Consider the following 60,948-nt stretch of genomic DNA (forward strand, 5'->3'; position numbering starts at 1 on the left):
TGCAGAACTCTCCCAGGCCCTCAGCGATAAGATAAAAGGCTAACAGTCTCAAGCACTTTGTGTTTAATTTCTGGGTAGCACTACCTCTCTGTGTTACAACGATCAGTAAGGTTAAGGCTTGGCTTGGTCTCAGGATTCACGATTGGAGGTTTTGGTGCTTAGTTTTGTCTAGTTCTTGAAGAAAAATTCAGGACAGCTGCCAAAACATTTAAATATGTTATGCTTAGTTATTAGGAAGCAACAGATACCTAGGCTTTGAATAACCCTAGGGTTAGAGATGGCATTAGGGTTTGGATCTAATGAACTCCCACACTATGACTGATGCTAAACATAGGTTGGTGTTAGGGATAGGCTAGGAAAAGGAGGCTTAACAGAGAATTTTGCCAGTCCCATAAAGATTAAAGAAGAACAGTCAGCAGAAGGTCCAAGTGTGTTGTCTGAACATTCAAGCGGCCACTACTGCTTACTCTATCAGACACCACTTTTTGGGAAAGCTTCAGTAGAGGACTTCAGACAGGCATGTATGCAAAACAAGCCTTGTGACAGGACCTCCAGTGGTGTACTGCTTCAGTACGTTTAGCCTGAAGAAGTGAAAATGAGTGGTGATGTCAGCAGATTGGACTATTTAAGCTTAATTTCCAAGCCATGCAGGCTATGAACAACACTATAGTATGGTTCATGGGGATTACTATTTGTGACAGGATGCTCAGCAGGGCACAAGAAATTATTAAATTCTGCCTTGTCTTCTGAGGCAATTTCACAGTGAAATATGGAAATCTGCCTTAAAAAAAAACCCACACAAAAAAAACCCAAAAAAAACCACCCATGCCTTTTTCTGCCCCCAGTGTAAATACGGAGCTCTTGCCAATCATTTTGTTGTATTTGCCAAAATTTCTACCGTTTTCTTTGGAGATGTATTTCTGTTTACCCATTTCATCTCCATCTTAGCAATCACAAAAACATTCCTCTTTACAACAGAAACATGCGTTCGTGCCTCTGTATTCTCTTCTTCGGTGTACAGTTGTTGCATTTCACACTCCATGAAGGTCCTGCGAAGGTTTCACACATTTCACTGTGATGAGGCATTAGAGGACAGATCTATGCAGGGATCAATAGCAGTCTGCCTTGCTGCTAGTTTAGATCTTGTTGTCTTGTTGAGACATATATCTTATTTTTATTTCACATCCTAAGCTTTGCTGGGTTTGGGGTTAGGCGTTTCTTCCCGAGCAACTCGAACGTGATGTACTATATATATATATATAACCGGGGATTACGAGTTAGCGTGGGTCAAAGCTCACCGCACCTCTCTGTGCGCGGGAAACGACCCTCTCGGCACCGGGCTGCCTCCCTTCCAGCGGACAGCCTGCATAGCAGCCGCACGCCGAGGCTTTATCCCACCGCCGAAGGGCGAGGAGCCTTCCCCAGGAGCGGCGCGGGGCAGCCCCCCGCCCCCGCCGCCCGCCCGCCGCAAAACGCAGCCTGCGGCGCCCCCTGCTGCCCGCGCCGCGCAGCCGCGGCGCCCCCGCGCCCCGCGCTCCCCTCCGCCCCCCCCGACCCGCTCCCGGAGCGCACCTCCATCCTGCCCCTCCCCTGGCAGCCCAGGAGAGATCAATACTCTCCCGTCGAGAAGCCTGGCCAAAAAGGGCCAGGATCCCCCAAATTGTCTGCATCCTTCCTTCCTCCTCACCACCCCCCCCCCCCCTCCCCAGTTCTCCCAGTGCTAAGATAGCAAGTTTGCATGCAAAAACCCACCTGGCCCCATTTCGCCAGCTGCACATTCATTTCTATTCCTTTTCATTCTTCACAGAACACGTTATAATCTTTGATCATCATTTGTTTAAATTGTATAAGTAATCTGCCCAGTTTTAATAGGATTTTTCTATGAATCGGCAACAAACCATGAAATGTGATATTTTCACCATGACCGACCCAGGAAATTAGTCAACTTTGTCCTTGATTTACATGGGGCCTGGCCAACTTCTCACACATCACAGTGGCAGGAGCTCACTGCCTGCTCCCTCTGCATTTCCACTCTTTCTTTATTTCCTTCTTCTCTCTAAGCAAGGTTATGTATACCACAGATGCCCAGACTTGCCATCTATAAACAGAGCCCGAATTCAGCAATGTCTCCATGGCTGCTGAAATAGCCCAAATTAATGAGCAAGGCCACAGAAAATGGAGATTGGAGAAAAGCACCAGAGATTTATTATTATTATTAAACACAATACACTTGGGAGATCTTGTTTTCAGCCTCTCTTTCTGATCCTTTTGAGGGCAATGGGACCATTTCTTTAAGTTTTACACAGCAAGTATAAGAACAGCAAGCTTCCTCAAAAAAAAGCTAAGATTCTTACGTATAATGCTTCATTCTAGGAGCTGGGGCTTATAGCAAAAAAACACTGCCTGTGGTACTCAAAATAAAATCGCCAGTCTTAGAAATGTTGAGCTGCTTCTGGGGTAGACACGAGTATAGCTGAGACAATCCTTCTGTCCATCCATCCACTCAAGCATTTTGCTTTATTTAAATAATGCTCAATTTCTTTCCTAGCCTATACGAAAACCACTTTTCTTTCATTGTCAGTTTGGGGGCTTGTTTCTTCACCTCATTGTTTGATGGTGGGTGTACACGCAAGCTTTTGACAGAAAACAAAGCTGCAAGGCAGTAATTTGGCACCGAGACTGTGATGCAAAAACACCCAGCATGGTCCCTGCCTGGGTGACAAATTCCTCAGCTTGGGCACACGAGTTCAGTCCTCCCCATGACGACTGGTTCCCAGTTCCTGTGCAACACTGCTCTGCAGGAGACTACAGCTGTAGGGAGAAAGATGCCTCCCCAAACGCTCAAGGTTCATGAGCGACTTTCCGAAGCATGTGAAGACACTGGAAGGCAGCCTGGAGGAGCCTACTGCTAGCTATTTAAACGGGTAGAAGAAAGAAGCAAGGAGCCCTTCAACTACTTTCCCGGGCAGCCACAAGACAGACAGCACATCTATACTGAGCGAACATGTGCACACGTTGCCACTTACGCTCAGCAGTGCTTGGCCTCTGTGATCCCACCCCAACAGGCACCCTGCGTGGACATGCAAACACTAAGAACGTCCCCCGCTGCAACAGGTAAGTGTTATAGCATTACAGAACACATCACAATAACACTCAAAGTTTTGTTTCCTCTCCCCATGCAAGCACGACTAGTCCCTGTGCGTGTGCTATTAGCACAAAGCATTTGTTCTGCGTTCCCCAGTGCAGCATCCAAACCATTACAGCAGCTGCATCTGTGGTCTGGTAGGTGGCTCACGCAGCACTGGGGGAGCCAGAATTCTGGGCCACCGTTGTTCCTAAGCCACCTTCTGACTTCACGTTGGCCATTTTCCCCCACTGCCCATTTTGGGTTAAAATCTCTTGCAGACGAGGGCTATCTCTCACTGCACGCACGTTTGTTACACAGCAAGGTAAGGACTGGCCATCAGCTGGCTCTTGGGGTGCTTCTCTTGTCCCTGAAGCCATCCTGCTTTTTGGCTTACCCAGGAAAGCCACCACATTCCTCATCATGGGGCTAAACCAGCAGAGCTGCTGCCCCTTCCTTCCCGTACTCCACCTCAGCTCCTTGGGGCAGCTAGATCCTGTGCCCTGCAGGCATTTACAGCCAACTTTCCAATCCAGGCCCCCTGGCCTCCCTGCCCCCACATCCCATTCGCTCCCCAGTACGTCACCCCTCTCCGCTCCCCGGCCTGTGAACAGCCCCTAAGGTTAGGTTTTATATTTCTTACCCGCTGGCCCCTCCACTCCCACCAAGTCAAACTTCAACCAAACAAAAAAGAAAACAGAGGGAGAGAAAGGAAGAAAGAAAGGCCCCAAGAGGCTCCCGGTCGTTCCAATCAGGTCACTGTTTCCATACCAATTAGGACAGATGCAAAGCACATTATTAAAAATAGGTCTGCAGACCCATCTATGTTGATTATTGTCCTCCGTTTCCGTCCCCAGCCAACTCCGTTAATTAATAAAGAAACTGCCAGGGAAGGAGGGGGAGAAAGGGTGGCAGGGATTCCCCTGACTGGAGCCTCCTGTTCAGAGAGTTCAAGAGAGAAATTGGACACTTGAGCCCCTCTGCCATTTTCCATTGTGTGTGTTTTTCCTAATGAACGGTTTAGTGATGCAGGGCTGGAAGTCAGCTTTACCCCACCCCCACTAACTACCATCCATCATTAAGTGACCCAGTAAGAGGCATTTAGTACTTAACCCTCTCTAGAAGAAGTCAGATTGTTGTGGGGCTGGCTTCTCCTTCTCCAACCATCCCTTCACTCCTCATCAGCTTGTCTGCCTCTGAAATCATCTCGGCATTTTTCGGAGGGGATTGTTCTTCCTTAGAGGAGACCTAGAAAAAGACAGCAGTAGCCGCCCCATAGCCAACCTTCATACCAAAGAGGAAGCACTCGTGGTGGAAAACCAGGGATGAGATCCTGGCTTTGTTGACATTGGTGGGGCCAGGATTTCACTCTCACAACAGTAAAAACATCTGCCTCTGAGAGAGCAAAGAAGTTGATGGAGAGATGGCCCTGTAGTCTGTGCAAGGGATATTGCTGATCAATATGCGTGTTGGTGATTTGCAAGAGGAGAAAGGATACATAGTCGGTAAAAGTCAAGGAGGGCTGTGAGAAACATAAGTGATAGATAATACTTGCAACAGAGAGCATGCGTGTCTCCTAATTCTGCTAGCCCTGCAGGACTCTTTTCCAGCCAAAACCAATTTGTCTTCATAACCCTTCCTCAAAAAGCAGGACAGTGTTATTAGTCCCACTTTGACAGTGGGGAAACTGAGTCAAGGACAAACTAACCTGACCAAATCATTAAATGAGTCAGACACAGCTAAAAATGGAACTGTGCAGTCCAAGGTTTCTCAGCCAGTCCCTTCACTTTAAAGCAGAAGTTAGGGGGAGGCAGAGAGGTTAAATGAACCATTATCATAATTAGACTTGATGAAAGCAAATCTGGGGTTGGGCCCAAGATGGCAGATCACGTTTACCTTGAATGAATGTATGTCAGTGCATCTCCTAAAAATTCTCTATTAAAATGCCCTCGTGAGCTCTGAACCTGCGAGGTATAAGTCCCAGATGTAATTCAGAGTGCAAAGTGCCCTGCATGATCTTGGTCACATCACTTGATCTCTAATGACCTCTAAAGGCTCTCTCCATCTCTAAAACAAGGGCTGTCGCACCCAGTTGGACTGTAAGCTATTTTTGCAGGGTCTGTTTCTTACTAACACACTTCTACAACACTCATTTATGTGATACTGGGAACTGCTGATACTTCTGGAATAAGAACAGCCACAAATTGCAGCCGTCTCTGCATCTCTGAGCTGACTGGCAGAACACATTCACAAGCAGGAAGGAGAACTGTAAAGCATAAGCAAAACGCCCACCTGCAGATGCCAGCAAGGCTCTTCATCCGCAGACTGACTGCAATTTCCAATTAAATACCAAGCTCCTTTCACACAGACTGTTCTTTCGTTAGACTGAAGGGGTTTGTTTTCCTTTTCCTGAGTCACTCTTTACTAGAGACTTTCCACATCACATGTTTTATTTTTCACAAGGGCTCTAATGCACTACATAATAAAAACTCATGTCAGGAGTCCAGAAAATCTACTGCAGGCTTCAAAAACACACACACAAAAAAAGAGGTTTGGATAGAAAAGAGGTTTGGGGTTTTTTCAGCCTAATCATTTTTATGACATCCCCTGCCCAGCAAATTGAATTGCTGGAAACGTCAGATGATTGATTTAACACTGAGGTGTGATAACATGCTTTCCTCCATGACAGAAATGAGCTTCTACTGTAGTATCAGGCCTACTATCAAAGAGGAAGGAGATCACAAACAGAGAACTGCTTAGCCCAATATCCCCGTTTCTGTAAGGATCACTTCTAACAGCATGCCAATAATCAACAGCCACCATGGATACACTTCAAGTTCACCTGAAAAAACATGTATGATGAGAAATAAGATACTCCTAGAAATCCAGAGCATCACCAAGATGCCTACAGAAAGGAAAGAGGTCTGGGAACCGAGTGCTGCAATGAGCTGTATGCTGGAAGTGAAATCCACCTGTGTATGATGAGACACTTCTACGTGCATAGATGATAAATTGCAGTCAGTCATCCAGTCACAGCAACAAAACCTACAGGAGGTCTATATGCAGCAAGACACAGTCTTTTGATCCTACTGTGCTAGGAATGTTTTAGTTTCATCACTTTGGTTTCTGCAGAGTACAAAATACGTGCGAGGCTGGGTACTATATCTTCAACAACTACAGTGGAAATGTGCTGGATTGGCCTGCACACCTCCGACTGAACCAAGGGTACCTAGAATTAGAAATAGGACCCACATTGTTCATGGGTCAAGTCCAGAGAGAAAAAAATCTGTAACACACCAAGGGGCCACGGAAACACAGATTATTCTCTGTCCCACCTGAAACACATCCCAGGATGCGGCAAGTACTTTTCACTCCTCCAAACCTTTGAATCTGGCCACTGTGAGCAAAGTATGTACTTGACTCCCTTCCTCATCCATAGGTTGCTGTATCATGCCAATGGAGAGCTCTCAGAACACCCTTTTCCTTCTTCTTCCCACAAGTAGAGCTCTGGTCCTGTGAGTGGGACTCACAGGTTAACCTTTCATTGGCTGTCCATAAGGTGCAGGACTGGCAGAACCATGGGAGAAACTCTTCTTCCTTGAGAAAACTTCGTCCTTTGTGTCTTTTTTCTGGAGCCGAGGACCAGAATTAGCCAATATCTGACCCTTAAATGAGCCAATGGGACAACCCATCAGCTGGGGAAACGGCATCATCCTGCCTTACGTTTATCTTGTGGAGCCAATTTCAGAGGCACTTCACTTCTGAAGCACTTTTAGGCCCTGGTACAATTTGCGCAGGGCACACTGCTCTCCAGCTAAGCAAACATTGTTTTGTTTTCTTTAGCCCTTGAGAGCTCTTGCCTCCAGTGTCCCCCCAAGGGGAAACGAGCAGAGCCTCTTGTGTCGGTTGAGTGCTCACATGAGAGGGTGGTAAAGCAAGTGGTCCCTCTTGGCTTATGTTCAGAGGAAACACAACCCATGATGCAGCACAAGATACGAAGCTTATCCAGTATCTGGACCTGCTCACTCTCTGTTTGCTCCCCTCCTCCTTTACCAGTTTGTGCGCAAGTCTCGGACTTGATTGAGACAAACCCTTCAGCAGCTGTTTCCCTACCTTCCTGAGAGGCATGATGGTGGCTCCTTGTTGGAGAGCCCTTAGATCAGGCTGAGAGCATCCAAGTGAGTCTAAAGCATGCAGGAGGGCCCTTCAACTGCCAAGAGTCCAGCCATCCTCCAGCTGCTAAATAAATATAAGCAGCAGTGACAGAAAATCAGCCCTCCACAAAATTGTTATGGGATTTTCCAGGAAAACTTAATATCAGCAATAGCAACATAGTGCTGAGGGGGAAAGAGACTATTAATAAAGGGCAAGGGAAGGCCAGGGGCAAGCAATGGTACTACTAAAAGGCAAGCCAGTGCTGAAAGAGCAAAAGTTGGCATGAGCAGAGATCTAATATTGAATTTGCCTCTTCTCTGTCAGCAATTTGTATGCCAGCCACCAAAGAAATATTGATGATAGGAAATAGTGACAGAGAGCTAAAAAAAATTAAATAACAATAATAATCAAAGTCAACATAAGTAGAGACCATTTAGACTTCGCCTAGGGTAGATCTGGTTAGTGCTGTGTTCTCGAACCACAGTAAGGAAAGCCAGAGCACGAGAAAAGCCAAGCTGGAGAACTAGCCAGCCTCTAATCCAATGAATGCACTACAACAACAAAAATCAGACAGCTTCAGGCCCAACTCAAAACACATATGAACCAGTAGTCAGTGAGATATGTGCAGAAATGAACATGCCTTCATTCCCAAGATGCTCCTTACTCAGCACATGGAAGACGTGAGATGACCAGAGTCCATTATCTGCCATATAGTGTGTAAATAGCTAGCTATTCATCAGAGATTTCCCCTCTTCTGCGAGTTTGCCCTCTCCTCAGCCCAGCAACTTTGGCCTACAGTGCAAGTATACCGCTTTCCAGTCCAGAATATTTGATTCTTTATAAAAAATGAGGGATCTTCACCAGAAGCAACTTAAGAAGTCTCACCATGTCAAAATTCAACAGCCTAGCACTTATGGTCTGCATCAGTTTGGAGTTCTGTATTCATACAAGGAGAGTAGACCTAAACAGGGAGATATTCACAGCTATGAACCTGACGTGAAAACAGGTATCTGTCTCTGCTGGGCAAGAGGTAAGGGCCTAACTGACAGACTACACATCCCACCCTGCTCCTCAGCACTTCCCACCCACTAGCTTACACAGCTTCCCATTCCCACGTACTGCCTCCTTACACCTGCATGTGCCCATATTTAACTCAGATGTCTGAATTTCACTGCAAATAAGCTGCCTGAAAACCAAGCAGTGCAAGGTCTAAGCTCTTTTGTGGCTTCTGCCCCTGAACTTTGTGTTTCATTTCCCCACCTGTGAAATGGGAACAGCAACAAATAAAGATGGTGAAGTGTTCAGGTACTGTCAGAATGCAATGAAACTCAGTAACTGAGCTACCAAGTTTAAGGAAAGGAAAGTTAAAAGCCCTGTAAAATCCATTTGAGGAAAGACATTTCCTGATTCTTCAACCACACCACAGCCTTTGCAGTTTACTGTCAAATCCCAGTTATATTCTCTCCAATACTGCCTCGGCCATACGCAAAGAACCACGCTGTTCCCCACACTACTCTAGTGAAATTTCGGTGATAGCACAAATAGATGGGAAGTCAGAGGTTTATTGAATGAAATATTATGGCACTGACTCATGATTCATTTTGGTACTCGAGTCCATAGAAACCTGTAAAAGGCAGCTGCCTTCCCAACATATTCATCTTTCACAGAATTCAATGCTCTTAATGCCACCTATGCCCCCTGCACATGCTGTCCTGTGTGTCCAGAATATTCACTCCTAATTTCTCAGTACAGTTTGCAAAATCCCATCCTTTTCTCTTTATAGTATATACAAGAAACACAGGAATAAAATTGACCTTATAGTTATGTCCTGGGTAGGATTTGACTTCAGAGCCCTGGATTCAGACACCTTGTGTAATAACAGGCAGATGATCATGTTTCAAAGCTCATCAGTTAACAGACATCCTACTATTATTCCAGTGGTTTTTGAATAAGACTCCTAAGTATTTTATCCATTTCATCTGAATCTTGTATTTACATTGCAAGCTCCTCAAAGCTGAGACCGTCACTCATTTAACTGTGTCTTTTGGCACAACTGAAACTTAAGTGACACATAACAATTATGACCTGGTCCTGCTGCAGCATACTTTCTTAAGGATTGGGAAGGGATCAAAAGGGGAGCCATCATCTTCTGTACGTCTCCTACCTTGAATTGTGTAGCCCTCCTTTTTTTGTAACTGATTAAACAAATACACCAGCGAAGCAAGTTTCATAGAGAGAGAAGTCCAGTGCTCTAAGATCTTACTCCTGTGCTCAGGCGTTAGATCCAACAACTCCCCAAAAGAAACCGAGGCTTGACATTGCTGTTCAGAACTTCAGGAAAGACCTGGAAGTGTCTTATGTCAAAACTTGCAGGCCACAAGAACACACAATGGTGATTCACTGCTCAAATCATAGTCCAGCCCTTGGAGGAAAACAATTTTTGACCCTGTATCTGCATCTTCGTCTTTGCTCTTGCCAAAAGCATGTGCACTATCCAGGGAGAATTAGCTCCAGCACTCATCACTAGCACCACATTTATTTATGTTAAAGTAAACACAACTTTTCCTTCCTCCCATAATGTTACATCTTTTGCTCCAGAATTTCCCTGTGTTCCCGCTCTTCTTCCCCCAAACACAGCTTCTAAAGGCCTGCCCCAAGACATGAGGTTCAGTAAAGCATGGCTCACACAGCAAAGCCTCGGAATGACTCTTAAGCTTCATCCCACCATCATCTGCCTCTGTGGCCCTAGCAAAGCTGGTGACATAACAGCTGGAACATCCCCCAAATCTTTACTAATTATCCCCACAGACTTCAATGTCCTCCAGAACCATTTGGAGGATCTTCCTAATTACTAGCCAGACAATGGAGAGTGGAGTTGGGTCCCTGGGATCCTCCAGCCTGCCAGTCCCAGCCATGCATGTTTGTATTTGGCCTCTGGGGCTGACTGCTTGGTATGGAGACCTCCACCCCACGCTCCCCTGCTTCCATCTCCACCCAGCTCCCTCCCTGCCCCCATCACCACCACCCCCAGCATGTGGATTTTATGAATGAAACTTTCTGACAGTTATGGGGTTGGCAGAGGCCTATTCAGCAAGCTAGGGAATGTGTGAACATCAGGCTTCATTAGAGACTTCTTCCAGTCAGCTGATAGCTCATTAACTTAAAGTGGCCTCTTGTTTTAAAACCTCAGAGACCAGGAGGTGGGGTGTAGAGAAAGGGGGGATGGTTCTCATTGTTCCTCTTGCCTCTCTCCCCCTCTGCCCCCTGTGAGATTAGGCGCCCTTGGAGGGGAGAAAGAGAGGCTAAAACAACTTTAATTAGTTATTTTCAAAGATTTTCTCCCCCTTTCTTCCTTTTTTTTTTGTGTGTGTGTGGAGCAGGGGGGGTCTCTCAGCTGGGTTTTTCTGCATGGAGGAGCTCACGTCATTATGCTTAAATCCAGCTTCTCCGTCCTTTGTCTCCTGGCCAACAATAGAAGAGGGCTTGTAAAAAGCTCCTTCCAAAACTCCTGGAGACTGTATGAAAAGGAAGATGGGGTGAGGACTCCTCTCTTTCCTCCCTCGGGCACAAGTGACAGTCTGATGCCTGTGCCAACAGCTTTCCTGTGTTAGAAGCCAGTACTGGGGCAAGGAGGGCACACAGAGCGCCGATTCCTTAAACTGCTGCTCCGTCAGATGAAGAGTGGAGCCCAGACTCACATCACAAAGCGTCTGGTAACTGTCCGCTGTGTGGATTTCAGGCCAGGTTGAAGCTCTGGACATGGAGGTCAGTCTTAGGACTTTATCCCAAGTCTTGATCCTCCTCTGTCCTTCAAAGGGATCATTAAATAAGAGCAGCAATAGGACAAACCCTCCTTCACTACCCCACTTCAGAAGAACCTGAAACAAACAACGAAATTACCTTTACTGTCATCCATAGGGCTGCTGAGGAAATTGGCTGAGACCAGCACATTTATTTCATATAGGGAACCAAAATGCAAGCCACAGTGGCTTTCAGCAACTCAAGCTAGATGGAGTTTAGCAGCACAGAGAAGGTGCCGTTTCCTCAGCTGTGGTATAAGGAGCACCAAAAAAAAGAAAAGCATGTTTGCACCTTGTTAGCACCAAAGCCCAGAATGGGACCCTACAGCAGCAGTTGCTACAGTGCCAACCTCCAGCTTCTCTTATAGCTCTTCTTTAGGTACTGCAAAGAAGCATTTATTTTCATAAATTCTCTTCAGGCCCATCCAAAAAAGCGATGTGCCCCTGAAGAGGATATCAGTTGAAGTTCCAGTGAGTAGATAAGTTCATACGTGAGGCAGAAAAATCAACCATGAATTGTGATCTAACTACGACATTCATACACTCCATAAAACACATTCAGCACCACCTCCTTTGCCTGTTTCAGTTAGGTGTTCCCAAGCATTTGGACTAGTAGATTGATAGCTCTCAAACTTTATTCTTACATTCCAGCACAGACACAAGACTGATGAGTTGGTGAACGGTGCAGTTGAAGGGGATACCAAGGTGCAGATTGCCTACCACAGCTTCATAAATCAGATTCAAAACTAACAGTTTGGATTACAGGCTTTTCGGAGTAAAGATTTCTACTGCAGTTTTAAGCACTCAGTACCCAATTTGGTCAGCTTTCTTACATGAAACTAAACAGCTTTCCCAAGTTCCTAGAAACAAGGACCACCACTCCCTTGTACCTACTGCAACAGCAGGGCATAAACCTGTTCCCTTTCAAGTCAACAACATTCACCTATTACCTTTCTGCAGAAACAGAGGGCAGGATTTTGCCTCTATTTAAACACCTACAGGCCAAACAGAGTGGTTTGGAGTCATTTTTGCTGTGATCCTGTCAGTTCTCGTAAGTGAAGTAAGGCTGGCTGGCTCACTGCTTCATAGCAGTGCTTCAGTGCTGCTGAAGCAGTCAGCTGGTGTCTCCAGTTGGTGGTAGGAGGTAGCATGCTGCAGGACTTAAAGACTTTCCACTAACACTGTAAATCAGACGTTCTTGCAACATTTTTGTTGCAAGACTTCATAAGGCTGTTCTTTTTGGCAAGGGTTGTAAGGATGATGACTATTTCCCTCTGTTGTATCCCTTCTCTTCTATTTTTTCTTGTCCTAATTTGCCTCCCATGGTTTGTGGGTATTTTTTTAAGTTAAACATCTCCAACATCCCATCTTAGAAGTGACTGTATTTCAAAAATAGTAAACATCATTCTTACGTACTAATTAGAGGTGGAATCATGTTCTATCATCAGTTGTCTAATGAGCCTGGCATCTTTGAATTAAATAAACTCTGCAAGTATTACTTTTTATTGTGCTTTCATTAAAGCAAAGAAGTTTCTTCCCTTGCTGATTGCAAGGATTTTAAAATAGATTCATTTGTGTTTGCGGGAATTTCTAATTCTCTGCCCTCTGCATCAAAAAACGTACCACATTTTGTGATAAGTCACATCAATTTTCACTTGCCATGAACTGGTAGGCTTAAATGTTTCCAGGCAAGGCCACTCCCCAGAATTTTTTCCATCACTGTTGAATTTAGAGCAACAAAACCTTCAGCTCTTTGCTGCAGTTACCACCAGAAACAGCTATACTTATCAAAATACTGGTTTTCCCCCCAGGAAAGCTTAAGGATTACTCACAGGACACTTATCAGTAGAATGAAATCAAATTTATAATAAGAGGAAAGCAAAGATAGTAGCACTATAAAGGGAGACAGAAACGAGAGAGCGCTACAATACTACAGTTTGTTTATGCCTCAGTGATACAGAAGCATTCCAACACCACAACGCAACAAATACTAGGCATCTGCAGTTAAAAGATAAGCTGAAGAGATGTTTGAATATGGGTGAGTTTCCAGCCTTTGGATCTCAACCCAGCAACCTACGCAGCCTGCACAAAAAAAACCCTAACAGAGACAAGAGCAGCTCATCAACCCAGGCTGTGGCTCAGTGACTAGAAAGGGACTCTGTGCTGGGCAAGTCTACGTTAGACAAGACAGAAAAGAACATGAGAAGGAATTGTTGTCTTCTGCACTTTACATTTGGGTAATACAAAGATGGAGTTTTTCTCCTCAAAACCAAAACACACATTTGTAATGGAAGCAGAAACAAAAGCTACATTGCCTGACTTCCACCCCACAGACTTCATTAAAAATAAAAAATATTGTAATAAAGATAACAGAACAAGGTAGAAAAAAGCCCAGTTTTTAGACCAATGGATACATTGACTTTATTTCCGCTTACAAACTTTATCTACTCTATGTCTTTAGAGGATCTGACTGCAACGAAATAACATTTCACTGAAACACTGCTTTTACCAGCTCTTTTGGAACATTTTCCATGGCAAAAAGGAAGTTGGGCAGCATCTGCAAAGCAGTATGACAGCTCCTATGAGGCTAGCAGTTAGAAAAGACTGAGCAACAGACGGGTCAGAGCATACCAACCAGTGGGCAGCAGAAGTTTCATGCATAGCCATGGCATTCAAACAGGGATTGTCTGAAGACATACAGCACTGACATTTTAAACTTCTTTCCCAGCATGAAGGCATCACGACGCGATCTAAATTTAACCTCGATAGGCTCTATGCTGCCACAGCTGGGATGCTCCCAGTACCCAAGGCAGCTAATGCAGGTTTTGCTGAATTTATTTATTTATTGGCACCAGTCAGAAGCCCAAAGCACCTTTTACTTCTCAGTCTAATGCACAATTCCTGCCATATGGAGGCATAAGTTGTTATATTACTGTAGTATTGAGAGACTTTAGCCTAGATGAGGACTGTCTCTCTTGCTGGATGCACACATAGGAAGAAACACTTCTACACAAGAAGTTTGTGATATGAGTGGTCTAAACAAGAAAAGTCTAGACAAAGAGATGAAATGACTTGCTGAGGTCACTGGACAGGATAAGGTTATATCCAGGATAGGGCTTAGCTGCCTGGTGCTTCTGCTTCTGTATTAAGGTGCCCTGGGGAGCAGCTTGGTACACACCTGCTCCCTTGAAGATCTTTTTCCTAGTAATGGATCTACTACAGGATGGTGTGGCATAATCATTCCCTTCATGCATGGGGCACAGACTCCAGGATTAGCACAGGATAACCACTGCAGCATCACAGGCTGTGTATTATCGCTGTGCTACGCCAGATAAATTCACTTGGGTACCGGTAGCTTCCTTAAGTCATGCTTAGTAAAAAGATGCTAAAAATCTCCTACCAGCATCTCCCAGGGCACTAGACTTCTCAACTTCTCTTTACAAGGAACATTCCCGCCCCTTCCCCCGCCCGCACTTTTCCATTTCAAATCCTGAGTCACAAGACATGAAGAAGGGAAGGCAAACTTAACAGCTGAACCAAAATGAGCGTTCTTGCATGAGCTGTCAACTGCCCTGACACTTGCTAAGGCTATAAGTATTTGATTTTAGTTCTCTGCTTTCACTGGGGCTCTGAAAGTGCCCCAGCAGGTGCTGGTCTTAGGTTTACAGACACTGTCCCACTCAACTAACTAGGAATTCTGGGCCACTGAGTATTGCAGCCGCCTTTTTTCTTTTATACCAAGATGTAACACACTATCCTTCTTTTTCCCCCCTCCCTGCTCATTCAGTGATGCCCTCCCCCCTAAAAAAGCATGGAAGCAATCCGTCTGTATCAGATAGTACAATGCATTCATTTTCCCTGAAGACGAAAAAGTACGTCTCATCCCAAAACTGGCTGGAGGAGGAAGATGCTCTGTTCATTGGAGCATCTCCTGGCTGGGGGGAAGCAACATACATTCTTTGTACCCGAAACTACATGAGGATGAACTTTTGACTTCAACCCCTGCCAGGACTGAAGAACTTGAAACTTCTTTGTCTTCTCTCCTTGTAAAACAATCCCTTTTTACTGCAATGTCTGTGTGAAGGTGGCAACTAAGGCCCAGCCTTCTGTCATGGCCCATATCATTCCAGATTTAGCCTGACATCATCAAAGCTCATGCTGAACTGCCAACTTCTCTCCTTGTTTTCATCCATTTGATGCTTTTTTTTCTAAACATATCCATATGTCACAACTCTGATGGCATGCCTTTCTAGCTGTCTTTTCCTCCTCCACTGTCACTATTTCATTTATGTATACAAAGATTCCTAGATCAAATACAGATCACTCAACATCCTGACATTCTCAAGAACTGGCTCTGAACTCTGATTATCAAGGAAAATTTATCCTAAAACGAGCCTCAAACAGAGTCTATTTTCTCTTCTCAGTAAGACCTCAGCCAGCATAATTCTGACATGGAACTTCCACATGCTCAGTCACTGGACAATACTATGGCATAAGGAGACGGTGAGTCATCGCTCAGAGTCGCAAGTTTCTGCAGGTGTGCTGCACTGGCAGGGAAAGCTGAAGTCATAGCTAAGAGAATGGTACGTTACCGAAAATGATGCTCAATTGTGATAGAAGGCAACGGTGAAGCATTACAAAACACAGCATACTAGTAAAATGCAAAGCAATGATATGTCCTCACTCCCTAAAAGTGATTTAGTGGAGCTCAGAACATTTCAGAGGACAGGGCACCCCAACAGCACAGCCCTTCAAGTACAGAACTGGTGGCAACTGCACAATCAACAAAAAACAATGGTTAGATAACAGAACCTTGCCTGTATCCTGTATCAGCTAATATCAAGGTAGAGTGGAATGCTTTTTATTTTAGCTCATTTCAGGCAGGTTGTCACAACAAGTAGTTAGTTACAAAATTCTACTAGGGAAGAGGAAAAAAATACCAGTAACAAGTCTGTCACCAAAGACCGCATAAGAAAAAAAAGGCTGCCATGAGGGGGCACTGAGAAAAGGAACTAGCGCTGCAACTAGGGAAAGGGAGAGAATTCTTGCAGAAATACCATTATGAGGGATCAGGAAGAAAATGCCATCTGCTTGGTGCCTGTTCTGAAGGATGCAATGTTGTCAAGGAAGAAAGCAGAGAAGGAAAGAAAGAAATAAATCAATATGAAGTTCTTTCAGGAATGCAATGAACACAGGGGGTGTCTCTGGCAGCCCCAGGACACTTGCAGCCCTGGCTCAGATTGTGTGGATATGTTTTTGACTTGTCCCGGTCAGCAGATTAATGGCATTAACGAAGTTTCCATTAGCATCGGAGATTGGGGAGGAGGGTGAAGAGACAGAGGCGTCCAAGCGGAAAGCCACATGACTGCAGAATTGATAAGGCTAAAGATGAAACGGAGCTTCATTGGCAGAAGAGAGGCCAGGAAATGCCACTACAAATTAGCCCCAGGCCTCATTTCTTTTCCCTTCATTATCCAAACCCCTTCAGGAGAAGAATGGAGGAGGTTATGACCCTCTCCCAACACACACATACACAGATATTGAGTGAGTCTCTCTCAATGAACATAGACGTGGGTATATCTGTGTGTGTCTAAGGGTCTGTGTGTGTGGTATATTTGCGTCTAGGCAAATCTGTATTAATATATTAAGTAAAAAAAAAAGTATCTGTATTTGCATCATTATATCTACATATCTGTATGTGTAAGGGCATGTGTTATCTACAATCTTTGCAGCTAAACCATGTCATTTTTTTTTTCGTATTAGTGAGCTTTTACTGAAAGCAATGCCATTGAAAGCAAAGACACTGTGCAATTCATCGAAAGTTCCAGCACCTGAACATGCTGTAATAGGCCCACAGTAACTTATATATGACTTAGAGTTATTTTGTATATGTAACTTTCTACATTTATGTTTTCCTGCAGACTTATCCTTGTACCTGCTTCTGAAGGTCTATGTACAGGACGTTCTCTGGGAGCACATACACTCTTCTGCATGTATTTTTCTTCTATGGTGTGTGTATCCTCCATGTGTGTGCTTCTGTATTCCACCAACTACGTGGTTGCTTGTCTCTGTGTCCCAGATAGGTCTTTTCTGTGCATGAGCGCCTTTTTTAGAAGTCTGCATACCCTAAATAAGTTCTGGTCTGCATACATGCTCCTGTGTGTCTTTTTGTTGTGTATCTTTGAATATACATGCATGGGAATACACGTGTCTGTAGTTGTGAACATTTTTCTGTAAATTCCATGTAAACTATTCTGGGTAAAACTGCAGACAAGTTTTGCTGCCTGTCCCTGCACATATCATTCTTGAGTATATATAAAAAATCCTATTTGTTGCTATTAACTACTTATTGCACCTGAAAATTAATGAATACAGGTAAACATAACAGTGAATACTGAGAAGTATTTGTCATAAGAAACACACAAGTTCCATTATACAGGTATGAGAACTAGCTAAGGAAAAGGGAGCAGAGGGTGAGATCTGTTTTATCTAGTCATTCATATCCAGCAAATTTAGGGAGAGGAAGACGATTTCCTGCATAGATTAAAGAATAACGTTTCTCCAAGTCTAATGACATCTACGTGTTGTTAGTAGGAAAGGAAGGTTCTCTTCAAAGAGACTGTTAGCCATAGGCTACTAACATGAGAGACAACTTCGCCTAGGGGTAAACAAGAAAACAACCTCCTTCTGCGTTCGGAAAACAAAAAGAGGGGAGGAAAAAAGCCGGGGAAGGATGTGTAAATGGAGCTTTGTGCGATGGTACTCTGTTATGTGAGCTGTATGTGACAATAGCCCTGAAACCCTATGCGAGCAAACTCATAAAAGAGGTCACTGTCTCTTTAATTAAAGCTCCCTGGTTTGAGGTTAAAAACAAACCCAGTGTTTTATGACCAGGTGTGTGTGTGAAAGAGATGGGAACCCGATCCCCTGCCCAGTGACACGGCAGCAGAGAGGAGATAAGGGAGGAAAGCTTTTTATTAAGGTGTCACTTGAATGCTGCACCAGGCAAGGCAAACGCTGGAGCGGCAGGACACACAAGCCCCCAGGGACCAAGGCTGCAACAGGGCAGCACCAGGCAAGGGGAACGCTGGAGAGGCAGGACAAGCCCCCAGGACCAAACCTTCCAAACCATCAGGAACAGGAGAGGGGGATCTAGCAGTATCAGCTGAAGAGGGAACAGGAAAAGCACCATGAAGGTATGGGGAAAATAGCAACCGTTATCAGTCTCTAAGATCTACAGAGGCAAAGATGACAGATACCGTGTGGTATTTCTTGGTTGGCAAATAACAGAGGAGCAAAAGAAAGTACAGAGCCCTTGTTGGTAGGAATCTAGAGGGGCCAACCCTTCGTAAAGCCGTCTGCAGGCAAAAGCCTCATATTGTTGGTGGAAACAATAGGGACTAAACCGATCCTAGCATCTAATAAAATGCCAAACTCAAGATAAGAAGCAGAGAAGTTGCACCCTCTTCCTGAACCTTTCCTGTCAGCAATGTATATATTGCTCAAGACATTCATGCCCACGTCACCATTACTGACAGCAAATCACACTCGGAAACCGGGGCTTCCATTTGCCATATAGTCTAATCTTTAGATCTCACTTCTGAGGTACCTGTCACTATAATATTGAACTCTAATGAAGTGCCTATATCCCATGAGTCCATTTGGTTATAGGTCCTTTCTTTACAGAGCCTCCAGCTGTCAGCCTCCATCCCTAAAACTTACCAACAAGGAAAGCATCGGTCAGTTCTCTTTTATGCTGGCACCGACAGCTACAAATACTCACCTTAAAAGAGGAGACAATCCAGAACCAAGACCCCGAGTCGCAGGCCACAGGCTCTCCTGGGTAGAAACATAACGCAAGCCCTGTATACCACTGTCTCTGGGCACTTGAAACCATGTGTTCTGAGGCACAAAATCTGAATTCCAACTTCAGCATTGGCATGATTATCCTAAAAGTGTAAATGACACAGCTATGAGATCCTCAGTAGACAGATTTGCTACGGTAACTATTAAAAGGAAGCTGAAATGTAAAATGGAACAAAAAAACCTCGTGAACATCCTGTCGCATTACACAGCTATGTAAATAACAGCAACAAAACATGTTCTTGAAGTGCTGTATTATGAACAAATTAAACACTAACTCGGTATTTTCTCTATTCAAACACATGTTATTTTCTCTGAAATTGTTTTAATTTCTATTTTTCTTTAGGAAAATGTAGATAAAATTTTAGTAGATACAATCAGAAGACACGTCAGCACATCATTTACTTCATTCAGTGAAAATATCAGAGCTCCATGGATGGGAAAAGCAAAATTAGAAACACAGAAGAAAAACAATTAAAAAGAAAGGATAGAGGAGAGAGCTGACTACAATCAGAGTTGTATTTTACTCACATTTATCTAGAATCACAGTGTTCTACTGTGGATTTTAAGCTTATTTCCAGATAGGATATTTAATCTCATCTCCGAGCTATAGACAGGGAAATTAAGGCACAGAGAGGAAGTTTGGCTGTCACAGAATTAGGAACAATCAGAGTCTCAGCCTTGTTCAAGAAAAAAAAAAACAACTTAGGAATTCAACAAACTTCCAACAGCACTTCCTCCATTTCTTGAAACCTTTCGCCACAGAAAGATACCTTTTTTCAAAATATCAGTTACTAGGTTTAATCTTGAATAACTGGCTGAAATTCTGCACCCTGCAGTGGCAGGCGACAGTACACAAGCTAATAGTCCTTCTGGGCTTGAAAACTGTGCAAACTGAGGATTAATTTAATCCCTCATGTAAATCTACTGGAATCAATTGAGTTTTGCCAGGAACGAGTTTAAACCAGTTACAGTAACCTGTTTGCTAATAGAAGACAGACAAGGCCCCAAACTACAAGTCTATCATTTTTATTCCCTTGTAATGCAAACAATTCTCCCACATGTTTCCACAGCCATGACTGCCCATCTTCCTTTTACATCCGCTATTAAGCCTGCCTTCTAATTTCCAGAGTAGTGGGGCAAATTCATTGGTGGTGTAACTCTCTTATTATCAGTAAAGTTAGACTACAATTGAATTTATGCCTTTCCAGTTTCACAGTCTATCTTTATTCAACAGCCTGTGCATAATGTTCCAAGCTGACAAGTATTCCGTATATGAAACAGTTCAGAAATAAGAACATAGAAACGTAGAACAAAGATTTGTTTGTATAAGATGGAATGATTGAGCAAGCACTTAAAATGCAGATTTACATTGACTGCAAATTTCTTTCAGAATTGTCTATTTCAGCCTAGACGAATTAATTTTCTGAAAATCCAAATCATTCAGTTTGATATTCTGAATATGAAATAGATACCCCCTTTAAACTCAAATCTGTAGTGCTCTCTTAAAATTTAGTTCACTTTTACTTTTTTTAAAAAAAAAAACCCACTAAATGTAAATGTTTTAGGCCTATGAAAAAAACCACTTGTTTTAAACTAAAAGAATTATCTTCCCACTTGCTCTATATTCTCCACTTTTTTTGGTGCTGCAAGCAAACCAACAGATCAGTTATTGCAAATATCCTGCTTCAACATCCAATAATCCACCTGGTTTTCCTTGGGCTGAATTTTCTAAGCTTTGCTCACTCCTGCCCTGCTGCTCCTGAGACCAAAGCAAAGCATTTGGAGCCTGCCTACCGATGAGTACCAGTTAGCAGGGATAACCACTTCCATTTACTTTGCATTTGTGTAAATAGTCACATAAAGTGTGGGACTTGGGACATATGTTTGTAGTCTCCTGCTGAGCAGGAGCATTGCCAGCATCTGCTTCGTGACTGATGTTGGGTCTCCTAAAACAAGATTTTAGTGGCAAGGGCAAGTTACTTCTTTATTGAGTTTAGGGTGGCGTTTTGGTGGGCGTTTCTGGGGGGGGTGGGGTGGGGGGTGGTCGGTGTTGCACATCGTCCAAGTTTGCTTCATGTCTCTTCCACCTTTCTTCTCAGGTTTGAGGAAAACACCATCTCCTGTCAGCACAATGTATTAACTTATACATAATTTCTGTGCTTTTCTTGTTTTAGAAAAAAAATGCAGCTTGGTGGCACAGTTATGAGCAGATTGTCAGCCAGACTTCACTGACCTCAGTGCAGCTATGTTGATTTATACCAACAGATTACCAAACTCTTTGAAAAGCTAGTCTTATTTTTTTCCCCCTACATTACTAAAGTGACTAAAGCAGTAATATAGTTTGCAAAATGCCTAGCTGCAAAAGATGTGGCTTCCTCATACTTTGTTTGCCAGGAACTATAGCTACTTGGATTTTTTGACATGTTTTTCAGGCTGAAAATGTAGATTCAGCTTAACAAAACTTTTTCAGAATGCAACCACTTTTGACAAACTACACTAAGTAAAACATTTGACAAAAAAAAATTGTATGAAAAATTCCAGTTTTCAGATTCAAAATGATTCCCAATACAAAGGGTGGTTTTTTTTAAAAAAATAAGCTCTTCATTTCTATTTGACAGTTTAAGATCATCAAAATCCTAAATCATCTCCAGACACACAAACCACTGCTTGGGTGATTTTAGAGTTTTTCCATAAAACAAGAAAAGTGTTTCCCATCCAGATTTACCATAATTTCGTTGTACCACTCCATAAATATCATTATTGTCTTTATGCCTTGGTTCTTTACCTGCAGAACTGGAGTAACAACACTGCCCTCACTTACCAAGGCCCCAAAAACCAGAAAAGTTTCTTGAGATACTAAGATACTATAGTCTTGGAGGCACAGAACTACTGTGAAGTTGCCCCCAAAGTTATAGCTAGCCAATCTTTAGCATTTAGGGATTAAAAAAAAAGTGACTTAGTGAATTAAAAAATTCACTATTTAAATCACAGGGACCCAATAGTGTAATAGACTAAAACTGAATAGGATACCAGCTACCGACTGAAACTTCAAAAGCATCTTGACTACCGTAGGTATATAGTCTTAACTTTTTCTTTGTTCACTCTAGGCATTATCCTGAAATGAAGAGGTCTTGCTTAGGTATTTTTTCCTTAAGGCTTCGAGAAGGGAAGACATATTCTTGGGATTAAAGGTATCTATATGAGACTGTGCAATACAAATTCAATTCCAAACTCTGCTACAGTTCCCTGACAGTAAACAAACCTTTGTTCCTCAATTCCCCTTACTTACTTTTTTTTTACCAGCCCTACTCAATCATTTTCAATTCTTATTTTGTCATGTGCTTCTCAAATTCAATAGTCTATGTTTTTATGGGTCATTCTAGATGTTCCCATAAAGTAAATAAGAGCAATAATAACACCTAGAAAGGCATACATACACAGCTTCCTGAATCAGAAAGAGCTATAGATTGGTATAGTCAGGGTGGAGGGAGAGGGGAAGGGAAAAAAAGATAGTAGAAATGGTAGTAAAGCACAGTATGAAAAAAGAAGAGAATGAGAAACAGACTGAATGTAAGAGCAAAAAAGTTTAGACATCCTACAAAATACCCCTAATGAGGCAGAACTCTTGGATAACTCCAGTTTGAGAAATGCTTTCAAGCAAAGCTTCCTTCTTTTTCTTGCAAACTCTGTTCATATCTGAGCACTGTGGCGTAAGATGGTTGAGATTTTTTTTTTTTCCTAATAGTGCTTTCATGTAGTTTACCAAACAATTTGTGGAAGTGCCAAGACAAACCAGCAGTGAAATATCCTTCTAACCAAGGAAGATGAGATAATGAAAGGAAAAAGTATTAGGGAAGACCCTAGCAGATAAAAAGCGATGTACCTGCATGGGCGTGTTTTGCTATTTTTCCTATCCTGCTTTGTAGGACTGAAAGAGATAAAGATAAGAGAAAGAGGAGGTAGAAACTGCATAAGAAACTAACAATTTCTTACATACAACTACGTAGAAGTAAAGCTCTGCTGGTTGGGACTACAGACCAAGGGAGATTCGATGGAAAAATACCTCCAAGGAACTGCACGTACTCTGGAGAGGAGAGCTGGAATGCAAGACTGGCTCCACTTACTCTGAGCAAAGGCTCCCTGCTGCAATGCCCCCCAGCTCCCCATCCTCCTGTCACCCAGCTCAGGGACAAGGCTGGTGTGTCCCACAGCTCCCTCTCTACCGGTGTGCCCACCTGCCTCCGCAGAGAAACTAAGGGGAACTGGTGTATAAAGTGATATATGCTCAGGACTCACTCCTTTCTTCCCATATGGGACAAAGACACAAACGAGACACATTTGGATGCTGAGGCATTTCTGGCTTCTCCAGCTTGCACATACTCACAGCAACCAAAACGGACATGCAAAAGAGTGGCTCAGAGATAGTTGTGTGAGAGCCATGAAAGAAACCAACTTATTCTTAAATGGGTCACCAAAAAACCCTACCAAAATATTAGCATCACTTTGCTCCTGGAAAGGAAAGTGTCTGTTAAATTCAGACACTGACTATCAGTTCCAAACCCACCAAGTTCCTCTCTTCACTGTTTTTCCCTACAAAATAAAATTACTATAATCCTCCACAGACTCTTCTTCTAAAAGCCTGACGCACCATCTCTTTCTTCCACAAACCTTTTACCCTAGAAATGAGATGACAAAAGTTTTCCTCTACATTTTGTCCAAGAAAGTGAAATAAGACTAAAGAAAAAGCAGGGGCGGCACTACAAAATGATAAGTGTTCACCTACTCTGTGCTACAACTAGTGCACAACACAGATATCCTGAAACTCTTCAGAGCTAGATAAAGACCTGGAGAAGTCACCGTAGAGATGATCCTGTACTGCTTCCCTGCAAGGGAAAGAACAGCTGACCTAATATCCCCTTTTCCATCTCTCATTTTCCATTCCTTGCTTCATCCCATTTTCCCTCTGTTCTTTAAATTATTTGATTTCACAAACTGTTTGAAACATAGCAAGGCAACCACAAACAATTTAAAGGTAACGTTGGCTGAAATTTCAAGAGCCAGGCTTTCACTCCCAGTGTCCATCACTGGCTTTTTGACAGTACTTTGAACCACAGAGTAAAGGCTAACAGTTCTTATCCATGCTAATGCCAGTCTTAACAAGCCAGGTCTCTTCATAACCCAGTCCTCCTCTTCCTACCTCTTTCTTCTGCTGCTGCTATGCTGCCCACCCCGGCTTTTGCTCATTCCTCCCCATGTCTTACCTCCACTTCTGTTTCCCCTCTCCCCCATTTCCATTCCAAAAGTTCTCAGTTAAAAGCATTGCCTGAAGCAAGATCACATCTCCAATAAGACAGGCAACTTCATTACAGTTTAACATAAAAAGATCAGTTGATATCGATCCATAATTTGGACAAGTGCCATGCTATTGACAGGAAGACAAAACAAGTTAGAATGGTCATGTTTCAAAAATTCTGTATGTACACTCAATCACTAGAACAGAAATTGCAGCTGGGTATATAATAACACAGCCGTGTTCTCTATTTCCCCTGTAGATCAATGCTAATATGAGGAGGGCCACGGAAGATGGATGTTGCCGACAGAAAACCTTGAAATTCCAGGTTAGGACCTGGGTGGCTTCATGGATAAAAGAGTGTGTGTGCAATGGCAGTGTAATTTAAATACAAAAGACCAAACTCCTTCTTTAATACCTGAGAATGCTCTACTTCAAAGTAGCCACTTCTGCATTTAAATTAAAGTTAGGGAAAATAGAAACTGACCCAACATCCTGCCTTAAATAAGTACACAGGCTTTAGTTCACACACCTAGGGGACCCCAGATGGATTACTTAGTGAGGTCGGACAACCAGAGGACAAAATACCTTCACATACTCATAGATACACAGAAATATACATATGAGCTTTCCATACATTACTGAACAATCACTTGTCAGAAGGTAATTTTTCCAGAAGGTAGGTGGTGGCAGGAGAGAAAGAATATTTCTTTCTGTTACTTTTTACTAGAAACCATTTTGCCAGGTCACTGAAGTGCTGGCAAAATTTCTAGCCCGTGCTGGCTATGTTTCACTAGTAAGGTTTATGACCCTCACGTAACAGATGTTTAAACCAGTCAGCAAGGAGCAAATACAGGAACTTCAGCACCAAAAATACAATCCTCCAGCATTTGAGCTAACTCGAACAGATATTTACCATAACATATTTATTCTTTGTACAGACCAATTGGTTAGAGAACAAAACTGCCAGACAAGGTTCTATACTTGCACTTTGCCAAGAGCAATTCTTTTTGAATACTTAACTCTGTTAAGGTCAAATTCCCCACAAACACCTCTACGGTAACAAGATTGGATCCAATCAGTTCACATGGGAGGGTTGCACAAGACTTATGGGCCACCAAAGCAATGGTCCCCAGAAAGTTAGCAACCCCAAAACCTCAGCTGTGAGACATGTACCTCTACCTCTACCATTCCTGCTTAAAAAAAACTCCCCTAGCTAACAGCAGTGAACATCATCTTTTCTCTGTAAGCCTGCTATCCGAGACCAACACAACTCACTTAGCAATGCATTGCACACTATTCCTGATTATGTAGAAATACTAAGTAATTGAAGAGAAATAATACGCATCAATGACTAGGATTTTTACCAGGATTTATCCTTTCCTGTTTCCTCCTGATTGACATGTATTCATCTTCAAGGCTGAGGACTACAAGCCACTCAGTTAACTCAAAACTCTGATGTTGCATTGGTAAATCCTTCTATACAAAAGGAGATTTATACATAAATAAATAAATATATATATATATATCTTTCTCTGCTTTCACTACCCCTATTCAGGAAGCTTCTTCAGTACTTTGAAGCAACACGTTCATGCTGCAAACATTAAATTGCATGGACGGAGAGCATTTTTTTAAAGGATATATAGTCTGGGTCATTCACAGAAAGCATTCATTTTCAAATTGTTCAGTAAACCAGACTCATTTCCCAAAAAAGATACTGCCCCATCAAAACTTCAGTTCACATTTCAACCTTGAGCTGAATTAAAACTCCTCAACTAGCCTTTAGCTTGACAACAAGCCAAACCTTTCTTCGGATACTCCTAGATTTTCTGAGCTGCACAAAACCCATGCTGAGGTTTGTGACTCATGCTCATTATTAGTTTAGTCAGATTACAGGCAGTTTTGATGTCTGGTTCTCAGTACAACGCTGCAATGCTTAGGACGTGTACGGGTACAGTGAAGGAGGGGGTTGTTAACCATATTTCTACTGATCACAGACTTTTATAGACCTACCTGCAGAGGGACTGTACCAGCAGAAATGCTGCAAGAGCCACAGGTCTTCAGTTCATCCTTAAACTCTCATGAAATCCCATCCACTGAGCTATAACTGCCCTTTCACCTCGCTCTTCCTCCTTCCTTCTGAGCCCATCTGGCTAACAGGTCAGAAGTGAGGACACCTGTGCACAAAGCCACTGAAGCTGGGAGATCATTTGCTAACTCTGGAGGTTCAGTTCCCATCTGAAGCACCTGCCGTTGGCCCTGACTCACACGGGGGCTGAATCCACCACCGGTGGCCCCTGATTCACCTCGTCGCTCTTTGTTCTGCCAGCGTCACTGGAGGGATATGCAAGGAGCACGGCCTGTCTGTCTGTCTGTCTCCCACGCGGAGCTTTCCAGGAGCTAAAGCTCCGGAGCCTTCTCCTCCGGGACGCCGCAGGGCCGCGCAGCTCCTACGGCGGCCCCAGAGTGGCCCCTAGTGCCCGGCGGCCGCCGCCGCCCGCGCCCTCCCGGAGCCCGCACGTGCCCACCCGGAGCGCGCACGCGCCCGTCCCCGCCTGCCCAAAAACCAGGGTCAAGGGCTCGGACAGCCAGGAAAGGGCCTGGGCTGCCTCGAGGAAACGAGCGCGCTCCTCTGATAAACTGCGGGATGAATCGATGCCACGGGAGGCAATCAGTAGCACAGAGTAAACTTGTCCTTCTGGTTAACCAGACCGTGCTGTAGGAAGAGGAGAATTTCCAAATAGCCCGAACTGGAAGACGGCAAGTTCTATTTAACAACATTCACCCTCCGCTGTACACTCGGTAGGAGTGGTTTTACGAATATGTGCCTATGGAAACCTGACCAAAACTACTAAGCGTTTCTTCGAAGGCCACACCTGCTCTCACAGACCACAACTTTTCTCCACTGTTGCTCAGAAATACTTTGTCTCCTAACCCTAATTTTTCAAACTCATTTTTCCTCTTCTTCTTTGTGCCAGTCAAATCTAAAAAGCAGCACCCTACAAGAGCAGGACATCAAAAGGCGACCAGAAACTAGATGCACGTCCAGGGAATATCAGAAATAACAGCTACCAGAATCCAAAAGACACAAACTGCCTGGAGCTCTTGAGGGAACTCCTGAAGGCAGCATCTTTTTTTTTTTTTATTATTATTATTACTTTTTTTTTTATTACATGATTTACTCAAGTATAATTTTATGGTGTATAATTTAATCAGAACGCTCTGCAGGCAGGTACATTATCCCAGCTGAGTATGTTTCCTCTTTTCGGTCTGCCTGAGATGAAGTAGTTGAGTATGTTAAAGAAAAGCTACATAATTATATAAGAAGTGTGTAGCTTTTTAATACACTTTTCAATAGCAGATCTCAAAGTGTTGTGTGTTTTTTTTTTTTTTTAACAAAAAAAAGGTCAAATGTTGCTTGCCTTACTTTATCCATCTGTGAAATGAGGATAATACCTAAAAACAGAGGGAGGTGAGGATCAGAACTTGAGTGTCCTGAGCTCTTTCTGGAGCAGAAATAGTTAGCTAGATTTTTCCCATTACATCCAAACAAAAGAAATACATCTGAACAAAAGAAATTAGAGATAGCAGAAAGACAGAGTGCTTAAATCATGTTCTGATCCTCTCCATATTTTAGTTCTGCCAACTGCAAAAGTCAGGCATTTATTATGTAAATTCAGAGACATGTTCAAATATAGCTAGATATGTAGCATAATTTTCCAGTTCTTAAAATTCCTCTAAATTAGGGAAAGCCTTCACACTTGAATTCTGGCTGAGTTAGCTGCTACAAAAAATAGAAGACAAAAATGAGTTTCACATATGAATGCAATAGAAGAATAGATCCTGTCAATATTTTATCTATAATACACACGACAAACTAACAAGCTTCCAATAAATTCAATTTAAAACAGTTTGGCCTTGGCCTGGCAAACTGCCCAATATCTGTGTTGGCACATGGCTGAGAAGAAGTATTCTAGGGTCAGAAGGTTCTTGGCAGTAGGGCCTGCCTTCACAGGTAAAATGCAAGAAATCACAACAGTCCTGATGCTGCAAATGTCAGTTGCTTAAGAACACCACAACATCCATTGGTAGCAGACTGTTGTCTAAGGCTGGAAATAGCACAGAGAAAGCCCTGTATCACACTTGCAAAGAAACAAACAAACAAAAAAGTGTTGTGAGAGTCATACGCAGCAACTAAGACCCAGCCTATTACTGAACTTAACTAGCTACACCTGCACGAAGCTCAAAAAAGCTGTCCGATGCAGAGCACACTGCCCGTAAAAGATCTGCACCCAGGACACCGTGTCCAAGTGCTCAGCAGGCTAAAAGCTCCTCCTAGCTGTGGGATCATCTGGCATCATCAGCTGGGAAGTTCTTTTTGCTGTAAAACTTTAGAATTACTTTTTCCACTGGCTTAAGTACATCACCATGCTATATAACAGCATCAAGGGCCTTTTGCAGAACAAAAGCCTCTTCAGTGTCATCTTCTTACTGCCCCCTTACAGTTGGCCTAATAGAGGGAGCAGCTTGAGACACCCTGTCCCCTTATAAACTAGCTTTGCTCAATATGTTGCAATCAGAGACTAAAAAAACCCCTTGTTCCCCAAATATTTTGTTTTTTCACATCCTCAAAAATGCTCCTAAGTAGCGCACTTCTAACTGTGGGATGAGTCAGGGAACCTTAATTCCTAATTCATTTTCCTGGCTCTGCCACACACTCATACTGAGACTTTTGCAAATACACATCACCTTTCTGTGCTCCAGCCTACTGTATATAAAATTACAAGACATAAATGTAAAGCACAATGAGTTCCTTGACAGAAAGATGACAGACAAATTATTCATTTACTTATTATTCATGTACTTCGCTATTTATTTTTAGACAAATTTCTCATTTATCTGTCACCAAAAAGAAAGAAAGTTTTTATACCTGTGAACACTAGAAAGCTAAATAAGTCACACACAACAGAGGAATGAAACAGAATCGTTTGCCACAGACGATGTCAGAATTGTCTGTTACTTGACTACAAGACCTTTGTAACTGTGATAAGATGTACATGGAGCACTAAATGAGAGGCAAAGAGTGACAAAAATAACCAAGGATATATTTGTGCAGAACTTTTCTGTTACCAAGGAAAAGATAAAAAGGCTCTAATAAATCTAATTTTAACCTCGAGATGCAGACTAATTTACCTGTAAGACCCCGAAATTGTAACACGGAGGGTTTTTTTTTTTTCCAGGAGCAACGGAAAGAAACATCTTTTGGATTTCAAACGAAGCACATTTGTAATCAACCGCGAAAGAAATACGAGCGCGTGGCAGTAGCACTTCCCAAGTGACTTGGGCTTTCGTTGCCTGCCTTCTGGAACACACCCAGCAGAGGGCCCCAGGAGCCCAGTCTTGCTGGTTGTCCTGAAAAGCAGCAACCCTCCCAAGTTCCTGCAAAACCGAAATTGGGGAGTGGGAATCTCCTTTGGTTGGAGCAGAAAACCTGGGAGCGGCGTGTGCTTTCAAAGAGATGTACAGGAGTTGTTTAAATTTCTGTAAGGCTCTGAGATCGAACACTCATTGCTGTTTAAAAAAAGAAAAAGAAAAAAAGGACTTCTCAAAATACCCTTATTCTAAATCACAAAAACGGGTCTCTGTAGAGGATTGAAGATGAATCATAATTAAAATGCAGTCTGGTTTAGTAAGAATAAGAGCAGTGGACAAAAATTAAAGCTATGCACTGATATTCTAGGATTAACAACAGGGAAGAGAAAATATTTTGAACATTCTCAAGGACACATACGAATGTGTGATAGGATTAACTAAAAAAAATGGGAACCGAAGCCAGAAAATCAAGAAACACATCCCAGTAACAATCTCCTTTCTTCAGATTAAGCCCCATCACTGCAGCCTTTCAAAGCTAGAGTAGACAAAAAATGCAGAATACACATTGTAGAGAACATGGCTGCACTAAGCAATGGTCAAAAGCAGGTGGAAAGGATACTTTTTTGTTCTCTAATTTCAATTCAAATATAACAGAGAAGCATGTGTAACAGTTAAAATTACTTACATACAAATAGCATCCACCCACATATTAAAATGCCACCGAACAAACTTATTTCAAGTACGTTATACAACAAGGAGTTAAGAATAAGCTGGAGAAGGAACAATTTTCCTCTGGCTTGATTCAACACACTTGCATTATTCATCATGTTTGCGAAAGAATATGAATGCCATCAAATAATTAGATGGTGTGTTAACCTCCCTGGTTTGCAATAGCCTGTGATTGACAAGCAGAAGGGCTCTCCAAGAACAATTTCCTGTGCTGTTGCTCCCTTCCGCCTGGACCCTAGGCAAAGGGTGTGTTTTGTGTGTTTGTATAGGGAATCCCTGTGGAGTTTTTGTCAAGCTTTAGGTCAAAACCCTCTGAAATTAACTTTAAATTGCGGATCTATTAGATGCCATATTTGTTCCGGTATCTATTACCAGTACTACAAATGGTCATCTTCCATTAGTGTAAATAAAAAAAAAAAAAAAAGGAACTGCCCTCTTACATCATTTTGGATTGGAGTAGAGTGGGACAGTGAAATATCAAATTGCAGCAAAGTATGCTAAAAGAGAGAAGTCTAAGAGGCTATAGGAGAATTTTCTTGGCATTTTAACTTCCTTAGATTTTCTCAGACCTCTGCTTCGAAGCCCAGTGTGGTTTTCTCCTCCCTTCATTACTCCCGGGATAGACTGCCCTGATCATTGGTCAGGTTGACAGTCAACTTTGAAGTATTTGTAGCAGAAAAAACAAACAAACAAACAAACAGAGGTCTTGTCTGTTGGTGTTCTGAAAACTATTATTTACAAACCATAGGATTTGTAAGGATTTACAAATTGCCTGAACTGATGGCACCTGAGAACTCTCAAAATTTCTCATGGGTCTCAAGGTTTCCAAGATGGGTCTCAAGGTTTCCAAGCAAGTCAAGGAAACTACAAAGCAGACTGAGGCAAAACAAATAAATCCTTAAATTCTGCTGATGAATAGAGTGCCATGAACCACCTGTGAAAAAGCTGGTAGAACCCCATATGCTCTCAAACCATAAATTAGTTTAGGAAGTTTTATTCTAGTCAGTCAAGAATTGATGAGAGAAGTTAGTTCGCACAAGGTAACTGCAATTGTTTCTCTTAACTTTAAAGGTTGTTAATTTCTAAGGGCTTTACATGTGTTGCTTCATTTTCTTCAAAAATTCCCCTTCCGCTTCACTGTGATGTAATCCAATTTCCACTGAGTACCTGACGCAGAAGCAGCTGCATTGTCAGCATGTCCTTTATATGATGGAGTCACACAAGTTGAAACCCATCCTACAAATCACAGGCTTGTTGGGGGATTTTCAAACTATTTCCCAAACCAAGGTAAAACCACAGATCGGAGAATAGATAATGAAGCATAGTTGATTAATTTCAGTTAATGTATGGACAAGTGCAGCAAAAAACAGTCAAAAGCAGAAGAATTCAAAGACTGTGACTACTCCCACAATGAAGTATATTCATACAATGTGAAGGGAAGACTGTATATACTTAAATGGAGATAAACAATGGAAACAGACTCTGCTCTTAATGACACTGGAGTGAGTGCTGAGTGATGCTCCTTACCCAGCTGGCGTTACTCTGGATTTTTCCTGGTACTGCCGAAGGCAGAATCAGGCTCATTTGTTTGGTATTTGTAATGTGATGTATCTGTAATTATGTAACACACTACTGAAGACCATGAGTCAGATAATAACTATGCCTTGCTGCTTTAGGATTTTTATGACGGAGAAGCACCTGGCATCGCGGAATTAATTCTGTTCCAGGAAGCACCTACTGTTGTCAAATTGACGAGCCGCTCACCTGACCGGGGAAGGGGTCGGCGCGGCCAGCGAGCAAGGCAAAAGCTGCGGTTCCGTCCCACAGCACAGCTCTGCTGTGACCTCTCCAGGAGCCCCGGGCTGCTCTAAGGTGCCGCAGCCCTCCAAATCGCCAGAATAAAGCAGCAAGCAGTGGCCTGCCAAGCGCGGGGTGGGGCTAGAAGGCTTTTTAACAGAAGAGGAAACAAAGCCAGGAGACTCTGCACGCGGTTCCCAACTTTTGCAGACAGCAGATCGGGGAGCACCCCCCGCACGGTGCTTCCACCTGACACGAGCTTCCGCTCGGGAGAAGCGCCCCGAAAAGCGGGGCGGCTTTGCCCGAACACTTGAAGATGCGCTGCTTCCATCAGGGAACGTGTCTCCTGCGCTCGGCAGAGAGGAGAATTTCGCTCAGGCTTTATCAGGGTGACTCCGCAAAGCGCCGCCGTGCTCCCGGGCCGCACAACGACACTTCTGTGCCACCGAGGCTCAGGCGTGCTCGCGGCTGCCACCCTCTGCCCTGTTTCCTCTCCGCCTTCACTCTGGGTGCTGACCCGCACCCCGTCCGCCTCGGTGGACGCTGCGAGGGGCTCTCCAGCGCACACCGGCACCGACACGCCAGCTCCTCGCGGCTGACGGCTCGGAGCCGAGCGCGGCGGCCAGGAAAAGCCGCCTTGCGGCTCCCGCCCACAATCAAGATGGCGGCACGAGGACCACAGCCGTACGAAGCCGCTCTACCCTCCCGCGCCCGCCTCTATGACTGGCGGCGGGCGCGGCCACGTGACGCTTTCAACCGCGCCGCGCGGGACCTGCGCCGGGAGGCAGCGAGGCTGCGGCGGGGGCGCGCGGGCGATCAGGTGACCGCAGCCCCGCTGCTGCTGCTGCCGCCGCCGCCCCCCCCGGTGGCGCGTGCCCGATGCCCTGCTCTGCGGGGCCGCTGGGAGCGAGGGAGCGGGACGGCGCGGGGGCGAGCAGGGCGCCCGGGGCGGAGGTGACCCCAGCTAGGCCGGAACCCGGGGACCGGCGGTGGCCTCCGAGGCACCGCTGCCGGCGGTCAGCGACGAGCCAGCCTGCAGCCCCCTGTCGCTGCCGCGGCCGGCGTGCCCGTGGCGGTGCCTTGGGCAGCGCGGGAGCACGAGTAATCCGGGCGCTTGGCTTAATCCCGGGGTCCGCGATGCGGGGACGCGCCGGCAGGTGCGGGAGCCGGCTGCTGGTCGGGGAGGGGGCGCCGGCAGGCCGGGGCCTGGGCGGTGTAACCGCACGGCCGTCCGTGGCGAGAGGAAACACGTTGTGCAAGTGGCGTGGAAATTCACCCGCAGTAAGGGGTGCAGAGGGGAGCGTGGTGTTGAGGGGGGGCTCGGTCTGCTCACGGAGCTTGTTTTGGGCACTCTGCTGCCAGATTCTCTCCAGCCCCCTGGAGGTGGTCATTGTCTGCTACTAAGGGGGAACAGGCGCGGTGAGAACATAACGCCCCAAAGTTACTCAGCCAGGAGTTGGGGTCCAGTGTTACAGCTCGAGATAAAGACCAGCCGCTTACCCAGCGTGGGGCTTTGTGGTGCTTCGGCCGTGGCGACGTGCCAGCAGCACGCAGCAGCAGGAAAACCCAGCGCTCCTTTCTGGGCTCTCTTGTTAAAGCTAACAGAAACAAGTTCTGCTTCGCAATGGCGATGAGGACACCAGTGCTTTTGGAATGTCAGTGGTGTTCAGAGACCACTGCAGGCCTTGCTATGGAAACCAGGAATGTTGAAAAACATCCCACCATGGCAGTGAATTTGAAGGCTGGCAATTACACTATTCTCACATCCAAGTTAGCCTTTCATGTAGTACTTTTATTCCAAAGGATAAAGCTGTACCCTTTGCATTAGGGGAAACAGTCGTAAGTGACATAAAGCATAAAGACACCAACATACAGAGAACGATTCTGTTGTGCTCCCACTCCAGCTGATTCAGCTTTCTTTTCCCATGAAGGACAACCTCATTCATGGCTTGGGCCACACAATCGTAGGATGGACCGTCGACTCTTCTGCAGGTACTGAAGTGACTTCGTAAACACCAGCTGCAAGCTGACATCCCCACACAGGCAATATTTCTGCTCAGGTAAGGGCCCCATGTCAGCAGAGCACCACCCAAGTGCAGCATAGATCTGACAGGGGAGGGAAGAGTCTGGCCATTGGCATTACTATCTTCTATTACTGTAATTTAGTGGGACTAATTTATTAACAGAAGTCTTATTTTAATGTTAGAGCATTAAGGAGTTAATTGTGTTAATGTGCACAATGACCTCGGCCTGCTTTCCCATACCAACCACACAGTGAAAGTCCTTTCAGGGACTTCTTTAGCAAGCAAAACAAAAAATGGGAGCACTGATGTTACGTCTGTAAGGTATATTACTCACCTGGAAAGTTTCAGGAGGTAAAGTAGTTCAGTGGAGTATAGCCACAGCTTGCTCTCTGTCCTGCAGATCTGGCTTTTGAGAGATTTCCTCTGAGGCTGTGTGTCACAGGCTACGCTGAGAGCTCCTTATGTCCCAGGGATCCACGCTTCCCCAAGCACAGGCACACGCGTGCACATGCACACACAGAGAACTGCATGAGACGTGCTCTGTACTTGTAACAAGTTTTCAGAGAGAGCACAGTGAACCATCACTGTCCCGTTACTCACTTAAGAATAATTACTGAAACTTGAGCTAAAAGAACCTTCTCAAGGTGTCTTAGTCAGTCCCTCAGACAGATCAGATTTACTTACACTTTCTCTAACCTGTTCTGAGAAACATCCAAGGCATACAACACCCATCTTCTTCCACTTGCAGAAACCTCAAGTCATCGGTAGGCAAATTTATGATCTCATAAAAGTTGATATACATCTGAATGGCAGTTCCTGTTAGCTCAGAAACATTCTTCTAAATTGCTCTCCTCAAGTCTATCTTGTTAATAAAGAGTCCAAGGCACAATCAATCATTCTTATCCCATCACATTGACCATTTGAGAATGATTACTGAAATTTGAGTTGAAAGAGCCTTTGGAAATGATCTAGCTGTATGCAAACGTTTCAGATTTTCACCTTTTTTTTTTTTAAGGAAAGCAGATCCATATGAATTGTATGCAAAGCAGCCAACTTTTCTTGAATATAGCATAAGTAGATATTTCAGACACCACAAGCATAATGGTACTTTTAGAGGGGTATCATTTCTGCAGCTGTTTTACAAAAAAAAAAAAAAGCCCAGATTTGACATTAACATATTAGGAAGGAAAATGCAAGGGTGATGGAGATTACTAGGTTCTTAAGACCGACAGTAAGGTGGCAAACTCTGTTGAGCTGCTGGCCAAAGTATCTAGTACAGAAAATGGATGACTTTCTCATTCACATTTTGAGAACTGATACCTCTTTTCTCTGCCTGAGGTGAGGAAATAACGTATGCCATGCGATATTATGTGGATCAAATAAGCACTCCTGATATTTCAAACCAAGCCTCTCTTAATGAGATTACATACAGTGCTCCACTGCTCACTCTTTAGTAACAAACCCCAGCATTTAAAAACTGTCTGAAGACAGTTTTTAGGGTCAAAGGTCTCTTGTTCTGACAGTGCAAAACAGTGAGGCTCTAGCTGAGGGCAGAGCAATAGGAATACCATTTCTTGACTATATGTTTTTAAAAATAGATTCTGTGCAACATGTTAAGCAGAGCCCACATTATAATGACAAAAAATGCAGAAAGACTTTGATAGATATGTTTGAATCAGCTGACAACTACTGAAGTGATCTTAAAGTCCACATTGCAATTATGGATGGAAGTTTAAAATGATGGTAACACGTTTTCAGTAAAATTGAGCTCTCAGGAGAGTGATTTCTCCTGCCTTTGGGTTTTAGATCATTCTGTGCATTATAAATCACTCCTCCACAAAACTGTGCACATAGGATAAGCCCTTTTAGTAAACCTCCCCCTTAGCTATTGCAGCTCACGGCTAGAAAAAATGGTGTTTGAAGGTATAATGCAGAAGGTGTTTTGGTGTCCTGAGTTATGTAATTATAAACTTGGCTGTGTGGAGAGGAATATGCAGCAACATCAGTTTTTTCCTTGAAGGATTTTGAAATATTTGTATGTAGGTTTTTAATCAGCTCCGTCTGTTTCAAGAAAATACCCACCAAATCTGAAAGGCCGGAGGACCTTCAGGACTTGTCTTCCACAAGCCTCATTTGACCAAAACCATTGGGCACTACAGATCCTCCAGATGTCAAGCTTTGTAAGGCCTGTTTACCGGGGAATAAAACCTCTGCCTCACGGCAATAAATGATCGAATGCAAGTGCATTTGTCTCTCTTGGTGCTTCTGTTTTTTTCAGGAGCAGAGATGGGTTCTTCAGGTGAAAGGTCAATGGCTGACCCTTGAAGAAATACTTGATCACCTAGCTGCTTTTTGTCCTTCAATGTAAGACTGTGCTTTTGTCATTTAAAGGGTTTCCTTTCTTCAAAGGCAGGCTAAAGGTGGCAGCTTGACTTCTCTGGATGTAAACCTTAAATCCGAGTGTACTGGTCGATGGATTTGTCTGAGATACCAGAGAGAATTTATACCCAATGGTTAAAACCTGCTGCCTTCTTTCCTGTCATAGACACAAGGAAATAGCTTTTGTTCAGATACTGCATGGTAACTCCACGGAAAATGCCTGAATATTTTCACACACTTCACACCAGCATTTCTTGTGGTTGTCAGAAGTTGGGAAATGGATTCAAGACCAGTTAGTGACTGGCTGCTGTAGCCATGATACTCCTGTTGCTGAATTTTTTTTTTCAGCATTTCTCTTGTCCCACTCTGACACTTGTCTGCAAGTGCCTTTGATTAAGGAGATGAGTGACTTTGCCTGTTCTATTGATCAGAATAAATTACCAGCAGCTAATTTATGGACCTCACAAAAGTGCCTTTGACATGTTGAATTGTGCTCTGTTGTTCAGGTAATTGGGTTGTCAGGAAATGTTATTGGTTACTATACAGTTATCTCTTCTAGAATATTGGCCTGTTTCTTGGAAATGGACAAAATCTTTTAGACTTCCAGTTCCCAGGATGTCATGAAGACTGAGTAAGAAGGAAATAAGCATTATTCTTGATAGTAGTGACTTTAGTAAGAAATCTTGACTGCTCTGTGTTGATTTTCCATGCCTGATTTCTGTAAAAAAGAAAATTACTTTTCTTGTAGTTGCAAGTTCAGGGGGCTTGGTGGTTGCCACCATTTGCAGATTCAGCTTAAAATGGGGGGGAAACATGCTGCACAGGACAGTATTCTTGCCAACAGTGAGATTCAGAATCTTAATATTGGCTTTTTGATGTCTGAGAAGGATAGAACAAAGCTAACCTTTTTTTTTGGGGCATGTTGCAAAGATGGCAAAGATAAACTTGGTTCTGTCACACCCTTAGAGAACACACAAAACACACAAAACCAACAAATGGGCAGCAGGAAGATGTTTTTACATGTGGTTGTCTTTGCAGGCAGCTTCCGCACTTGCAGGCCATGACATCTGCGAAAGTGAGAAAAATGCAAACAAAGGACCCTTGCAAGGCTGAAAAATAAAAGCAGCTCAGGAGCTCACTTTGGGTGTTTGTGTGAAGAGCTCCTACCTGAAAAAGTTTGTCTTCTTCACATGCTGTGAAATGGGAATTTTCTAACTAAAAATACCGAAGGCAAAGAAATTTTTTTAGCTTAAGACAGAAACAGCAAGTAATCCTTTCTGATAATGCCTTCCTCTGGCTGTTTCTGCACGTGCTGTGTTTGAATACATGTATGTTGGTCATGTAGTGGTACAGCATTTTTAGCTCGTTCTTCATTTCCCCAAGTGAGAGGCACATGTAAAGAAGGTTTGTTTTCTTTTTTAGTTACTGGGTCTACATCAGTGGGAGGGTTCATACTAATAGCAGCTGCAAGAAAGTTCAGGTGATTAGATGGCTTTTCTGTTTATCTTTGAACACAGTGAAAATTGGGGCAGTTCTTCTATATGAGTATGCCACACTGTTCATGTCCCACTGCTGAGAGGTTCTTTCTGTATTTCTCTCCCTGCTGCCCCAAGGGAATGGCACTGACACAGAGATTCAGTAAGAGATGGTCATTCAGATAGAAAACCTATATTTGTTCAAAGCCCTGAAGAGTAGAAGAGCACTGACTGGGAATATTTGATGGAGAATCACTGCAGGGAGATGCAATGTGAGATGCCATATACCCAGCAGAGCACTTTTGCATAAGCCTGTGTTGCAGCTTTCTCCCTCAATATCAAGAGCCAAATCCCTAGAGCCTCAGTGTAACCATAGCTGGAGGCAGGCTTGGCTGGCTTGGGTGTGCTTCTCTGGCCAGCCACAAACATGTGTGCTCTTGGCACCTGCAATGGTGCCCAAGCACAGTGCAGAGCTTGAATGGGCCCAAGACTGCAGATGGACCCCCCAACAGGCTGCTGGGCTTTGGTTCTCTCTAGGTCTTGCAAGAGCAGTGCTGAGTGCCGTGAGGTGGTTTTGTTTATATCCTGCTAGCTCTGGAAGTCTCATCTCAGGAAATACCAAACCTTTTTGTTTCTCGTGGGAACATGGGAATTATCTCTTGGCAACCCATACGACTCCTCCACGAGTTCTGTGTCAAACAGACCTGGTCAGGTGCTGGTGTGGTTGGAATGAGGGAACTGCATTGATGGGAGCGTAACAACCTTTGGAAGCCCTATGGCTGATGAACACATCAGTTTCTCTGTGTGCAGGGCTAGTTTCCTTCCTTGGAAGAACTGAGTGCTTAAAGTGTTTGTCCACCCAGCAGCTTTGTAGATACCAGTGGGTAATGAATGGTTAAGGAATGGCTTTTCTCCACCCAATTCAGTCCAGGCCCCATAGTGATAGCTGAAGGAGGGCTGTGGGCAGCCTCACTCTGCCATTGCTTCTGTAGGAGCTCTGTGATTCTTAGAACTCCCCTGAGTTTTGGGTTATCAAGCGCCCCTTGTTGCAGCTGCACCAGCTGCAGAATGGCTCATTTACTGAACACAACAACGGGCTCCTGTTTGGGCAGGATTCCACTGGCAGTCCATGGCTGACCTGGAGACCTTTGATATTTTGGCTGGCAGACTAGTTGTCTGTGCCCTGCTTGGTATTTCCCTGTAAAATACGCTCTAGGTTGTCCTTTCTTTAGGAGACATTACCCTTCCTCCCACTCGTTCCCGAGTCCAAGCATCACTGCGAATGCTCTTAGCTAGAAGGTCCACCCCTTTCTGCACTGAGCACGAAAACGCACTACTCACCACTTCCTCACCAGACAGGCACAGCGTTCCAGCTCAGGAGGTGTCTCTGAGGTCCTGCAGCTGGACGCATCTGCGTTTCCAGCTTTGCTTTCTGGAGGGGACACTTCAGATGTACAGTACAACTGTATACTGCCAGCATCAACACAAGCAGGAGAGGCCCAAGATACTGGGTTGCTTTACGCTGGTATTTCCAGTGAATCCTCATACTGCTGCTTTTTGTGGATATCTTTGCCTGCTGTTACCCAGGGACGACAAGACCTATTGGAGGAGTTTGTGAATTGTTCTGATGTGAAGAGCACCAGCACCTATACCATACTTACCTTTTGATCCTGTTGATATTTTGATGTACTTCTTGCCTTTGAAATTACAGGGAGTTTTCTTTTTCCTCCTCTTTTTTAGATAAAAAGGTTTAGAGAGACATGGAGCTTGAAAGAATCATTCGAGACACACTGACATGCTTCATCCAGTCTCACATCCCTGCAGCAGACCTCAGGTATGTTGAGATAGGAAGATGCAATATCATTGTTCTAGCTTGAACTCTGCATTAATTGTCCCTCTACACATTATACTGAACTCTGTAGCTTTCCTGTACTTTGTGTTGCTTTTCCATAAGTCAGATCTAGGATGCAGGTAATTTGCACAGGCTCTGATGGGAATGCTTCAACTTAGCATTGCAATCTAGCAATGTCATTTCTTTGATGACCAAGATGATTAATTTCCTGTCTAGTAATACACATTAGAATATGGGATTCTCTTCATTCCACAGTGCTCTCGAAGGGCTTTCTGAGCAACATAACGCTGTGTCAGGGCTCTCCCTATTTTGAACTCTGCCTGCATGCAGAGATACAGCCACCTTGAGGCTGAAACACGGCAGCTGGTTTTGCAGCCAGTGGCAGCAGTGACACAAGTGTGGAGAGCAGCAAGCAGAGAATACTGCATCCCATAGAAATTGCAACGTGACAGAATACAATGACCTCACCTGAAACACTAGTCAGCATAGAAAAGTCAGGGTTTGAGCATTTGGAATATTTTGGTTAGCTCAGCTGAAGCACCTACAGGAGCAAAGCCTCTGGGCACACACTGGGGCTTTCATTCAGTGCTGCCCAGGAAGCAGGACAGCATGCAGTATTTTATCCATAAATGCTTCCCTCTCAACCACTGACCACCTGCTACCTGGCTTTACTGGTGGGATCTGCCCATAAGATACTGTGCATATGGGTCCTTCTGCTGCTCTATTAGAAAGACACAAGGTTAGGGGGAATGGGGATGGGGAGAGAGTAAAAATGGGCCTGTTGACCCTGCTGCCATGTCCTGTGTTCTCTCTGTCTCCAGTGGGATGGATGATGTTTTCTTCTCGTACATCACGGGTGTCCTGGAAGAGCTGGGCTCACCAGAGTCCTCCGAGGAGAATTTTGACATGGACACCTTTGTGGAAATGATGGAGGCATATATCCCTGGTTTTGCAGAAATCCACAGGTATGTGAAATGTTACTGCTTTGTACGTGCATGCCATGCACTGAGGGCCTGGACCTAAGCCCCTCAGTACCGTAAATTCTTTTGTTATACCCAGTTGAAGATGTATTAGTACCAAACCTGTGCCATTATGATTAAGTCAGTCTTCATCTGAATACACAGATGCTGATCCCAGTATAGTTTGCAAGTAAGTCCTTGGCCATCTGAAATACCAGTTTAGTTTATTGGCTTCCCATCAAGTCTTGTCTTTCTATGAAGAGGTAGCCAAGTAGGATAGGCTACTACCTTTATTCCTCACACTAATTACACAGCTTCTGTCTCTTGCAGTGAGGATGTTTGTGAAATGATGTTCTCCCTCTCAGAAAGGCTTGGTGAAGCTCGCAACAAAGGTGAGTTACACAGACAATTTCAGCACAAGACAGTATATTCTGCACATGTTTCCAGTCTTAGTGTTTGGAGTTGAGTGATATCACAAGCTAAAATACAGTCTTGTTTGCCACAGTTAGGATCTCATAAGGTAGCCTGAATTGATTGATAGGTTTTGGTTTTAATGTTAAGTTGGGTTTTTGATATCAACACATACAAGGTTTGAGTCATATGGAATACTCTCCAAGACATACTGGAGTGAAAAACACTTATCAGAACTCCAAACACCTCTGTTGAGATCAAATCCCGAGTAGTAAGGAAGAAAGAGCAGATACAGGGTACAGGGCTGCTTGTTGAAATTCTACTGTAGGTTAATTCTGAAAGTGAGGATTTCTGCCTGCTTCTGATAGCCATCTGCCTAAGTGACTCTACCACTGGGCAGCCCATGTCAGGTGTATCATCAAATAAAGAATCCAGCTGATTACATGTTATCACTACTAGACTGAGCATCCTCAAAGCTCACTTGCCATTCACCCATGAACCCCATCACAGGTGCAAAATCAGCAATGATGTGCTCTGGCCTGCACTATGCAGGACTGCAGAAGACTATGCTATCCCAATGGCCCTTTCTAACCTCAGCATCCACAGATGAGCTGGATTGCCATGTTAATCAGCCCCAAAGGTACTTCCCTCTAAAGAACAGACAAGTGAAGTGCCTGGATATTAAACCTTTCAAGATACACCAGTCTGGATTTTGCTTATCTAGCAACATCACTGCTGTCTTGCCAGAAGGCTGCATGGTGTAGAACAGACAGTCCTGTCTTTTATCTTACTTGCTGCTTTCTTGAACTTGACAAAGTCTGCTCCGGTCATCTGCATCCTACACTTTGAGGATCTTGTAGCCATCCCAGTTTTAGAGAGGACAGAACAGAGTTGAAATGATTCTTCTTACAGTGACACAGAAAGAGCTTGTAAAGAGAGATGCATCATAATAACCTGATCACAGGATGTGCGGGCTAACATACAGCCTGGGGACTACCAAAGTGTATTCCCAAATTTAAAATCAAAACACCTTAGGTCAAAGTTAGAGCAAACACCAGAGAATTCTTAGAAATGTAACAAACACACCTTAAATATCCACAGCTAAGGTGGTAGAGGGCTGAGAACTGACAGGTAGAATTGAATTCACAAGCAGCCCACGCCCAGTAAGGCCTGGAAACACAGTGCTTGGGCACTCCAGCGTGTGCTAGCACTGCCTCCCTGCAGGTCAGTGTGAGCGGAGCTGCAGCTGTCCCTGCTGAGGGCAGGAGGAACAGTAGTGATTCCCAGTCTTGTCACTTAAGAAGGGATTTGCTTTAGTACATGGTGCACTAGCAACCTAATGCTAACAGAAAGCACAGAGCTCTAGCCTCAGTGGCACTGTTCCTCAGGAGATATCACTATGTCTTTAAGAAAAACCTGGCCAAAAGGCTGTGGGAAGCAGAAGTGAAGCACCCTCTGAAGACTTGACCAAGGGCCAGGAGTCTGGAGCTGGAGCCTGCAATGGGGAAGGGCTGTGCACTCCAACAGACGAAGCTGGGGCCCAGGTATGAGCACGCTGCAGAGGGGCAGGAGCACTGGGGACAGTCACCTAGCACAAGGCTACCAGCACCACCTCAGGGCATTTTCTGGCTCTGGAAGGAACCACAACATAGGCTGTGACAGCATCACTGGTGTCTGTGATCTCCTTCATTGTATGGCCTGAGCAAGTCTCTGTCAGTAAGCAGGGGGAAAAAAAAAAATAATGTGCTGATGGAAGAATATGAGCCATCACTCTGGCTGATCCTTTCCAGTGTCTGGAAAGACACATCTAGAGCGATGGTTGAGAGAACCTGTCCCAGTGCCCTCAGAGATCCCAGAGCAGCACCATGGGGACACGTCTGCAGTCCAGGCTACACCCCACTTCACCATGTTCCCCTAGCCAGCCAGTTTGAGCTGGATCACTATTTCTCTCCCCAGCAATCATGCAGTATCTGCACAGGAAGCAGTCATGTCCGAGTGTCAGTCCCAAAGACGCCAGCCCCACCCTCAGTGACTTTCTGTGCCGTGCGCTTACTGAGCTATACAGCACCGAGTCATTGGCCCAGCAGTCCTGCAGCACGATTCCCCTGCTGATGCTGCCGCATCATTCAGTGTGACCCATGCTACAGGCATTGCAGCACCTGGCAGATCCCCTCCACATCCTTCCCCCACACTCTACTTGCTGTTTCTCCAGTACTGATGTCTTCCTGCTCTGCAGTGCAGTCACTCTGCACAGCCTTCTAGGAAATGCTGCTGCGCTTCCTTCCAATGTAGCCACAGCTCACTGTGTTCAGCAGTCCTTTCCCTTTCTGATCCAAGCACATAGAACTTCACAAGGTGAGCAGGAGTTCAAGCATTCACAGCACAGTGTCCAGAAAGCTTACTCCTAAAGAGACACATAGCATGGCCACACAGGAGAGCCAGTTCACAGCAGCCCTACTTCAAAGAAAGCTGAAACACAGAAGGAGGAGATTAAGGAAGTGATGCTTTGTCCTTGCAAACATACAATCCCCTGTTAGCTTCAGGAACAGGATTTAGTCACACTTGTAAGAAGAGAGGGCCTTCAGCTAAGGGCAAGCTGAATGTCATGGTTTAGGCGGGCTGAAACCAGGACACTGAATTTCCCAACAATGCAAAACCAGAGGGGCCCTTTTCAATAGCCCTCTCCTCGCTGTATTGCAAACTTACCTCTCTCTCTTGCTCCAACTAGGAGGACGATGACTTGAAGGATGGGGTGGAGCTGCTACTGGAGATGTTCCCAGCATGTACTGTGAGCCAGGCAGAGAAGGCACTTGCCATGGCCTTGGGGAACTTGGAGGAGGCAGTGCAGTTAATTGTGGAGGAGAAGGTGGAAATTGGCCCAGCAGGTGCAAGTGTGAAGGTACTGTACTGTACTGTGAGCTGGGTGGCAGCAGGCCAAGGAGAAGGGCAGGGCTGAGGGACACACAGGTGGCCCAGCTGTCTGCTGCACAGAAGCTTTGACTGCAGGAACTTTCCATGCAATGAGCCAGGAGGATCACCCAGAGCAACAGCCCCTCTCCCTTCTTTGGGTCCCTGAGTACAAGGTGTGCCCACGGCTGAGCCAGCACCCCAGCAGAGCTGTGGCTGGCACCCCCTTTTCCACAGGGGCTGGAGTGCTCCACCAGCAGCTGGGCTCACCAAGCTAGCAGAGGGGTAACTGTATACCCCACATGTTGTGCTACTCACACACTCACCTTGTCTCCTCCCAGGAACTGGCACGGCCCCGCAGAGCACCCAACCATGAGGAACTAAAACAGGTTATCCTACAGAAGTAAGTACCCAGCAGCAAAAAATCCCTTATTCTACTGCAAGTAAAGGAAGAGGTGGCAGTTGGGGGAAGGTCAGAATGACAATGTGGTCTATAAAGAACTTGGGAGTGTACAATGCTTAGTAAGGATGCCATGAAGCTGATTTGGGTATAGCCGAACACATCGAAGCACAAATACAATCATCAGGTGGGGGACAAAAACCCACAGGTTTGGGTTTCTTTTAGAGCTCTGGCACAGAAACAGGTTACCTGCACCAGCTGGGTCCCAGCGCTGGCTGTGTGCAAGCTTTCAGCATCCTACTGGCATAATGTAAATCACAGTACTGTCAGCTGAGGTCCCAGTTAAAGGTTCAAGGCACAAACATCATGCTGCAGCTCAGGTAACAACACATTGTGACTTGTAGAACTACAGCAACTCATTCATACCTCCGTCCTTGGAGACAGTCCAAACAAGGCTAAAGATATCTTTAACAGACTGGCTGTACAGCAACACTGGGAAGATTGAATCTTCAGTTGCTGAAGGTGTGAATTCCATGCATTTAAAGAAACCTCTTTGAAGTCCCCCTCTGGACTTCTTGGAAATGAAAGCGGTGTTAGATTGGTTTACCTTTATTCATTTCCAAAAGCATTTAATTCTCAACAGAAGAACCCATGCTGTGGTTTCATCGATCTGTTTTAAGATGTCAGCTTTCATGAGTATCCTCCTGCGGGCATGCAGATTCCACGTGTCTGTCCAGCCACGTCTTTTCTACCACTTAACATTCTCCCCAGTGACAGAATAAACAGTCGATGGGCTAGGGAAGATAAAGCAAGGCAGATGGCATCCAGACAGAATTAGCAGTCCCTGTCCTTGCATGTCACTCTTGAAACAAGCCTGCACAGGAGACGGGCAAGGGAACAAAAAAAGCACCAGCTGCTAGTTATGTTTCTGGGAACTTCACTTTAATGACGTTTTGGCAACATCCTGTACTTTAAACATCACTCAAGCACAGGTACAGAGAGCAGATCACCGTAGCTGAAGATACACAGGAACAACTATACTAACTACTAAGGGAGAAGTTACAGTCAGCTGTGCTGTCCACCTGCTAAACCAGCACCAAAGTCTCAAGAGTAGTAACTCAGCGAGCAAATGCTTGGGCCCTGATGTTTCGGTTACATAGGGAACAAGATGATGCTTTTATGAAGTTGTTTCCGGCACAGACCCATTTCGTTGAAGAGTAGTAGGTGGAGTGTGAAAGGAACACCATCTCTTCAGGGCAAAAGCAGCCAGCTTGGTCCTGTAACCTCACCTCTGTCTCCTTTGGCTGCCATCACTTGGGCTGAGAAGTAGCAAAGCTGCCCCAATGGCAGAGCACACTAGACCTCAACACATTTCTCAGTTCTGCAGAGGCTATCGGCATTCTCAACAGCCTAAGTTTTCAATACCCTCCACATACAGCCAAAGATGCTATTCCAGGAGAATCCTGCTGGATTCTCAGCAGAAGGATGACATGCTTCTTGCCTGTGTCACCCAGAGGGGAAGGTTAAGTGCTCCTAGCTGCACTCTAGGCAAGTAGGACACATTGCACAGCCACAAACCAGCCAGGGGAGAAAGGACATGGGCTGTGAATAGCCCCACGCAATGCATGTTAACAGCATTCACTAAATGCTTGTCTTTCAGATACATGATGGTGGATAGTGCAGACGATCAGAAAACGCATCGGCCAGCTCCACCCAAGGAGGTAAGAAGAGTGGTCCCAGTGCACCAGCAATTTGAATATCCTTTGGCTACAAGGTTTAAAAACCAGGCTTCCAGTCCAACAAGCAACAGGGCAGGCCAAAGGCAGGACTGTTCACAGAGCCCACTACTCAGCACAGAGGGAAGATTAGCTTAGCTAAGGTGCTGCAGAGTCTGTCAGTTCCTACCATTCCTGACTAGCATGGCTCCTGCTCCCCCCACCATCAGACAGCTTCCTTCCCAGTTTTGGCCAAGATTTCCAACACAAAGAATGGTAAAGCAGCCCGCCTCAGTCTGCCTGCATTCACCTCCCTGAGCACAGCTCTGCTTCTGCTTCACCCCTCCCTTTCCCTAGCAGTGTAGCTGTCCATCCACTTGGTGTTAATGTCTTTCCTCTCCAGGCTCCCAAGAAGTTGATCCGCTACATTGACAACCAGGTGGTGAGTACAAAGGGAGAGAGATACAAAGACATCAAGAAGCCTGAGAGCGAGGAGGTGAAGAGAACCTACATCAGCCTCAAACCAGCCAGGAAGTACAAGTTCCACTGACAGCCAGGTCCTTCTGCTCTTCAGCCTCCACCTCACCAGCCAGGCATGGCAGGATGGACGTGGCACTAGGGATGAGTCTCCTCCATCTGCCACTAACTGGAACTAATCTGGGAGCTAGGACGCTGCTTTCAGCTTCCTCAACTAACCCAGCAAGGAGACTTCTCTCCTTGTGTAGCCGTCCCTCTGCCCCCAGGGGCACACTGCAGTGGCTCTCCAAGGGCCTAGGCATTCTCTGCTATTCCTTGCATGGGACATTTTTAGATCTAAGATGTGGCTTGTGCTTTTGCAGCAAGCTTTTTACAAGTCTGTGTGCACTGTTGCTTTAAATTGAGTGCCAGTATTAATAAAGATGATGTGAGTTGGTGTGTAGTTCAGCTGGCGCCTGCACATGCTTTACAGACACCGCCTCCAGTCCCTCCTGGGGCCAGAGACAGGATCAGGGTCATCCTCTCTTCCCCTAATTACTCTCTTCATCACATGCACCACAAGATGTAGCTGCTGTTTGGTTAACCACTGAGCGGATACAAGGGCTGAGGCTGAACTCCAGACCAGAGCTAGGCACTCCCTGCTAACACAACCTGTAGCAATCTAAACTCCAGCTGACGTCATGGCCGGGGCTCCTGCCATTTCTCACCACTGTTAAAGCTCCAGCCACACAGCACAGAGCAGGATACAGCAGCAGGCCTCGGCACTAAAGTCAGAAGCTGGAAGAAATAAACAGCAATGACCAACTGCTTTCAGTGTTGGAACAGCTAGGTTTGGTGTTCTTCTGTCAGTGAAAACGCAGTTAGGAGCATGTTCCTCCTGAAAATAACTCCCACCTTGCACCAGCCTATACCAGTGCCCTAGGCCTGGACAGACACACTGCCAGTGCTGGGGCCATGCCAGCCCTTTGGTGCCAGGCTGGCCAGTGGCTGCAGGCTGGAGCTGGGCTCCTCCTCCTGGAGCCGCGCTCCTCCTCCTGGAGCCCAGAGGGACCTGCCCTCTCCCAAGAGGAGGGCTGGTGGCTTTTCTCCTTTCTGGTCCAGCTGACCTGGTTCATTCCACAGCTCTGCTGGCATGCCCTGCACACCCAACCCAAGGGACAGTCCCCATCAAACACTCTCCTGCTCTCTGGACAGCTGCCACTTAGAGATTTAAAATACAACAAATAATAAATCCTATCTGTTAGGTGGCCTGGCCAAGGCCTGTTCAGCACCATGGTGTTCCTGCAAGTCACTCGCTCTCTCCACACCACTGCAGAGGGAGTTACTTTCCCTGTAGGCACCAACCCCGCTCACGAACACCCAGTGGCTGCTAAACAGCCCCAGAGGAAAGAAAGAGTGAGCCCCACTTGGGCCAGCCTTGCCAACAGGACCAACCTTTCCCTCTGCACGTCTCCACAGCAGCTGGTTCCAGCATCCTCCTGGGATCCCAGCATCGCATCAATCCCCCCCTCCCCGGCAGCAGCAGTTCTAGATCTGGAGGTTGATGAAAGGGGCGAAGCCAACCACATCCTGCAGGAGAACAAGAGCCCTCTGCAACGGAGGCTCCACATCCAGCTCCACCCCACGGCTTCGGAGGATGCTCAGGCTGGACTCAGCCACGTTGTGGCAATGCTTCACCTTCAGCGAGCGCAGCTTGGGACAGTACTCAGCCAGGACCCTGCCAAGAAAGAGAGCACATGCAGGTTGCAAGCCAGGACTCCTAAGTGCAGCACTCACCCTCTTCTCTACTCTCAGCAGCCCAGTGCTTACAACTGTGCTACACATGCACCATCCTTTGGGAGCAGCACCCTGATGGTCCAAGAGAAACTCATGGGACATGGTTGGATCGCAGACCCACCCTCCATGTGACATCCTGGGAAATTTGCTATTAGCAGCCCACAGTGTCTCTCCTGAAGGGCCTGCTAGTGGCTTCTCCCCTAGACTGAGCTCTCATTGCCTTTAGCATGAAGAAATCTGACTTTTCACTCAAATTCTCTTCCTTTCCCCACCCCAGACACCTGCCATCCCCACCTCAGCTCCCCACATTGCCTAGTACCTGATGGAGTCATTCTTGACTCGCAGACACCCCGTGAGGTCAAGGTGCTCCAGCTCAGGGCAGCACTTGGCAATCTCCTCAACTGCCACATCACCCACGTTGGCATTGACAGCCAGTGACAGAGACTTGAGCTTGCTGCACTTCTGCACCAGGTAGCAGATGGCCTCGTCCTTCAGCTGGCGACAGGCTGTCAGGTCCACAGCCTCCAGCGCCTTGCAGTGGTCAGCCAGGCTGCGCAGGGACAGGCTGTCCACCCACTCGCAGTGAGCCAGGGAGAGCCGGCGCAGGTTGGGGCAGCTCAGCGAGATGGCCACCAGTGCGTGGCGGCTGAGCTGGGCACAGCCCTTCAGCTGGATCTGGTGCAGGTGGCGGTTCTGCCCGATGACTGGGAGCAGCTCCCTGTCCGTCAGCCAGTCAGAGCAGTTCTGAAGCGCCAGCTGCTGCAGTACTTCATTGTCCTTCAGCAGGTTAACGAAAGCAGCTCGAGGGATGGCAGGTCCGATCTGTGTGGGGAACCCAGGAAGAATGAGGCATTCCCCTAGGGTTTCAGATCAGCCTGATTCTCACCAAATACTCTCTCCCCTCCTCTCTTCCACTATGACAGTGGTGACCAAAGCCACTCCCTGTCCTCAACCCAGGGCAAACCCTGCCATCAGGCTCTCCTCCCCTCATGCCAAGACTACTGCTACAAGGTAGAAGATGCTCTGGCTTCTCCATCCCCCATCGTCATCCCTGCATTTATATACTCGTGATGAGCTCCACACCTCTGCTCTCCAAAAACTCTTTACTAGACCACTCTGTGTCCTCACAGAACAGTAGCTACTCCTGTCTTCTCAAGTTTCAGGCAGTGTATTCCAGGGCCAGCACAAGCTTTTCCTGAAGACCAGTCACAGAGTTATCTCCCATGAGACCCACCCTGTTGCACAACCTCTGTGAGGACTGACAGGCCATGCCACTCAGGAGCTGGCTTGTGTTTCTGCCAGCCGGTGCCCCATAATGGCCTGGGTGGAGCTTCCAGGCTCACTCCTCCCAAAGCCTCTTGCTAAAGACACTGGCATTGCTGGGGCCTGAATCACCACCACCTCTCCTCCCTGAGCCCATCTGTCCAGTCTGACACTCGAGCCATTAACCCAGGCTCCAGAGCAGAAACCAGCCTCCTTGACAGGGTTTTCTTCTCCCCACAGTCAGATGCTCCCCTGTTAGCTCCAGAGCAGTATGCCGTCTGTGTCTCCCCCAGCCTCAGAGCCATCCAATACCTGGCTTGAGTCAAAGCAGCGCATGTTGGCCAGGTACAACTGGATGAGAGACTGGAACGACTTGCTGACCCTCTGCAGGCTCAGGAGCTGCTGCAGTGGCAGATGACAGAGGATATGTGGAACCAAGATGTCTTCCCAAGGCAGGTCCAGGAGGCATCCCCTGGAGGGGGTCAAACTCATCATCAGATGCCAGGGAGCCAGGCTACAGCGGGAGCCAGGCTAGATCACCTCACACCTACTGCCAGGTGCCTCTAGGAGGAACAGCCAGAAAGAAAGACTCAGCGTCGTCTCCCACAGTCAGCCCACAGGGTAAAAGCCCTTGGCTAGCCATCGGCAGGACACACACCTGCCACCTGCGTCACCTCCTCCCCAGCCTGGGACGTTCACTGCTTAGGCATCTCAGTCCACCTGCCTGCACTGCCCTCCAGGAGAGCTCGGGTGGGGCTTTCCACCAGTTGCTTAAGGAGTCCCTGTCCCTCAGCGAAGCAGCAAGTGACTGCTGCAACATTACCACACTGCCTGCCCGGTAGCTGTGCCTCGCTTTCACGGCTGAGCTTCACTCTACCTGGCGGCTAGTGCCTTGTATCCAGTGCCGAGCCACTCGGGCACCCTGCGAGGGGGAGAGGGCAGGCGCCTGCTCCTTCCCGTGGGGAGCAACAAGGCTCCGGGCTCCCCCTGGAGAAGTCTTTCCCCACCCCGAGGAGCGGGGACACAGCATCTCTGCAGAAATAAGGTCGCTGCGGTGGCCGCAGCCTCGGGCAGCACGGGGAAGGGCAGGAGCCGAGGGGTCCCTGCGGCTCGGAGCCCCCCGAGCTGCGGCTGGAGACCGCCGTTAGATTCAGCCCCACCAGAACCCGCAGCTGCGGGGACCTCGCCCGCAGCCATTCCTCCCCCGCCGCCCCACGGGGCCCCGCTCGGCCGCAGAGCTGCCCCCGGGCCCGGCTCCCGCCGCAGTGAGGGGCCCCGCCGGGGCCTGAGCACCTCACGCACCCTCCCGCAGAGCCCCTGGGCGAGGCGGCAGCCCGGCACCAGCCTTCCCCCGCACCCAACGGCCCCGCCGCCGCCGGCCCGGTACCTGCCGCCCCACCAGGGCTCCACCGGCCGCTCCATCCCGCTGCGCCTCACCCCGACGCCGGCGTCCAGGCCTGACGTCACGCTGACGAGCGGAAGTGCGCGCGTCCCGCCGCCACGCCCCCGGCCCCGCCTCCTCACCTCGGGCCGGCGGCAGCGCGCGAGTTACTGGGGACTGGCCGGGAGCCAGCAGGAGCCTCCGGACAGCGGCAGCCCTCGGGGCCGTGAAGAGTGCTCGGCCCTGCCAGGCCGGGGCACCGGGCGGAGGAGAGCGACTCCGGAGCTGCGGGCGGGCCAGCGCGGCTCGGCGGTCACAAGTCCCACTGGTGCCCCAGCGGCTCGGCAGGCCTCTCCCAGCGGCGCGGCGCTCACACCGGCCCGGGTACCCCAGCTCCCCCGTGCGCACCGCCTGTCCCAGTTGCCCGGTTATCCCAGCTCCCTAGCGCACACCAGATCCCCAGTGCATACCAGTTCCCCAGTGCACATCAGCTGCCCCAGTTCCCCACGATCCCAGCTCCCCAGCGCACACCGGTTGTTCCAGCCTCGCGGCTGCCTCGGCGCACACCAGTTCGGTTCCCCGGTGCGCACCGGCTGCCCCAGTTCCCCAGTCGCCAGCGCACGCCCCTGCCCGCGGCAGGCGGCATCGCGCATGCGCAGCGCGGCGGCGCTGTCCGTTCAGCACCACGAGGAGCCGAGACCCGCCGAGACCCGCCGCTGCCGGTGAGCGACGGCGCCGCCCCCCGGCCTCGCCAGACTCCTCCGGCCCGGTCCTCCAAACCCCCTGCCCGGACCCGCTGGTCTCCCAGCGGACTCTGCTACCCGCTCTCCGCCCACAGGAGCGGAAAGACCCCCGGCAGAGGCCGGTCCCCGGGGCTCACCATTGTCGCAGCACCCCCGAACGGCAGCCGCTGGGCTCCGCTCCTCCGCCGGTACCGGGCTGTCCCCCTCCCCTCAGGGCCTGAGACGGGACAGCACTGCCCACCCGCGGCCCGCCGCCCCCGGCCCGCATCCCCCCACCCTGCCAACCGGCTCCTCGCGCTTCGCTCCCCCGCCAGTGCCCACCTGCACCCGTAGTCCCGGGGACCGAGCGGTGTCCGTCCCTTTGTCGGCAGCTCCCGCGGAGAAGCTGCCCGGGCTCCTGCCGGCGCAGTTGCCATAACGACTCCAGGCCGGTCTCCTGCAGAAACAGACGCTGCTATTTGCCCGCTGCGGGTTTGCGGGGCCGGCACTGCCGTCGGTACGGCACTCATGCTGACGCACCGCACCTCAGAGCTGGACCTGGAGGGGTGACCCCGTCCCTGGCTCGGATCTGAGCCCTGCCACCTTGTGCAGCATCAAGCTGCTGATCACTGCTGGCAACAGGCACTATAAAAATATCCACCTGGCAAAAGGGCAGCACCCACATACAGTGAACAAGTCCCAGATCCCTAGTCCCAAATTCCCTGGAACAAGCCCCAAGTTGCCTGGAAAGCAATGACCTGTCTATACATCCTGGTCTGCTCATTCCTTCCCAATGTGGAGGCTGGTTTGGGGATAGGGCTTCCTAACGCTGTGCCTGTCTTCAGAAAGAGAAGCGAGGCAAGAATTTTCAGTTTTCTAAAGGAGCTGAGAATGCACCCAACCATGGCCTGGGACAGCCCTTCCTTCCCCTGCAGTGGGGACACACAAAGCTCTGGGAGTACTGATTCTGCTTCTAGATCAGGAGAGTTCATTTTGTCCTCAGGAGGTTTCAGCCCTGTGCTTACTCTGTTCTTGAATTCCTGCTGTGAAATATAAGTGTGGCATGTGGCAGGGAGTCCCTTAGTATTGCCCCTGTAAGTGAATGACTGCGATTGAAGTTGGCTACAAGGAGGCTTTTTGAAATAGTGGTGTTGCTCTGGATAGGAGGTGAGGGAGCACCAGCAAGCAAGGGAGCGCAACGCTCAATTACATCTGGCCTTCGCTGAAGGCTTTCTGTGCCAAAACAAACCTGGCTGGGAGCCCCCAGCTCATGTCAAGTCCTTGCTCAGAGGAGTTGTGTTGTGGATTGCTTGTTATCTTTCCTGAGCAACATGTGTGATGGGCTGGCAAGCAGGACCTGCTCTGCTCCCACACCACCCTCTGTTTATGTTTTCAATTTCATCTAATCCAGCTGGGCTGGCTGAGTCACTTCCCCAGGAACCTGCTAGTAGCAGGGCTCGGAGGAGGGCTGAGAGTCAGCCCAGACAAATTCTGGGTACCACAAGGAGGTTGGCAGACACTGGTATAATAGAGACAGAAGCAAGACACGGTTGTGTCTGTTTTGCCTCTATTGCATCCCAACCTTTTCCTGGCTTGTGCTTCACATGGAAAAGGTGAAGACTCTCCTACCTTTAAGATCTGGTAGCAAGGCAGAGCCTTAAGAGTTGGTTAGTGCAGGGCCATCTCTGCTGAGCCACTCACAGAACCATTCAGGAATTGCACCTAATTCAGCTCACTTCAACCTGCTTGGAGGACAGCAGTCACTGTGCCAGGGCTGGGCACTACAGCCTCTCAGTGGCTGGAAAAGCTGGCTCTTTTCCAGATGCAGATCTCAGGGTCAGCATTGCCCTGGGAAACAACGCACAGCTTTTGGAGCCTGCAGCCTGAAAACAGGTTCCCTAACACACCACCACAGCAAAAGCGGTGGGGTGGTTGCTCTGACAAACCTCTTTAGCCCCTGAGCCCAGTGCAGCCTGAGTTTGCTGTCTCAGCACTTAGGGGAGTTAAAGCAAGATGGGGAAGAGAAGGGTCAACATGACAGCTGTGTCAGGGCACAGTAAGAGTGGCTGATCCTGAAAGGGAAAGGGCCTCCCCAGTCAGAGACCAGCCAGTCAATACCTGGCCAGTGCCCATCAGGGGCAACCAGGATCAGGCACAGCCCTGTGATCAACAAGCCATGGTGACAGGGCAGGGCTGAGGCCCACCTAGGACATCAACCTACAGGAGAGGGTCTAGATCAACAGTGCCATAGCCCAAAATGAGAATAGTTTAGCTAAACTAAGCTACACTGGAGACAAACACTCCTAGAACATTGTTTAACAGGAGCTAAGAGCCCCAGGCTGAGCTTAAACAGAGCCCCTAGGCCAATGGTCAGGAGCAGTGGAGGGTCTAGGCAAGGCTAGTCGGGGCCACTGAGGTTTATTAATGCCCCCAGGGCCCTGACAACTGTTGGTCTGTGGCAGGGTTAGTAGATAGGATGGTTTGAGGCTATGGCTACTGAAGTGTATGTGCCATCACTTCATTAGAAGTCATGGATAGTTTCTAGCTGTGAAATGCTCATTGTTCTCTTTCTTCTCCACAGGTTGATTGCAGGTGCAGAAAGAGCATTTTACTGCATTGTAGGGGTGTATGAGACACAGCTTTATGCCATCAGGATGTCTAGTGGAGCTAGAAACCTAGGACTACATCAATGGTAAGGATCCCAAACCAGTACTGTTTTTGTGCTCATGTCTGTAAAATATTCCTGTGAGTGATTGCGGTATGGCTGTACAGCACTGCAGCACGGGGCTTGGGAGGTGTTATCCACTATAGCTTAGCGGTGAAGGGACAACTCAAAATAGGCAAGCTTGAAGGACCAGAACTTTGTTCTTGCTCTGCTCAGTCAAGAGTTGCAGCAAGCTTCTGCCTTTCTGATGGAATATGCTTTGCCTAAGGTGGGTCTGCATTTTTCTTGAGGGGTGCCTGTAAGTTACCTTTTTAAGCTTCAGTTAGAGGTATGTATCTAGTTGAGCTCTACTGCTGCAAACTGGTCTGCTAAAATAGCTTTCTGAGTTGGCCCTCAAGTCAGAGACATCCCTTAAGACCAGGGGAATTCACCTTGTTGGTCAAATGATAGGATGAGGGCAGAACTTGGGCTGAAAACTTCCTGCTATGAGCTTGGATTACTGCCAGCTTCTAGATTTTAAAGAGGATGTGGGAAAGATTGTCACAACCGCTCCTGTTAGACCAACCAATTCTCTTTATTTATCTTCTAAAAGGGAATCAAAAGGGCTGTAGTCCTGTTCATGTGCAAGTCTACTTGTGTCTCTAAGTGCTATGAGTTCAGTGGTGAGCCTGGTGGAGACAGGACATGAGAGATGGTGAAAAGGAGCTGACAAGCACCTAATTTAACCCAGCTGGCATGGTTTCAGTGTATGTCCTGTTAGCTCCTCCACACAATGTGTGCCTGGTGTCATTCAGGCAGCCCAAGCTCCTGGCTTAAAGGGAGTGTCCCTTGCAAGATCAATGAAGCGAGCTTGGAGGCCTCTCTCTTTCAAGGGGGAACTGCATCTGTCATGACTCACCAGGCATATGCCCATCGCTTCTGTTTTGTCCCCTCGTAAGACGTTGATTTGGACAAAGTGTGTCTGAAGCTGCATGTTTCCAGAAGCAGTGCTGGGCTATGACACCCATGATGCTTGCAGGGCAGCGGGGGAAGTGTATTGCACAGATACCTTCAACAGGCAGGGACACTGTTCAGTGTTATCCCAGTGACCACTGATGTCCTGTGAGGGAAAGCTGGGCTCCTGCGTCAGGCCTTGAGCTGATCTGTAGTGACGAGAGACCAAGCTGAGCCCAGGGGGGAGGAAGCAGATTAGTAGACAACAACTAGTGCTACAGCTTTCCTGTATCTTCCTTGGAAACATATGGTGCTGGCTGCTCTCAGAGCCAGGGAGGACACGGCCTCAGGTCTGATCCTGCTGGTGTCTTCATCCCCATGAACATCCCCCTGAAGTGAATAGAGTCTTCAGCCAGCTCTGCTGCTGTGAGGCAATGCTGGTGCCTAGCTATACTTTTGCAGAGCCTAGAAGAGCAGTTTAGTCTTGACCTCGTCCTTTGGCAAGCAAGGGAATTGGGGCCTGAAGGGAGGGGAGTCTTGTGGTTAGAAGAGCTGACCTCAAGTCTGGAATCCCAGGCATCGGTTCCCAGAGGTACTGCTGATTTGCCAACTGATCTTGGGCAAGTCTTCCCTCCAGCCATGCCCCTTGACTTTTCCCTTGCATTGAAAATGCAGTTCCATGTCAAAGGTGTATTAAGAGGTTGTCTGGGTTTCCTCAAGCCTGCTGGAGTCCCTGGAGGTGTAATTTATTTTTAGGAGATTGGTACGGTATCTTCAACGCTGTCTGAAGATCTATCACCTTGTGTGATGGCTTGGTACCTTGCTGACTGAACACCTTTAGCCTTGCAAAGATTTTGGAGGCATTTCCTTTACAGTTTTCTACTAGTCTCAAGCTGGGCAAGAGACAGGTCTTTCCAAGGACATCAGTAGCTCTGCAGTGTTCACCCCTTAAGACGTGGGAGCTGGGTGCATGCAGCACCCCAGAAGTTGAGTAAAGTCAACACTGTTTTTCCTTGGACTCTCACCAGGTTCTTTCAAAGGATCTGGCTCCATATTGTCTCTGGTTGCAGGATAAGTCTGACACCCTCCACCACTCTCAGGGTTACAGTGGACCACAAGTGGACTTCTTGGTTGCATGGGAGAAGGCGTTGAGCTCACAGGGCAAAACTCTGCACTCTTGGTGAGTGCTGAGATTGCACAGTGCCTCCAGGAGACATTTTTAAGCTGGTGAAACAGGAACCCATGATGCTTTCTGTTCAGCTCTTCCTTGTACATGCCACCTTCCCCTTTCTCTTATTGAGAAGAGAATCTGACTATACAGTCAGGGCTAATAAATAAGTAGAAGTAAAGCAAGGCCAAGTCGCACAAATCAGTGCTGGAAGAGGAACATGCATGAGGAGCTCATAGCTACACACCAATGCAGGGCTGTTCTGCAGTGTCCTCCACAAGAATCCACTGCTTCCAAGCTTTCAGCATGTCCTTTGCATGTCTCTCCACACATCTCCATGGTGTGGCAGGTTTTGTTCAGTTTCCTCACTATGCTTGTAATAGCTCCTCATTAGCTGACCTTTCAGGGTTTCCACACCTTTTACACAATTCTGTATGTGACCATGTTCTCCCTGTGCTGGGTCAGGCTGTGTTCCTGGGGCTTGCTGTCTCTTTTCTGCATAAAATACTCCCTGTATTATTTGGTTTTACTCCCTCTTACACCCTTTCATTGTTCCCCATGTGAATCTTGAGGCTGAAGGTGGGGGGAAGGGATCATACCTTAGTGTTGCGGAGACTAGCTGGAGAGCAGCTCGAGATCTGTGCTGCAGCACAAGCCTTGTCCCAGGAAGCTACACCAGCGAACTGGTGATTTGGGTTGTTTCAGGCTAAATTTGTCTCTTTGGTGCAGTGACGCACCACGGTGAGGTGGGTTTGATGGGTGACCTGCTGGCACTCAGGAAGCTCCATCCTCAGTGGAGAGCACACCCCAGCAGCCAGAAATCTCCTGCTTTCCTTCAAGACCATCTTTTCCCAAGCATCTTTTTACCAAGAGACACTCCTACACAGTTGTTCCCCTAACTGCTGCGTAGGGAGATTATTTATGGCTCAAGCTGTTCTGAGGCCCCACCTCCCACGTCCTCAGGACAGGTTTTACCACGCTGGCTTTTCTGCCTTCATCCTGGCTGAGCAATGCCGGTGCAGCGGAATGCCTGGTCACCCTGCTGGTGGTGCCCGGGGCTGGGACAGAGTCTGAGTGGATTTCTGTAAGAGCAGCTGCTCCTGAGGTGTTACAGAAACCTTTTGTTACAGCTCACTCTGAGGCCCAGCACACAGCTTTTGCTACCTCCTCTCTACACCTCTCCTCTTCCAAGCCCATGACCCTCCTGCAGCACAGGACACTCCCAGGCAGGGAGCTGGGACACTGGGGAGGGCACTGGCAGTGGGGCAGGCAGCCACTATCCCTCACATACACTGTAGTCTGCACTGGCTCTTCTCTCTGGTAAGACATTTTGCAGTCTGTGTTGTCTTCCAGACTGCCTTTCACCCTGAAAAAATCCCACCCTGATCCCACGTGCCCGCCCTGTGCAAGGGAGCTGCAAGAGTCACAGGATGGTGCAAACATGCTCTCCCTTGGTCCGGGTCTGGGCAGATGCCTGAGGTTTGGGCAGGGGGGGCAGGCAGGTTCTCCAGCACTGCCTTTTGGCCCAGAGTAAGCTGTAAAGCAACATTTGTATAACAGACTGTCAAGGAGAGGTATTTTCGCCATTTATCCTTAATCACCAGCCTGGTGGAATAACAGATAAGTGCATCAGCCCATTAAAGACTTGGCTTATATTGCAGTGGCTTTTTTAATATACAGCTAGGATGTGGTTGGGTGTTGGCACCGGCGGCAGAAGGCATTAATTAGAGCCATGTAGTTAAGTCTAGACCTGAGGGAACACAGGCAACCTAATTGGTTACCCTGGAGTCCTCAAAGCAGAGACAAGGGTTTGAAACGAGAGGACCTTGCCCTCACTGGGACCCATCTTCTGCAGAACAGGAGACTGATTTATGTGCCCCAGGACAGGCTGAGCATCAGCCTCTCCTGGAGCCAGCTGGGGGGAAGGAGCTCTTGTCTACACCTTCCCCACCCAAATATTGTCTCCATCTGTACAGTTGCCAGGACACTGTCACATCCCAGCTTGGTCTCTTCCAAGCAAAAAGTTCATCATTGTGCTGCCCTGATGACACCCACACCCTTCTGGCCTCGGGAGGGAGAGCTGCGTTGCAGGCTTCTGAAGATAAGCAAGGGCAGTGCTGACAATAGTTAGCAAACTCCTGGAAGGTGCCTGTGGCTTAGCTGGAGGAACTGGCAGAGCCCATGACGCTGAATGGATGACGTGGAGCTGGGTGGACTTTCACACAGGAAGAATGTGGTACCTGCAGGCAAAGACTGGAGGTGCTAAAGTGCCCAAGTGATAGTAAAGAGAGTTCCCACTGCACTGCACTCCTGGCTCTCTAGCTAAGCCCACTGGGCTGAGGCTGTGGGATAGAGCACAGGGGACTGTCCTTGTCCACTTCTGTCATCTGCCAGAGAGGTTCTGTGCTCCCTCCTGCCCCGCATCAGCTGTGTAAGGATTCACGGCAGGAGAGACCAAGGGAGTCAGGGCTAAATCCTGATCCAGTGGGGCTTATGTCAGTGCTGGCCATGTATGTGGGCAACATCCTTCAGGAGTTATAGGGCTGTGGGAAGGCGAGGCAGATATGAAGCTGAGCGTGGTAGGGAGAGCAACAGCTACTGTGGAAGAAACATGCATGGTTTGGAAGGAAATATGTTTTCTGTGTATGGCTTGGATCTCCAGCCAGGATGGCAGGAGAGGACCTCTCCGTTACTCTTTGCAGCTCTCAGCTGGGAAAGCACAGGCATGCCTTCTCCTGGTATGGACACACTGGGAAAGCTCTGAGCTCTTCCACTTGGTTAAATTTGTCGCTCTGGCTGCGGCTTAGAGAAAAGCCTTCCCCCTCCCCACCCTCCTGCCATCAAGAAGCTGCTGAAGGAATCAGGTCGTTGATCCTGCAGCAGCGAGGCCTCTAATTAGCCCAGCTTCTCGGAGCCTGCCAGGAAAGCTGGCTGTGTGCGAGGCAGCTCAGGGACCTGTGGTCCCTGGCGTGGGGGAGAGGGGCCCTGCACAGGCAGGAGCTGAAGAAGGAGGGAGAAAATGGCAGCGCTTCAATGCATTAAATATGAGGAGAGCCTGCCCAGCCCGCTGCTTTCTCCCTGTGTCCCCATGCCTGGGAGGGGAGAAGGGGACATGCTTTCTGGGTGACAGCAAGGGCAGGTGGGCACAGAGCTAGGCTCACTGCAGGCAAGGAAAGCAGCGGGTAGAGGCGGCTCTCCCCAAATTCCTCTTGCAGGCACGGTGTGCACGTGAGGCCCCAGCTCCCCTGGGCCTCTCCTCTTGCACACGTTTAATAATGATTGCTGGGCTGGGTAATAAAGTGCTGTTTAATAGTGAATCGATCCGGCAGCCTGGGCGGGCAGGGAGCGCTGGCTGCCAGCCCCAGTGCCTGCCATGTGCAGATCCACCGCGGTGGCAGCACGGCGGCTGTGGGCCCTACCACAGCACCCGTCACCTTGGCACCCGGCTGCTCCCTGCGAGCCCTGCTCACGCACACCTCTGGGGCCAGCAGGGCCCCCACACCTGGGCAGGACACAAAGGGTGGGGTTTTCCCTTTGTAACGTGGTTTCCTGAGTCTGGGGTGGCATTTCCCATCCTTGGGGTGGCTGGTGACACAGTTGTGTCAATCCCTGGTGGCCTGGGACACCCTGGCACCTGTGGCCACAGTGCGCTTAGGGTGAGGACCTGCAGAGAGGTGAGCCCCTGTAACGGGGCCTGTGCCTTAGGGCAATGGCCAGCAGCCCACTGGGGGTGTCCAGTGGCCCAGGCCACATGGCAGCTTTTGTCTTCTTGTCCTCGTGGTCCCCAAGCAGTGGTGGGGTGCAGAGGCAGCTTGTACCCTGCACACAGGGCACAACACACAGACCTGTGCATGCTCATGCATGAGGACACGTGCCCGCAGTCACACGGGAACCTGCATGCAGCTGAGCAGGGACACCCCGTGCATGGTGACATGCACGGTGATGAATGGAGATGTGCACACCAGGACATGGAGACATGTGCGGTGTCATAGTGGGACATGTGCACCAGAGTACGGGGTCACACCTGCCAGTGCATGAGGCCAGGTTCACACTGGCACATGGGGATGTGCAGCCCGGGACACCAGGACCTGCCCGGTGTTACAGCGGGACACAAGGATGTGCCCGGTGCTACACCGGGACACAGAGACATGCGGATGTGCACGGTGCTATAGCAGGACGCGCAGTGAGACACGAGGACGTGCACGGTGCTACACCGGGACACGCCCGCCGGCACACGGGGCCGCGCACCCCGGGGCCGGTGTGGGTCCGGCTGCTCCTCGCTCCGCGTGTGCCGGTGACACCGGGCG

General features: G+C 47.3%; 2 protein-coding genes across 3 annotated transcripts; one reads left to right on the forward strand and one right to left on the reverse strand.

Annotated features, from left to right (window-relative positions):
• Positions 1–32,922: 32,922 nt before the first annotated feature.
• On the forward strand, positions 32,923–46,822 carry CUEDC2 (CUE domain containing 2). The gene is made up of 10 exons (XM_086616687.1): positions 32,923–32,954; positions 34,066–34,194; positions 39,753–39,846; positions 40,686–40,829; positions 41,154–41,215; positions 42,645–42,778; positions 43,963–44,133; positions 44,483–44,544; positions 46,202–46,262; positions 46,660–46,822. The coding sequence occupies exons 3-10, from the start codon at positions 39,773–39,775 to the stop codon at positions 46,804–46,806; spliced, it is 855 nt and encodes a 284-aa protein (XP_086472813.1). The 5' UTR covers positions 32,923–32,954; positions 34,066–34,194; positions 39,753–39,772; the 3' UTR covers positions 46,807–46,822.
• A 1,438-nt stretch (positions 46,823–48,260) lies between these two features.
• FBXL15 (F-box and leucine rich repeat protein 15) lies at positions 48,261–51,197 on the reverse strand. 2 transcript variants are annotated; one of them, XM_086616685.1, is made up of 4 exons: positions 51,160–51,197; positions 50,085–50,244; positions 48,829–49,331; positions 48,261–48,450 (listed from the first exon to the last, which is right to left on the reverse strand). In XM_086616685.1, the coding sequence occupies exons 1-4, from the start codon at positions 51,192–51,194 to the stop codon at positions 48,261–48,263; spliced, it is 888 nt and encodes a 295-aa protein (XP_086472811.1). In that variant the 5' UTR covers positions 51,195–51,197. The 2 variants fall into 2 exon arrangements, with proteins under 2 accessions (XP_086472811.1, XP_086472812.1); XM_086616686.1 differs by having other exon boundaries at positions 50,085–50,335; positions 51,160–51,196.
• Between the last annotated feature and the right edge of the window lie 9,751 nt (positions 51,198–60,948).

The sequence above is a fragment of the Tauraco erythrolophus genome, chromosome 9, assembly GCF_009769465.1.
Source record: "Tauraco erythrolophus isolate bTauEry1 chromosome 9, bTauEry1.pri, whole genome shotgun sequence".
Classification (NCBI taxonomy): domain Eukaryota; kingdom Metazoa; phylum Chordata; class Aves; order Musophagiformes; family Musophagidae; genus Tauraco; species Tauraco erythrolophus.

Excerpts from the sequence above, each read along its gene's own strand:
- FBXL15 (XM_086616685.1), bottom strand. The coding sequence starts at position 51,194 with ATGGAGCGGCCGGTGGAGCCCTGGTGGGGCGGCAG. Across the intron at positions 49,332-50,084 it reads GCTGCTTTGACTCAAGCCAG|ATCGGACCTGCCATCCCTCG; the intron begins GTATTGGATGGC and ends TTCCCCACACAG. Across the intron at positions 48,451-48,828 it reads GTCAAGAATGACTCCATCAG|GGTCCTGGCTGAGTACTGTC; the intron begins GTACTAGGCAAT and ends CTTTCTTGGCAG.
- CUEDC2 (XM_086616687.1), top strand. The coding sequence starts at position 39,773 with ATGGAGCTTGAAAGAATCATTCGAGACACACTGACATGCTTCATCCAG. Across the intron at positions 40,830-41,153 it reads GGTTTTGCAGAAATCCACAG|TGAGGATGTTTGTGAAATGA; the intron begins GTATGTGAAATG and ends TGTCTCTTGCAG. Across the intron at positions 44,134-44,482 it reads CAGCAGGTGCAAGTGTGAAG|GAACTGGCACGGCCCCGCAG; the intron begins GTACTGTACTGT and ends GTCTCCTCCCAG.